This window comes from Diceros bicornis, chromosome 37 (assembly GCF_020826845.1).
Source record: "Diceros bicornis minor isolate mBicDic1 chromosome 37, mDicBic1.mat.cur, whole genome shotgun sequence".
Taxonomy (NCBI): domain Eukaryota; kingdom Metazoa; phylum Chordata; class Mammalia; order Perissodactyla; family Rhinocerotidae; genus Diceros; species Diceros bicornis.
In genome coordinates, this window is record NC_080776.1 from 32,865,817 (window position 1) to 32,937,905 (window position 72,089).

Here is a 72,089-nt window from a genome sequence, read left to right on the forward strand (position 1 = left end):
ATCTTCCTGCCAGAAAGGCGCTGGATAGAGATGTGGATGGATATTTGTACTTGTAGATTTCATCCACTGGATGTTTATATGAAGCGTGGCCACAACCCATGTATTTTCTGAATGAAAAAATATATTTATGAATAAGCAGATATCCTATCTGCTATGTACCATGACAGAGGAAAAACGTTAAAAATACCTCTTTTGGTATCAAGCAGCAAGAATCACAGGGAATGTTGGATCACATCCTCTCATTGAACAATTCCCTTTTGCTAAAATAAAAAATCTAACCTTTCCTTGACATTGTGTGGATAAACTCACCCCAAAATCAGGCAATTAAAGACAAGGTGTTGGTATGATGGAAGCTGGCTATATTTACATAGTTTGTTCAAATGAAGACTAGCATTAAAGACTCTACCAGGAGAGTTGACCATGTCTGTCCCTCCAAAAATCTCAGATGTCTTTCTGTTCCCTTTTTAGAAGACTTGAATAAAAAATGCAGAGTACTTAAAAACATACGCTCAGCTGGAGAAAGCAGATAGAGAAACAAGAGAAAGCTTCCTTGCCTGGTGCAAAGGGAGGGAAATGCCTGCCTTTTATATATAAAACCCTGAGACTAATTACATTAAAGGCATATTCAGTAATATCATTTAATAATTTTTTCCAGGATACTTACGAGTAATTTTAATATATATCTTTTAACCTATACCTCATGTTCCATTATACATAATTATTCTGCTTGCTTATTATACCCTTTAAATTACAATGATTAATCATACACATTGCATAATTGAATTGTGAAAAATGATTAATCATCATTGTATTATTGTTTAATTATACTACACATTTCATTTTAACTAGAAAATGCAAAGTGCTTTAACTCATGGGCTAACCACATTGTTATATGGCTAATTAGCCAGGATTTTATTACAGGTAAAGAAATTAAGGTCCAGGTTGGGTGATTTATCCAAGGTGAAACAAGAATATTCCTTGCCCTTGGTCTGAATTAAGAATAGGTTAGAATGCAGAACTTTTAGCCATTTTTTCACAAAACCAAACCAAAGAAAAACAAAAAGTTTTTCTCTCTTATATGATAACTCTTAAAGAATATGTACTCTTCTTTCCCAGAATCACCTGGTTCCTATAGGGTTTCAGAGAACATAGTCAATGAGGATATCTGATAACCTCCTATTGACATTAAACCCAGGTAGGCACACTATCCCAGTCCCAGCCTCTGACCCTATACAGTTCCACAGCATCCTGGAACAGCTTCAGGATATCTTACCTCATAACTGGCCTCCAGACAGGTGTTGTCTCCAGAGGGCAGTAGCGGAGAACTGCGATCCTGGACATAAACGCTCCATCTTTTCTTTTCTATTATAACGCCTATCCACAATACAAAATGGACAGAGATAATAAAAAGAACCGATGGGAATTGTTCTAAATCCCAAGGCAGCTTTTTCTGATTCTTAAGGAAGTAGTTAAATTCCCTCTCGAGTAAACTGCATTTGGTTTAGTTAAGTCCATTGATGGATCTTTGGATTATTGTTCAAGTTAAGACTCAAGCCTTAACCAGGAAAAGACAGGAAACAAGCGAATGAACATCAACAATAGCAACAAATTGGTCTCTGTTTTATCTCTTGCATGATGTGATATTCATAATTCCTGAGAGGGAAAGTCTCATTGCTCAATGTTAGATCATAGCACTGCCCCCTACCCCAGTTTAATTATGGGGAAGGGAGGACATTTGATATGAGATACTTGACTGAAGGAGTTTGCAGGAACCCTCTAGCTTCTGTTGACTGTAGGCAGAGCACCTACATTAATGTCACACCCAAACTCCACATAACAAGTGGGAAACATTCCTCAAGGTAGATTGGAAAATTGTTAGAAAGGGAAAATAGACGCTGAGCAGCAAAAGGTAAAAATAAAAATATACGTCCACTACAGAGTCTAATTGACACACTGGGATTTTTAAAATATGCATTGGTATCTGAATAAGGTTAATATTATTTCAAATATTCTACATTTATATTTTTACGTATGTGTGTGTTTATATCAAAATTTACAACTGGGAAGATACAACTCAGTTATTCTTCAAGTACCTCTCTCTTAATAAAGAAACATGGGAAAATCCAGCGAATACATTTTTATTTGAAGAGAAACTCTAAAATCAAGGATCATATATAAGGTATATTAACTTGCTTGTAACAATTTTTCTGGTAAGAGCTTCAAATTGCAAATTCTCTAAAGTGAATATTTTTTAAAAATATGGTAAATATCTTTATTATACACAGTCTTCTTACATGCTCTCATAATTTGTCCCTGTTAGCGTTCTTGACTGGATACAACAGACTCAAGAAATAATCCTTCTATTTGACGTTTTTAGATCTGGCATCTAACTGCAGATACCATGGTTACAATGTCAAGTGTTAGGCATGAAATTGTAGGCTTTAAAATGCAGCAAAATTGATATATTGGCTTTTTAGGACATTCAACCACATCTGGCCCAGATCACATATTTATTTATGAAGAAATGGTTGTCAGTAAGATAAGGTGATGTAGACCATTAATTATAGATGAAGCCAGGAGATAAGGAAAAAGATGATTATTTATACAACCTGGTTCCAGAGTGCTGTACAGTGCAAGAGCTAATAAAACGGCTCTAATAACTTTGAACCCAAGAGGTAATTTACATTTTATTAGGTGGAAGAGATTTGAAATTGTTTGTTGCAGAAGATTAAAAAGAAAGAAAATAAAGAGAAAGAGACTGAAGCCTAAATTAGAAATGAGATTCATGATTTTCCTTTTGATCCACAGAAGAGCAGCTGTCTGTAGTTCATTATAACTTCATATAATGTCCCCTCAGGTTGTTGTAAAATTGACTCTTTAAACGTGATGATGGTGAAAAATGGTGTCTAAAAAAAAAGATTTCTTTTTTTTAACATTACTGTCTCCTGCAGCATTTTGCTAATGTGATACACAATAAAATTATATCACTCATGCATTATTTAACATCACACCCCCCAGATTTCCATCTCTTGATTTTAGGTGACTCACATGCCCAAAAACAGAACAGCCCCAGGCATTTTAGATTTTGAATATAAATCACCTATATAGTCTAAGAATGTTATTTTAAATAAAATACTCAATTGTCTGCCCTCTATTACATGTGAAAGAGAATATGTATTTTTGATTAATTATAACTTCATTTACATATTGCAATATTTCTTTTGTTCATTGAACAAATTTTTATTGAATGCCCGTTGGTACAGATGTCATGATAGGGATATAGGATATTGTTTAATTTAATTAAAAAATCATTAACTCCTAGCATATTCCATACCTCCCATGCTGGCACTTGAAAGAAATACTTTGATAACTTGCTGGTATAAATTAAAATATTTACAGAGATAAGATATCCATTCCACATTCAAAATGGCCCGGGACTTTAACATTTAAGTTGCAGAGGGAAATATGTTTATGTGCCCAAACCATGTAATTAAGTAGGAAGATTTATACAGTGGTGTGTGTGCTGGAGTCAGCTTATTCTGGCTCAAGAGAACTGTTGTAAGAATCTCTTTCAAATCCACGTTCACTACTGTCAAGTTACTGACTTGAAATTGGCCATAGTAAGTATTTACACCAGCGAAATTGTAAATGCAGCAAACCAGTGGTTTTTGTTTTGTTTTGTTGTTTTCAGAGGGCCAGTTGTTAAACATTTACCAGTGCACCGCTGGATTCATGCAATATTGTTTAGAGAATCACGCACACAAATAAAATGCAATCTTGAAAGAGCAACAATCCTTTTGAAAGATTTCCAATGTTGTAAATGTTGTACCAAAATAACGTTACATTAAAATAATATTGACAAATTATATATTTGGCGTTTACCTTAAAATAATCCATCTCACCTAAAAAAATGAGTTGGTATGGTGATAGGAAATAGATAAAAGAAACTGGTAAAAAATATTAATATTTTTAAAGTTGGGTGATTAATATATAAGTTCATTTTCCATTTTTATATTTGTGAAGATTTCCATAAAAACATGTTAAAAATAACTAAGAAAAAAGTCAATATGCGTATACATATATATATTCACTGATATATACTCATATATGCATGTGTGTATATATATTTACATTTTTTATTAATAATTATATGTATTCATAGATAAGTAGTATATTCTCAAAAATAAAGACCATATAAATATTCTCAAAAATAAAGACAAAGCATTTGCTGTATAGACAGTCCATTATTTTCTTAGTATTTCTCTGTATCAGGAAGTTATAGTTTGTAGTTTAATTATGAAAAGAATATTTTTCATTAATCTCAAATATTTCCTTAACTATGATTCAAATCTCATCTGGGAACAAAAAGAAGGGACCAAATTTTCTTCTTAAGTAAATGTATGACAAATAAAAGCACCAGAGGTTATAGTTTAATATTATCTTAATAGAGGTATTAAGGGCTTGTATATTTCAAAACCCTGTAAGATTGATGAGGTCCTTTGCATACTATTGAGTCCAACTATTTTATTTTGTGAATGAAAAAAAACAAAACTTAAAAAAGAGCAGGGATTTCTTCCAAGTTAGTTAACTAAGTTCTTGCTACTCAAAGTGTGGACCAGCCCCAACATCTCCTAGGAGCTGGTCCCTACCCCGGAACAACTGGAAGGGAATCTCTAGTTAAACAAGACCCCTAGTGATATACATGCGCTTCAAAAACTGAGAAGCACCCAACCAGGCAGTAACAAATTTGGGCTAGAAATCAGGTCCCCTAACTCTTTCTCTGATTCCCCCATCTCATTATACCACACTCCCTAGGGAGTGGATGAACTTCCTTTTGTTAATCATAACAGGAATATAGCCTTTCCTCATTCTATTTGTATTTTCCTCGTCTAGGTTATGTTTGTGCAGACATATGCAAATACTGGAGAGGCAGCAAGAGACTTCTGCCAGGTTTTGCCTATTTCCTTCAATCTCGGGTTGGTCATTTTATACAAGGACCATGTTGATATTCTGCAACTCGAGAAAAGTTACCATATGCTAAAAGAATCGGCACTAGGGACAGCAGTGATCTGTGATGATGATGATGGTAAAAAAAAAAGTCTGCACTCTGCATGACAGAAAAGGAGTCACATAGATTCATCAAGATTCATACGTTAATGAGTTTGAGAAGAACTGAAAACGCTGTGCTAGTGGCCACATACTGCCCTTAAAGGGGTGTATAACCTTTCCCCTGACCTCAATAGCACTCTCTTTATTTAAAGAAAAAGCGCATGTGGAAAGCACATGGTGTCGAGAACGCAGAGCTTCTCGGACAGAGAGCCTTTGAGAGAATTCAGACGGGAGGGAGCTGCCACGGGTTAAACCGGTTACCCCACACTAAACTTAATTGACGAATAATTTATAGAAGCCAAGAAATGTTAATTGAACAATGAATCACTTAGACTGAAGGATAAAATGCACCTGGATTGATCACTAGAAAGCAAACAAGATTGAAAAGAGCTTAGGAGGACTTGAGTACCTTGAAACTTAAAGCCGCTAAATAAAGAACGTCATGACAGCAGGACTAGCAAACACTGGAGAGAGAAACTGGCAGAGCTTGTGGGGTCCCAGTGCATGGCTTGACGGCAACAGGTGTTTGTGCTTTTGTTCAATTCTTTCGCGGAAGTAGGGCACTGGGCTAGGAGAATTCTACCATATTTTTTTAACCATGTTCTTCAAACACTATTTCTTTTTTCCTTCAGGCATGCTACCCCCAAGAAATTAAGACAACTGTCATTTCAATACTTGGAACACACAGGGTGTGGTGGGCATTAATTAATTTCCTACAAGGCTCAAGAAGCTGTTCAGGTTACAGTTGAGGGGATGGCTGATGAGAGAGAGGAGTCAGGCTTGGTCATCAGGCCAACAGAAATTGGTACAGAATTAAACACAAATCTGAGTGCAACGCCTGGAGGGAATTCTGGTCAAATAGTGTTAGCGTAAGCTTGCCAAATTAAGTAACGTGACAGCAACAGGAAAAGGATACTAAACAGCAAAACACTCAGTTGAGTTAGGATCTGCCATCATACCTGTTTGTCACTGAAAATATAATTGTATTTATACAAGAGCAATGTTTATTTTATTTATTTATTTATTTATTTATTTATTTATTTATTTATTTATTTATTTATTTTTGAGGAGGACTAGCCCTGAGCTAACATCCAATGCCAATCCTCCTCTTTTTTCTGAGGAAGATTGTCCCTGGGCTAACATCCATGCCCATCTCCCTCTACTTTGTATGGGGGATCACCTGCCACAGCATGGCTTGACAAGCGGTGCATAGGTCCTCACCCAGGATCTGAACCTGCGAACCCTGGGCCGCCAAAGCAGAGCGTGTGCACTTAACCACTATACCACCCGGCTGGGCCCTTATTATTTTTTTAAGCAAGGATTGTTTAGAAATTTTGATGAAGTTTTGCTTGTTTTTAAGGTAATGTGGTATGACTGGGTCACAGTTTGCTAGTTTTCTAACTCTCTCCAAGTTCTGGTATGGATCCTGGTAAAATAATCTGAGAGACTTGCTTCAGTCTTTGACGTTGGAATGAAAGATCTGCTGAGCCTTTCTTTTCCCTGAGAGACAGCACGGGGCAGCAGGGAGATCTCGGCAGGCAGGCAAAACTCTGGCTCTGCCCTTCTCAGCTACTAACCACAAGCAATAACCACGTCTAGCTGTCAGCCTCCTCATCTTTGCATCTCAGATCATCCTTCACCAGCTTGCTGTGGAGACTAAATGAGATAATAAAAGTAGATTGTTTTGCACAGTGCCTGGCATACAAAATGAGAAAAAATCTAAAAGCTCTTTTCTCCCTTCCCTCCATCTGTGATGGAAGATTTCTTCAAACACAAATCACCCAGAAGTGGCTAAACGAAGTGATTTATGGGAAAACAATAATTTCCTCCATTTTGAATAATTTACTACTACGAATTATTGAGTGTGTCACTATGACCATCTAGCTAACTATTCCCAAACAAGGGTATATGTGTGCTCACATTAAAAAACAAAAAAAGTCAAAAAAAGGAAATCCAAATAAAACAAAATTTAAAAGAAACAAAAGTCAAAATTACAGAAAATTTAAATAGTTTTCTTAAATGTTCAGAGTTTGGTCTCCTCTTCTCTCCCAGCTATATTTGTCTGTAAGGTTGACCTCAATTTAGTGATCGTTCTTACTCTGGGATGCGATAACCTTACGTTTATGGAAAATTGCTTTGAATTTTCTTAAGGTGATAGCCATTCGAGCATAAACATGCACTGTCATTTGTTTTGGGCTCTGTTTTGCCAGGAGAGGTTGTGCATCTTTCAGAAAGCATGTTTCCCTTTCACTGCTTGTGTTTTCTAAGAGATCAGCCTGGCAGTGTTATTTTATGGGTTACTTTATGCTTTGTGATTTTCCTGTGATTGACTTCTTGCACTTAAGCTAAAGGGACTTACTGATGTTAACTGAGGTTGTTTCATTCCTGTAAAAGCTCAGGCTTTAACTAGGCAAATCTCAGATGGATAAAGATGCTTCACATTCTACACTGCATCAGGATATGCATAGGATTTTACAGCAAGGGGTTTGGAGAACAGTTAGGAAAAGTTAAATAGATACACATTTGTTAACATCATTCTTCACTTCGCTGTGTATTTACAGTTTGTTGAGAACATACTTCTTGACCCCCAAGAATGATGATGAAGTGACTAATTTTCTTTGTGTCACAGTTGCCTCATTCTAACATGAAAGATTTAAACTAGATGAGACAATGACTTAATAAATGTGAAAACTTTTGTCAAATCTAAAGTGTCTGTAAATATGTATTAGCCAGCCTCCAAGATGGTTCCAGTAATCTCTGTCTCTTGTATTCACGTGCCTGTGTGGTGCCCTCCCATATTAAATAGGACTGGCCTGTTGAACCTACAGGATATCATGGAAATGATGGTGTGTGATTTCCAAGGTTAGGTCATAAAAGATATCACAGTTTACACCCTGATCTCTTTCAGATCACTTGGTCTAGGGAAAGCCAGCATCTACGACATGAGCACACACAAGCAGTCCTAAGGAGAGACCCAGACATCACGATCATAATCTCATGAGAAACTCTGAGCTAAAACTGCCCGGCTAAGCCAATTCCAAATCCGTGACCCACACAAACTGTCCAAAATAATAAATCTCTATTGTTGACATGAGCCAATAAATTTGGGGGCAATTTGTTATGTGACTATAGTTAACAAATAGGAAATGGTGGTTCATTCATTCATTCATTCAATGTGTGTAGAGCATGTTGTACCAGACACTGTAACGGAAGGTTGGATACAAAGATAAACAAGCACTCAATTCACTGAGAAAGAAAAATGTGAAAAAAAAAACTAAAAAATGTTTTACTTGGCACACTTGACTTTGATTGTAAAAGCACCATTGCTGTAATTCTTTAATCTATGATTAAGTAGCATTTATATAATCCTTGGGCAAACACAAAGTAGAAGGAAAGAAATTTCCCTCAGCAACCTGGATAAATGCACTGTGATTATTACTACTTTCATTTTCTTTCAAAATGTGTCCAGGCTAACTAATTAATTTGATCAAAAGCATGTCTCATGAACCAGAGTCAAATGCCCAATCCTTGGCCAGAGAGTTTTCCATTCCATGGCCAACACCAAAGCTCCTTAACTTGGCTTCCCTCTTCCTCAGAAGACAGGCCAAGAGAAGGTGTCACAATCAGCAGAAATAGGAACATTAAATGCAAGCAAACCAACACAGTGAGCAAATAAACCCATCATTATATATATGATGTGCGCCTTATGAAATTTTGAAACTATCTATAGCAAGTTAAAATTGTTACATAAACTTACCTGAGTTTCAAGAATTACAAGGAGTTGTGCACAAAGACACCATGTTGATCACTGATCCAAATGATGCATTTTACAGACGTAGCAAAAGTTACAGATAAAGTAGCTTACCATCAGTCACAGAATTAGTTAATTCAAGAAGCAGAGATATAACACAGAAGTCCAATGCAGATGATTTTGCAAACTCCCTAAGTGGCTTCTTTGGTAGTTTAAGAATCACAATAACAGGGGCCGGGGCATAGTGGTTAAGTTCATGCACTCCACTTCAGCGGCCCAGGGTTTGCGGGTTCAGATCCCAGGCGCAGACCTCTGCACTGCTTACCAAGCCATGCTGTGGCAGCGTCCCACATATAAAGTAGAGGAAGACGGGCATGGATGTTAGCCCAGGGCCAATCTTCCTCAGCAAAAAGAGGAGGATTGGCAAGAGATGTTAGCTCAGGGCTAGTCTTCCTCACCAAAAAATAAAATAAAATAAATAAGAAACACAGTAACAGAAATGTGGCTGAACTCACTGCTCTGTAAATTCTAATTTAGGTTGATGACATAAACTTCTCGCTGTTCCCTTAGTGGGAGTGTCAAATGTCTATTTGATACACATTATACCAAAGAGCAAAACAATTTCTTTCTTATGCCACAAGAAGAGATAATCTTGTGGATTTGACAATGTCACGTCAGAAAGCTGTATAATACTCCCTCAAAACTACACTTTAGAGAGCATCAAGAACAGAGATGTTGCCACAGGGCAATCAGACCCTAGAGTACGACTTTTCAAACAGCAGTTGATCCCACGTTTAGAGTCAAATAAACAAGATCTGTAAGGCTCCTAGAAATGAGGTGCTGGAACTGGGTGTGCTTTGATATTCAAAACTTTTCCAGAGGGAGAAATTGACAGTCTGACAACAGCATACGTCAGAGTTTTTCACGATTTGATATTGCTGGGAAGGTAGAGCTCCGAGCCTGGAGTAGCCAGGTTTCACATTTTTCTTTCGTAATACAACTTTAGGCTATAGCATAGTGTCAAATGAATTCAGTGATCTTCTTGATTGTTTTATTCTTAGAGAGTACTATTTACAGTTCTCAGGTTTAAAATTAATATTCAATATGTCACAGAAACAAATACGGAAATATTACTTTCCTCATAATTTCAGTGTACAAATAGTGTTATTCTATTTATTAATCTAATGAAAAAGACAACAATCTTCACTTTTTCTTTGATTAACTCAAACAAACTAAACCTCCCCTCAGAAAAGTTTTATCTACAACTCAGTTATAATTCACATTTAAAACCACTTCAAAATTTAATAATTCTACTTTATTTTTATAGTCTTCAAATGTATGACTTAACAAGCAACACCTTTCCAAGTGCTTAAAAATAGTTTTTAAGAATGTAGCAAATTAAACTTATGAAAATAGTTACTCAAATTATTTTGATTATCCCAACATAGTTTAGAGTAGTGGCCAAATTCCTTTATATTTTTCCTGCTGAAATCAGAAGTCCAAAATCAATTGTGCGTTTTAAATTGTAAATTTTAATCTAATAAAATCTCGATAGTCTATGTCAAATTCTCTTAAATGTGATAAACATTTAAAATGCCAATTACATATACTATTCTTAACCCTAGCGCCAAAGTAAGAATTCTTTAGGTTTGGTTTATTTTGTCATTTTATTTTCAGCTTTAACCGTTTGCATACTGGAAAGATACTTATCTAATAAGGAAATATTTTGATCATCTCAGGTGTGTTGGTTGCCATCTCAATAAGCTATGGGGTCACTGATCAGCCAAAAGAAGTGCTCAGGTCTGGGCCGGAGGGGCTGCACATCCAGAGTGATTCCTCCCCCACCAAAGAGGCATGCACTGAGCCATTTTCCATATTCACTTTGCAAACTGAGGAGTCAAAGCCCATACTTTTCAGATAGGATGCTAACTTTCACAAGTTAAGAGTTAAAATTCTATAATTCAATACTTTATTTCACTATATGAATATGTAAATACAGCTAAAATTGCAAATAACTGAAGTCTTTACTGAACTTCTTATTTTTTCTTTCTCTTCATTTTTCATATTCACAATTCTTTACAGTTACCTTAACGACACTCGATTATATTTTCCATGTGTCTCATAACTTTGGTGATGCACAACTCTAATGTCACCAAATGAAATGTGGAAGAGAGGTTTATAAAATATCAATACAGCAGGACAAATCTACTGAAAGCCCTACACACACAACTGTAGGACTTTCAGTAGATTTAATACTGTCGTTGGGTCTCTCCTCCTAGAATAGTTGAGCAGAGTTGGCCACCTATGGATGCTTATAAGACACTTTGCCACCATAGGATCTGTCAGAGTGATGATGCATTGTTTCATCCATTCTTCACACCATTCCTTTTGACTGGATAGTATATATTTCCTTATTTAAATGTTTTATAATTATAATAAACAAAAGTATTAATTAAACTTGTGAATTTAACATTAAAAGGAATCTTAATGGAGTTGAATACTGTCTCAGAGGCACAAAGAAAAAAATGGGAATTAAATTATATACACTAGAGGGGCCAGCCCGGTGGCGCAAGCGGTTAGGTGCGCGCGCTCCGCTGCGGTGGCCCGGGGTTCGCTGGTTCGGATTCCGGGCGCGCACCGACGCACTGCTTGGCAAGCCATGCTGTGGCGGCGTCCCATGTAAAGTGGAGGAACATGGGCACAGATGTTAGCCCAGGGCCGTCTTCCTCAGCAAAAAAAGAGGAGGATTGGCGGATGTTAGCACAGGGCTGATCTCCTCACAAAAAAATAAATAAATAAAAAAAAAAAATTATATACACTAGAAAGGTTATACTTCTAGTGCCATTTCAGTGACAAAGAACAATTTCTTAAAAGGGATAGTCCTCGTGAGAATGTTGTCCTGAGAAATAGGCCACTTTAACTACCAAGAGAGTGCTCAGCAGAGCTGTGTGCTTCCCTCTCGTATTAGTTTGTTAAGGCTGCCATGACGGAGAACCACAGACTGAGTGACAAACAACAGAAATTTATTTTCTAACACTTCTGAAAACTGGAAGTCTGAGATCAAGGTGTCGGCAGGGTCATGCTCCCTCTGAAGGCTCTGGGGAAGGATCTATTCCAGGCCTGTCTCCTAGCTTCTGGTAGTTCTTTGGCTGTGGCAACATAACTCCAATCTTCACATGGAATTCTCCCTGTGTGCTTGTTTGTCTCTGTGTCCAAACTCTCCCCTTGTATAAGAACACCAGTCATATGGGATTAGAGCCTAGCCAAATGACCTCATCTTCATTAATCACATCTGCAACAAACTTATTCCCAAATAAGGTCACATTCTGAAGTACTGGGAGTTAGGACTTCAACATATGAACTTTAGGGGGACACAATTCAACCCATAACCCCTCTCCAGTGCTGTCTAAGAGCAGAAGGACCTCAGAGTTATTTGAGACTGACGGGAGCAAGCGGCAAGTCATCATCACTCTGGGAGTGGAATGGCTTGAGACCTGAGATTTAAACATCTTTCCTGGAGGTGAAACATCTAATGCAGGGGTACGGGAGATGCTCTTGAGTAACAAGTCACTGACTTGGACATGAGGGGATATTTAAGAAAGCAGTAATGCAAAATATTTTTCCATAAATGAAGAACATGTTTTCATATTTTAGAAAGAGTTTAAGGAGATAGAAAATTTTTCTGAAGATAACCTTACTATTTGCAATTCTTAGCCCTGTTTCAACACAGCTTAGGACCCTTAAAAGAGAGAAATTCATCTATCCATTTAGCTTAGATATTTCTAGAAGTAGGTAAATGTGGTCACACTAAGAAAAAGCACTATAATTACCTACCATTGGATCTAATAAAACAGATTACTAAATTATAGAAATTAAATTAAGATCCCTCTGATTTCTAGAAGAAGGTGTCTCCAAAGTGTAAACACCATGATTTGGCAAAAGCTGAGTTCTGTCATTATATTTTTACCTTATTTTTATTCTATGATCTATTTTGTCCTGCTAAATCAAGAGAACTGAAAGACATATTGCACTTTGATTCAATGAAGTCAGAACATCTGATTCCACGCTCAGCCTAAGTACCAGAGCCCCCTGCTCTACCCATTGTCCCCCAAATATGTTTTGTACATCCTTATCTTAGCTTAAGTTGACATCTGTGGCCTTGCCCTATTCAGAATCATTGCATGTATTACTATTGAGGTCTCTATCATGTCAATAAACGACCATATATTCTGGGAACTCACGAAGGACACAGAGTAAATTAAAATTGTTGTAACATTATATTCTCCCGTCCAGCAGTAAAATCTCTAGTGTCTCATGTATTGGGAAGGCAAAGTCTTAAATACCAACCTGGGAGTCTATGCTTATCCTGAAGATTTCTCAACCTCTCTCACAATTTTACTGATAATGCTTTAGTAAAAGCAATCTCCACTCCAAACCTGTACAAGGCAGGCTGGCTTGAGGGACCCTGACACGGTGGACAATGCAATGGCCATGCCCCAACAGGGCAAAGTGGAGCCCAATTTTAGAAGCACGGATAACCTCTTCCAATATCACGAGAATCTTCTGCCCCAGAACTGAGAATCTGATCACATTAATTTCAATTGCATTCCTGCCCTTATTAACTATTTTTGTGACCTTGCTGTGCAACTGGATGTGGCTTAGCCGACGCTGGTGTCTGTTTCAGTTGGTTTTCCAGTCTTCGGTTTGGATCTTGGCTTTGTCAAACCTTAGCTTGCAGTTGTGCGAGCACACGCCCCGCAGCTTTAGCTCTTCTCTTCTTTCCTTACCAGTCTGGATCTCCGGGAAAGTCCAAGGGCTTGTCTCACCTTCACTGCAAAACCTGAGGGAGGTGGCGCCCAGATTTTTGGATTTGGGACTGGTGCTCTGCTGCCCCCTCCTGGCCCTAGGCCATACTTGACATTGAAGAACAACCTCTTCAAAAGCCAAGCATTTCTAAAGGAGCTTTTCTTTCCAGAACTCAATCAAACATCTATAAAGTTGACTAATAAAGAGAAAAAGCCTAATACATATTGAGAACTTAAATTCCCAGCCACCACGCTTGGACTTTTGTGCATATTCATGATTTAATCTTCTTAACTTCCTTGTGAGATAACTGTTATTATAACTCACTAGATAAATTGTTTTCAGGGAGAATTGGAGAGATTAGATAATGTGCCTAAGAAATCAAGCATAGGTCATACCTGGGGTTTTGCTTTTTTTGGTAACTGTTCATACCTGCTTTTCTCTGACTCAGGGCACAGGTTCACTAACTCTCTTGGCTCAGAGTAAATTCTTAAATGCCCAAAATACCATTTTATCATTCGCAGCAACGGGGTTAAAATTAAGCTATGTACGAATTTGGGCTACAGTTCAAATTGTTTTTTCTACTATTTTCAGGACATAGAGAAATACTACAAAAGAAAATAAACATTGGATAGAAAGTCAAAAAGCCTGGATATAAATTTCAGGCTGTTGCTTGGGCAAGTCAATACACAGCCTGAGTCACAATTCCCTGAAATGCAAAACAGAGAGCACCCTCTTTCTGCCTCAGCAAGGAGTCGTGTGGATCACACCACAGTGTGGGGAACTTAGTGCACGCTCTGCAGAAGTGCCGGCACTTCTTGCGTGTCTCATTCTAGATTCCCCAATGTACATACGCATAGTGACTTTAATAAGGATCATAGATTATGCGTGAGAGAAAGAACACCGGTATTTCCTATTAAACAACAGTGGGCTTATATTGAAAAATTCAAACATTAATAATATTATAGCAATCAATATGCAAAGGATGATGTAAACAGTAGAAAGGAAAATAATTCTTGATGCAGGAGCTTACTCAAATGAACAAGCATGAACCTAAATGCTTTTTATTATTTTAATTCAATAAGTTATAAGACGACTACAACTGCCGCTACTATTACTACTACTCTTATTATAAGGTAGAAAAGGGAAGAAATTATGTTACTAATTTTGCCTCTTTATGTATAATAATCACGTAAGATGTTTACAAACTTTCTACAAGAAACATATAGAAATCATTGTAATGGTTATACAATATGCAGTCAACTTTTTTTCTGGGAAATATTATTAGCAACAAGGTTGACTTTTCTCTCCCATTTATGTTATTCCCATGAGAATTAGTTCCCCTGTGGTTAGTGTGTTTTGTTTTCACTGAAATTTAAAATGGAAAATAAGTAGATTATTTCAAAAACAGTGGTCCTGTAAATTAATCCTTATGACTGTAGAACAATGTAATCTATATTATCCAAGGCTATGTTCAAGAACCTCATAAGCTGTTTTCTGCCTCCCTTCTTATATCTCTCAACCTATTGCATCAGAAAGACCTATGCAAAATCCAATCTCACCAATTCACTCATTTTTTAAAAATACTTTTAATTTATATCCATTGCTTGCAAGGTAAAGTCAAATCTCCTTTGAGGGACGTATGATTCTTTTCATGATCAAGTTCCTGCTTCTCTCTTTAGCGCTCTTCTACCACTCCCCACTTGCACTTTACGATTCAGTCATATCAAACCGATGGCATTTCAAGATTATGACGTCACATCCATCTGTCTTTGTCAACTGCTCACCCTTCTTTATTCCTGGGCTTCTCTACAACCCCTTTCATCCTTTAGAGAGTTTTTATTCAGCCTTCAAGAGCCAGAATCTCTGCAAGAGAACTTTCCAGGAAGTCATCCCTAACCTTCCTCACCAATCTAGGCTCCACTAGTCACAATGATAAATTACATTTGGTTAACAATTTAATTCTAGCTCTGGGCTAAGCATGGCACATACATTAATTATGTAATCCAGACAATAACCATATGAGTAGTTAATATTATTATCCCTTTGTGTATAATGAAATAAAAACACAGAAAAGTTAATCAACTTGGCAAAGACCACACAGCTACTCAGTTGCAAAGCTGAGAATCCAAATTCCGTTAGTTTAGCTCCCGAATCCATCAGCTTTAACATCTCTGCAGACACTATTTTTCACGTACAACACTATACTGAAATGACCCCTTCAAATAGTCATCTCCCCACCAAGATTTACCAGGAGAAAAAAATCAGGTCATTCATGTTTCTATCTACAGCATATCATATGTTATAGCGTTCGATAAATATTTGTTGAGGCTAACCATGCTCTATTTTTTAAATTATGTTATTTTTCAATTACATAGAGCTTTTCAAGGGGAAAATGTATACTTATTGGAGTAAAGAGTATATAATATAAAATGTTCTTCTGAAAAGAATTTGAGATAAGTCAATAAAACCCATGTACATAGTAAGGCTATTAAATTTGCAGATAATAAAATAAAATGTGTAGTTTTCTCAACATTTTTATAACCCGATGGAATAATATGATGAAAAATTTTATGAACTCAGAGACTCTAATACACCTTCCTATGGGAGGCTTCTCTTTCCCTGACTGTTTAGAATCAATGATGCAGAACAAGCGAATAGATCAACCTCTAAGAGTAATGATTAAACATCAAGTCTAACTCTGAACTTCTCAGCAACAAAAGCAAAGTATGAAATATGATATGCATGTGTCTCCATTATAATGAAGCAAACTTTTAATTCAAATCATAATTTTAATAGTAAATTAAGTAGTAATCATAATCGTAGCATTTTAATAGTAGGTATTTATATTGATTTTTAATTATACATTAATATATTTCCAAGTTATTTGGATGAAGCAAAAAATATTAAAAAATATATATCTTCCTCCTTAAACAATATGACTATATACAAGAAAAGATTATATATAATATCATATGTATATACTTATTTTATGATAAACAGTATATAATTGTATACATAGGTAGGTCTATACATATATAGATAAACAGAAAGATTTACCTACTTGACAAAGTAGTAGGTTACATATTTCTATCAGATATTTGCTTGTTTCTGTCCACTTGAAGCAGGTATGTCCAGAATTATTCCTGACATCCAACTGTGAACACTAGATAAACAAGTTCCTTGGATACAGTCTTTGTGTTGACTATTTTTAAGATTTCCAAATTATTTAGAGACAGCAAACAGAATGTTGATGTCTAACAAATAAGACACATATCAGTACCTTAAACTTCCACCATAAATAATGTAGTTTTCTACATTGTTAATATTCTGTGATACAGAATTCTATCAAGATTTTTACTGTTTTTGAGCACTCAGACCCAGGCATGCTCATTTGCTGCAACTCTGAACACCAGGAAATAAATAAAACTTCCTTGAATATAATTCTTATATTGGAATCAGACACTCATCTGTTCATCTCTATAATGGGCCTCAGCAAAAGAATGGTTTCCTCTGGGTTGCAAACATTTGCTATGCAGGGGGAAAAAAGAGAGAGAGAGATCATTTGAGATCATCATGAATATTGTGGGGCAGTCAAGTGGGATATGTCTAATACATTGTGCTCATCATAATCTTTTTTTCTAAAATACATATTTTATAATACAAGCTAATCTCTGTCTATCTGCCTTCCGTTAATATTTTTCTAAATTGATTCATCTATTAAATTTTCCTAGTCTAATTTGTTTTGCTGATGTTGAGTGGCCTTTTGTATCAATTTACTCAAAGTTTACTCTCCCATCTATTCTCTCATTCTTAGCTGTTCTGATGTTATAAAATTGTTGATATTTCTATAATTTTATTGATGATAAAATTAATATAATTTGGGTTAAACGGTGACTTAAACTGTTTAAACAATTTCCTTAATTTTGCCTTGGCTCCCAGAAAATTATAGCCGGAAAAGTAGTAAATAGAAATAAATACAAATAAATAAAGCACATACTAGGATAAAGGGTTTTAAGTACTATGTAAAAAAAAGCCAAAAACAAAGTAAATCAGGGTAAGATATCGTGAGAGACAGGGAGAGAGAATGATTCACCCATTGTATGTTAAGAACATTTTTGGCAATGGAGCAACTACTGACATGTCCCCCCTTGCCCCATGTGCCCTGTTGAAGAATGCACAGTAGCTCACATTGTAGATGAAGACAATTATTATAAGCTAGGATTCCATAATGTTAATTATTTATTAGTAAAAAGCCTTTGCATTATACACATTAAAAGAGAAGAAATATGTAGTCAAAATGTAGCTAATATTGCCTTTAAGAGAGGAAAAGTCAAAATGTATAACTAATGAGATATGCTATTAAGTCAATACAATTAATTATATACTCTTTTTGATAAAACGAAGACATCTTAGAAATGAATTGAATATGCAGATGGAAGGGTCCCAAATCATTGAAGAACCAAGTTCTAGAAGAAAAATGTCAATTGAATTAAGGACTATTCTACGTTTATTTTGATAAGAATTGAATATTATTAATATTTTCAGGTTTTAAAACATCATACAGTCTTTAATTTAGATGACAGGAATAACCTGAGGCTTGCGGTGATTTTTTTCCCCTCTTTTTTCAGGCAAACTAAGGGTGATTCTCTTTTCAATTATTATTGCCAGGTCTTAGGTATAGTGATAATTTTTTCCTGAAATTTAATTTACATATGAATGGGATGAGTTTACATTTCTTCCATTTCTCACACTTTTCAAATTAACTTAATTAAAGAATATCAAAGGAATTTAAGTTACAAACAGAATAATTCTGAAAGAGAGAGTTTGGCTCTATCCTTTAAGACAAATAAAGAAACAGATATTAATTCACAGATATCAGTGAAGGGAAAGTACCGAATAAGAGTTTGAGTTAAATAGGAGTCATTGTGCATGTGTGTGTGTGTGTGTGTGTATGTGCGTGTGTAAGTGAAGCTTTGGAATCTTTGGAATATCACACAGTGAAAGTGACATAACTCAGTCTATGAGGATGAGGACGCCAAACCAGAAACCCTGACACTGTCGTTGCCAGGTAGCCACGAGCGGCCACTCAGGCATTAGGAAGCTGGTTAATCAGGACTTGAATTTCAGGAGAGCACTTAGTCGCCAATGAGCTCGAGTCTGAAAGGGCAATCGAGTCACCCCAAGGCAAAGAAAACAAAGATGAGCATCAGCTGAACAGCAGAATCCATAGAATCCTGCCGCCTGGAGTGCGCTGAGACCCGGAGCAAGGTGGATTCGGGGGTCAGGATTAGAAGGATGGTGAGAGAATGTCCCAGATGGGGAAAAGGAAGAACCAGGAAAGACAGGAAGACAGACCGAATATTCCTGCAACTCCCGTGATGCTGGCTGTCTGTTGTGCCTCTCCCTTGACCAACTCAGACTCCCTAAGCTTATTTCACTTTGAAACTTCTCTTAAATTTGGCAATTGATCAATAAAAAGAATTGTGAAGACATGTAAATCAAGTATTTAAAAGATGAGTCATTTTTAAACCACACAATTCTCCTAGTGTATTTTGCAATAAGCAAAGTTGTTCAATAAGAACTGTCAGATCAGGGAACTAACAATTTCAAAAGTAGATAAAATAACTAAAATGTGTGTTATTTAGCATGCAATTTGCACTCATTTGAGTTTATTAATGTTATGAAGCAGCAGCCCATTTTTTATCAGATTCCTTTCTTCATGCCCCAAATAAAATTTCCTGGAAATTCATATATAAATATCTATGAGGATGCAATGAACGCAAAGAGCAGGATGCTGCTACGTGCTGGAGAGAAAAATTGATGCATTTAAGCACATGACACTGGAGGAAGAAGAAAAACCTGAAAATGTGTGAAGAGACATTTCCCTCTAGTGTTTGTATTTTGCCCACACAGACACTAGCTCAGCTTTTATCAAGAGGGCCATAATCTGTTTTTTCTTTTTTCACAAAGGAAGCAATGAGAAGAGTGAGACTAAAGCAGTGTACTGCCACTTCCCTGAGCTAGACAGGGTCAATCAGGGTCAGAAGTGCCAAGAAGACACCAGGGCAACACAGCTTATCAGGGCGTGTCTTTGGAGCCCTCAAGCGAGAAACATCTCCTGAGAGCAAAGAAAGTCAGAGAGAGACGCGGAGGGATACTCACGAGGTGGGGGAAATTGTAGGACTGACTTGAATTTTTTAAAGTAAATAATGTGTCTGTGATATGACACGTAGTGGAAACACAGAGCCAATTAGTCTAACTTTTTAGACTTGTTCTCTACTAATCTTAATTATCTGACACAGCAGTGACCTTATCCAGTAATAAAATGAGGTTGAAAAACTCTCTTTCTTACAACCACTTTATTGAAACGTGATTGACATACAAAAAGCTATATATATTTAATACATACGAATCGATGAGTTTGCAGGTAAGTATACACCTGTGAAATCATCGCCACAATCTATGTGGTAAACATATCCATCAGCTCCAAAAGTTTCCTACTGCCCTCTTTAATAATTCATTACTATTATTTTTTGTGATAAGAACACTTGACATTAGATCTACCCCTTCAGCAAGTTTTTAAGTATACCATATATTATTAACTATAGATACTATCCTGTACACTAGATCTCTAGGTCTTATTCATCTTGTATACTTGAAACTTTGTGCTCTCCTATTAATATCTTCCCATATCCTCTTCCCCCCATTCCCTGGTAACCACCCTTCTACTCGCTGGTTCTATGAGTTCGGCTATTTCAGATTTCTCCTGTAAGTGGTATCATGCGTATTTGTCCTTCTGGACTGGTTTATTTCACTTAATATAATGACCTCCAGGTTCGTCCATGTTGCTGCAAATGGCAGAATTTCCTTCAATAAACATTAACGTTGCTTCCATGTTTTGTCTATTGTGAATAATGCTACAACGAACATAGGAGCACAAATAATGTTTTTATCTTCTTCTTAGTATTTAAGTGGTTAAATATAAAAGAAAGTACAGTGCCAAGAAAGAGGATATGAAAAGGAATATGCAGCCTGGTATATAAACCTATGAAGCTAAATTTAAAAATTCGAATATAGGGGCTCGCCTCGTGGTGGAGCAATTAAGTGCGCATGCTCCATTTTGGCAACCTGGGGTTCGCAGGTTCGGATCCCCGGCCTGGACCAACACAGCGCCTGTCAAGCCACGCTGTCACAGCGTCCCATATAAAGTAAAGGAAGATAGGCATGGATGTTAGCTCTGGGCTGATCTTCCTCACCAAAAAAAAAAAAAAAATGTGAGAGAGAGAAATGATTATTGGGTGTGTATATGTATGTATTTTTTCCTAGATTATAAAATAGTTTACATAATATGAAAGGCGAATTTTTGACTAGGAAAAATTGCAGAAACATAATGGATAAAAAGCCAATATCTTTTTAATAAGAGTACAAATCTATAGGAAATAGATGAAAACTCCAGTAGAAAATGTATAATGATGTATAAGAATATTATCAGACCATTTAAAAAAATTTAATATAATAAACAAATGTTTAACCTCTTGTTCGCTTAAATCAAAGCTAATTAAAATATTTTTGAAAATATTTTAATGCTAATATCAAACATCTAGAAGTTTTGTGGAAAAGGAAAGTCTCATTTACTGCTGGTGACAGTGCAATTTGCTGTGACAGCAACTTGGAAATATGTATCAGTTGATGTATTTGACAATATGTATCAACATATCAAAAAAGGTTAAAAGATGTTTTGCTTTATGATCTACACTTTACTACCAGAAATTAATCCTAGAGAAGTAATCACAGACTGTAGTAACCAAAGTGTTAGCCACAGGAATTTACATTGGTGCACTATTGACAATAGCAAAATATTGAAAACAGCTATTCAACAATAAATTGTTGGGATTTTCTAAATCTTATAAATTTTTAAATAAATTTTACAAATTTATAAAATTGTGGGATTTTATTAATAAACTATAACATAGTCCCTCGATGTAGTTACAAAAAAGAAAACTGTGGGTAATAAATGTGTCCTTCTCTCCCTGTTTCTCTCTGTCTTTCTCTGTCTGCCTCTTTCTCTGCGTGTGTGTGTGTATATATATATTTTTTATGTGTGTGTATATATATATAAAATGGAATTGTATACTCCTAATTTTAAGAAGGATTATTTATTTTCGGGTAGTGGCGTTTTAGAAGACTTTAGTTTGCTTCATTTTCTTATTCATATTTTCAAAAGTGTTCTGCAGTAAATGTGGATTTATTTTACAATATGTAAAATATAAAAGTTATAAAAGCAAATCTAAGAGAGCTTTCTCTCATACATTAGAGAGGGAGAATTAAACTAATTAAATGGCCTAAAACTCATTTAAAAACAAATAAAAAAAGCCACTTGGTCACAATGGCTTTCTAAGAGCACTACCTCACAGTTGAAAACGGTGGTTTAGCATTTCATTTGACAAATCTATATGCCTGTCTGTTGTTTGCTGAAGAATTGCAACAGTCATTGCCGGGAATGTTTCTGATTTATCAGTCACTCTCTTATGAGTGTTATTTGTAAACTGTGAGAGTAAAATGATTCTTCCTTATGATATACTAAATAATAAAGGACAATGTATATTTCTTAAATGTAAAATGCAGGATTTTACTTCTTGGTGAAATGCTTGATTTCCTTTTATATTCACGCATTTTCTTTATTAACAAAACATTGGATATATGGAGAAAACAATTGGGAACACAGATAGTATTTTTGCACGTCAAGAGATCAAAAAAATTATAGTTATAAATTCTCAAAGATATCTTGAAGAATAATATATGATATGCAGGGATGTGCAGTTTATACCTGATAATCTACTAATGCCCATGCTAAAACCTGCTTTAAGAGGATACGGCTCCTCCTCTTCAATATGCATTTTAGCATCCTGTCAGCAAGCTTTACTGACTTAATTTTGTTGGATGCTCCAAAAAAGAAAAATAAGTATTGACAGATCAATCAATGTCTGCTAAGCCTGGAATTTGTCTATACATTATGAATTTAATGTCACTCAATTTAAAAGGGAAAGAATATATGTTGAGCTAGTCCTGCACATTGTAATACTTCCATAGGTCAAATCTGAAAGTAAACTAGAGTCGTCCTAAGGTTGAATAATTAAAAAAAATAAACAGTATAAGATCCAAGGAAAAGTAATTATTCATATCATTAACATTTTTCTTAAACTGTACTCAGCTTTTTCATTTAAACCTATACAACAGGAGATATACTATTTATTGGTATTTTAATCTAATTAGTTCCTATTTTCTTTTAAGAAAACTGGAAAATTTTGGTTATCTAACCATGTGACTTGAAGGATGTTTTGCCAGTCAAATCATTTTGGGCAACTATATGGGAATACAAATGATTTACAAATGATCAAATGATATTTCCAAAAACAATCCTCATCAGTAAAATAATGGAAGTAATATTTGGAATTATAAAAAAAAAAAATCAATGCAAATTCAAATTAAAGATTTTGTAACACGAAATCCATGTTTAAGGCTCTTGAAACAAACTATTTTTCCAGATATGAATCTAAACTTTTGTATATGATATTACCAGTATAGTACAGTCATTCAGGCAGATTTTCATGGATTTTGCCATTTTATTATCTGATATAAGTGGGATATAAGTTATATCCCACTTACTCAAAAATCTTAATTGAAAATGTTATATGTTTTATGTATATACGCATTGTTCTCAGATATGCTTTCAGAATTTTCACTTAAGGAAACTGTGTTCCAAGATATGAATATTCATCCTGTTTAAATACAGAAACTCAGCTGTGTTTTTTTTTCATTTTTTTTTTCTTTGCATTGAAAATAGAAGTATTGTCACTCAGTTCCTCTGAGAGTTGGAGGATTAAGTCGTCCTTTTCCTCCTGGAAAAGAAAAATCGTTTCTATTTTGCTATGATTTATGAGTAATGGACATGAAAGCATATTATGAAAGAATAAGAGAGGAATGCATTTTTTGTTTTTAGGAGTAAAAAATTGTTAGAGGTTGGCCAGAACATCTAGAAAGGAGCTAGCTGGGTGAGTTCCCCAAAGATATACAGAATTCTGGAACCTAAACCAAAGAAAATCATCCAAGAAAAAGTGCCTGCTATCCTGGAAGAGCCCAGTCAATGTATCTGATGATGGAATAGACTGTTCAGAATTCACAGGGGACCTATATTCTCCGCCTCCAAGTTTGAACCATACGTGTTTCTCGAGGCTCAATTTAATGACACTGCCAAGGTATATACAGCTGATCCTTATTATTCAGATTCAGTATTTGCAAATTTGCCTACTCGCTAAAATTTATTCATAATCCCCAATTAATACCTGCAGCACTTTCCCAGTCACCGTGGACATGCTAAGGTGCAATAAGACTATGACCTCCCTTCTTATTTCAGCTCTCAGGCTGTAAACAAGTGTCCTTTTCAAAGTCTGTTTAGTATGTTTTTCACATTTTTGTGCTTTTTGTTGGTTATTTCACTATTTAAAATGCTCCCAAACATAGTATGGTAGTTCTGTCTAGTGTTTCTAAGCCCAAGAAAGCTGTGATGTGTCTTATGGAAAAGATGTGAATGTTAGATAAGCTTTGTAAGGGACTTATAGTATTGTTGGCTGTGAGTTTAATGTTAATGAATCAAAAATATATATTAAGTAAGGTGACTTTAAACAGAAACACACATAAAACCATGTTTGCATTGATTGTTTGACAAAAAGGTTGTGACCAAAGGCTCACAAAATCTTAACCCTGTATTTCCCCTTGGAGCAATGATTCAGTATTCACTAATTCATTGTTTGAGGCAACTTTATAGACCATAACTATTGCAAATAATGAGAATCAACTCCCTATCTATCTATCTATCTATCTATCTATCTATCTATCTATCATGTATCATGCGTTGAATGCATACATCTAAGCCAAACAAGTCTACAGCATTCTTATTCAGAAACTAGGATGTCCAAATGCTTAACTTTGATAAATCCCACAGTTTCCAAAAAAATTTAGAAACAAAATAGGAGACTTTTAAATAACTAATGGGTAAAAAAAGAAATCAAAGCAGAAATTAGAATGTATTTTGCACTACATGAAAATGAAAACACAATATATACAAATCTCTGGGATACACCCAAAACAAATTTAAAGGGAAATTTATAGCACCAAATGCTTTTATTAGAAAGAAGAAAGGTCTCAAATCAATGACCACAGAGCTCACCTCAACACATTAGAAAAAAAAAAGCTAATTGAACTCACATACGGAAAAGGAAGAAGATGATAACAATCAGAGCATAAATAAATGAAATAGAATACACAAGGGTCTTCAGCATTTTATTTTACCCCCCTCCTGTCTTTCACATTATTATTGTCATTATTATTGTGTTTTTAATTCTACATATATTTTAAATTGACAGATGATATTATTATGGTTTTTACCATCAATATTCATTTACATTTACCCATCTGTTTATCTTTTTCATTGTTCTTCATTTCTTCTTCAATTCTTATATTTTTATCTGGGATTACTTTCCTTATCTCTGAAAAACTCTGTAAAACTCCTTTAGTATTTCACATAGTGCACATCTGCTGGCTATGAAATCTTATTTTTGTTTGCCTGAAATATTTTTATTTCCCCTTCGTTTTTAAAGAATATTCTACTGGTTACAGAATTCTATGTTGGCAGTTGTCTCCTGTGAGCACAATAAAGTTGTCATACTATTGTTTTCTGACTTGCAAACTTACTATTCTCGAAGGTTGGTTCTCAGTTCCAATGTTAACCATTTGATGATAATGAATCTTTTTTGTCTTTGACTGTCTTTAGTATAATTTATCTTTGTTATTTAGCAGTTTCATTAGGATATACCTAGCTATTTTTGGTTCCTAGATCTTCTTGATCCTGTAGATTCTATATCTCTCGTCAGTTTCGGAAGACTGTCAACTAGAACCATTTTAAATATTGCTTTTGTCTACTCTGCCTCTCTTCTTCTGGGATTCAAATTAAGTGTATATTAATGCTTTTCACCATGACCTCTTACAATCATTTCTGTATTTTCCTTCCTTTTATTTCTCTCCATGTCTCAGTAAAGATATTTTCTACTTTCTTTTCTTCAAGTTCACTTATCCTTTCTTTCGTTGTGTCTAATCTATATTTAAACTTATATATTGAGTTCTTAATGTCAATTACTGTATTTTCCATTCAATTATTTTTAAAGATTTCACTTCTCTGACAAAATTTTCTATCATATCAAATGTTTTCATGAACATAATAATCAGAGATATTTTAGACTGAGTAGGCTGGTGAAATACTTGGCTGTGGGTCTGTATCTATTATTTCTTTATTCTTTGGTTTGTGGTCGTTTCTTCCTTGACCCTAATATGCCTTGAAATTTTTTTATTGGATTCCAGTCATTTTGAATAAAAAATTACAAAAACTCTTCTCTGATAATTTTATCTTCTTTCAGAGAGATTTTACTTTTTTTTCCCCTAAATGACAGTCAGAGCATAAACAAATCATTTTGATCCAATCAGGGTTTTAAGATGATAGGAAGGTGAGTTTTAGTCTCTTTGAGGTATGGTCTAGTTCTGACTTGTTCTTTTTTTTCATAGAGCATAACTTTTCAAAGGTCTCAAATGAAATACTAGAGCAATTACCGGGCCCCTTTCTTCTTGACAGACCCTAAATTCCCAATTTTTTTTTCCCAGCACATTGAACCTGACAAAACATCTGCTTCAGTTTTTACCTTCTGAGCGTCAGCTGTCTTCTTGTCGTCTTGGTCTCTCAGTCCACAACAGCTTAGAAACGGACAAACGCCTTACAGTGAATATCAACTTAGAAAATCAGACACACTTCTCTGTGTTTCCTATTTCTTGAGGATCTTGGTCCCTCCAATTCTGACTGGTTGGTTATACCTGTGCTTCATATTATCTTGTCTCTTTAGCCCTGTAAGACTGTCAAGAGTCCTGAGTTTTTGCTTTCTGCTTAGTCTCTCTGCCTTCAGCCACTTAGCGATGGAAAATACCTCAAGGGGAAATTTTGTGGAAAGTTGGGCTCATACTGTGTATTCCTTTTATTAGGATATTGTCCTAACAATTGCTGGATGCCCTAGATACTCTCCAATGCCTCCAATAAGTAAGGTGTTTTCTTTTTCTTTTCTTAAATGTGATTTTTATAGTTATTCTTGGTGAAAGTTGGTTTGATACAAGCTAGTCATTTACAACTATATGGAGAATTTTAAATTCAGAGAAGTACTGTTGTTAAGAAATTGTGAACGTAGATTGCCTGTTACCAAATAGATAATCAGCAATTTAATAATATTATGTAAAGCTACTTTTGAGTCACAAAAAGATTCTTTAAAGGAATATTACTTGGAGGAAATGTCTACATTAATTAATATGGACAAGTAGAAAAATATATATCTATTACCATTTTTCAGGCCCAGTTTGCTAATGACCTCTGTGTGTTGTTTTGGGCACAGTTAATCATCAAAAGTGGAGGACAGACAAGAATTGTTTGAAGTCTCTTTCAGCATTTTTTTCTGTTTAGTCATAAGTAATATTAGAACAAGTGATCTTAGAGCCAACTTTCAATGAGCAGTTAATGGTGGTATTTGAGCAGTCAGAAGATGAGTTCTGGAACATAACATAGAGTTAAAATATATGCAATAAATCCAAGAAGGATATCAAACACTGAGGTCTTACTAACCCCTTTGGAAAACAAAACTGTGTAAGTATTTGCACAGCATAAGTAAATGAGATAAATACCGAAACAAACACAAGTTATTTATTAAAAGAGGTAACAATTAAAAAATTGAACACAAAGTCAAAAAACAACTCAAAGTAATCAATCATTACAATAAAAAGAGTTTTTTGTTGTTGTTGTTGAGGAAGATCGGCCCTGAGCTAACAGCCGTGCCAATCTTCCTCTATTTTGTATTTGGGATGCTGCCACATCGTGGCTTGATGAGTGGTGTGTAGGTCCACACCCAGGATCCAAATCTGCTAACCCTGGGCCACTGGAGCAGAGTGCGTGAACTTAACCACTATGCCACCAGGCCAGCCCCCCTCAAAGGATTTTTTTAATATTAAAATTGATTATTATCTAAAAAGCATGACTCTTGGAATGTGTTATTTCTCTTTTGTTGTCATAATTATTACGTGATTTGTAATTTGCAGTTAAAGTACTCAGATTCTTGAGGTTCATTCTCATTCCGCTGGAGTCTAGGAAAGTCATCTCTTAGAGGTTGAGCTGAAACAAAATAATAATAACAATAAATAGTTTCTTTTTTTATATAACAGCCTCAGCCATAAGGGGAAACCATACAGTTTTGGACAACACGAAGGGGTGAACTCAGTTGGAACAGGTTAAACGTCCCACTCAATCTCCATTGTTGAGTGAAGGGTGAGTGGACCACTGGCCCTGTTTGCATTAATCTGTCCACAAACAAAACCTCTTCTTTGGCAATGTCATGTGAACTTAATCACTAACTTCAAATTCGTCTGACAAAATATTCAACATTAATAAGGCAGTAAAATTAAGATTCTTACCATTCTCAGTCAGATTTCCCTATGCCAGCAAAAATAGTCAATCAGTAAAATCAGTGATGTATTTAATAGTCATAGCTGATCATTCCATTTTCATTGAAGACATTTTTGAACTCTCGATTTTCCTAAGGCTTAAACACTAGACTTTGCAGCTTTCATATTATACAGAATATTCTGTTCGTGCTAAAATTACATCATACAATTGAAAATACATTTACCACTTTGAGCTTATTTTATGCAAGGCAAAAGACCAAATAGGCATGGCTATAACATTGTACTTGTCATTATCTTCTTCTATGACATTCTTTTTTTTTTGTGAGGAAGATCAGCCCCGAGCTAACATCCGATGCCCATCCTCCTCTTTTTTTTTTTTTTTTTTTTTTTGCAGAGGAAGATTGGCCCTGACATGAGATCCATGCCCATCTTCCTCTACTTTATATGGGACGCTGCCACAGCATGGTGTGACAAGCAGTGCGTCGGTGTGTGCCCAGGATCCGGGCCGTGAACCTCGGGCCGCCTAAGCGGAGCGTGCCCACTTAACTGCTTGCACCACTGCGCCAGCCCCCGACATTCTTTATTAACTTCAAATTTGAAGTGATATGTTAGCAATTTGAATCTTCATGTGAATGATTTAAATGTATTTTTGTTGCCTTTGTGTAGAATGGAGTCCAGGCTGGCGTCACCCGTATGCCATGCTTTTGTACATATGTGTTAATGATTATAAGTGATCATTCATTAGATCTAGTCCACAGAGAGTCTTTGTCATATAGTCTACATAATAGCACATAGAAGGCTCAGGATAGAGTTTTCTTGAGAAGAGTAATAAGATTATATAACATAGTTTTAATAATATTCATATTTTAATAATATTCATAATTTTAAAATTTTTATGTCAAATTTTAAAAGGACAACTTTATCACTTCAGCAAGAAGTTAGCATGCTCTTTAGATAGATTCTGTACTGTGACTTATAGATAGAAAATCATCTTTGATGATAAAATCACATTTTAAGCATTTTCTTTCCTAGTCTCTGATATTACATCAGTTCTTAATATAAATTCAACTCATAAACATCTACTAGGTATCTCAATTCATAGTTGTGAGACATTATGCTTACCTAATGTATCAGGCACTTTTTTCCCCCAGAAGTGATATTTTCTGATGTTACAACCATGAAAATCAGGGTGAAACTCTGGGATTTCAGGGAGGCATCAGAAGACAAGAGTAAAGAATGAAGTACAAAAATAAAAACACTTTAATTTCATGATTGGAAAAGTCTTACCCTAATCCTTGAGTATATCTTCTATGCCCTTCTCTTGTATGCCTATATTGTTGCTGTGGTATCTGCCTCCAGTGCACCAGAGAGCCACCAAACCAGGCACCTCCATGCTAATGAAACCCTTTGCTGACCACTGAGGGCCATTGTAGAAGAGGAGGGGCCTGCAAGATTTGTCAGAGATGGTCACCAGGGGTGGAGAGTTGGAGAAGGTCATCAAGAGTACGTGATCTCCAGCTGAAACTCTAACCAGACCGGAGCAATTGGAGGCTCCTCATCCACTCCCCTGTCCTTGGAATGCATATTTGGCCCACCATTCACACTAGGAGCCACTTCAAGGACACAGCTTTGGGCGAGTAATGTGTTGTTGAGACCATGTGGATGGTATTCATGACTGAATCTCATTAAGGACTCTAAATAAACTCTTAAATTAAGAACTTGGCAGGCGGATGTGGAGATCTACTTGTCTTGCGGCCAAGATTAGCCTTGTAAGTTGCCTTGCTTATTAAAACAGCCACCTAACCCCCTCCCCATAAAAATCGTAGTATTTTTATATTGTATCGGTGGGTTTTTTCCTGAGCAACTACAAATAAGGTAGAAGGAAAGTGAAATTGCTCAGGTATCTGCCTCCTTGAGAAAGACTGCATTCCTAATCGCAGTCAACCGCGTTACACATATGCGCCATATATAAAGTAGTATTTAAGAGTTCAGACTGAACTGGCTTTAAATGTAGGCATATCGCTAAGTGTAAATTTACATTTTACACTTAGCCTCTCCAAGCCTTAGTTTCGCTACCTGTGAAATGTTCTATGGTTGCTGTGAATTTCACAAAAAATACAAAAAAGTCTAACACAGTAGCTGCACATGGTACGCATATTGGCTGTTTTATCATAAGTATTATTATAGCTGATTTTATTAGTAGGAATGAAGAAATGTTTATATAGTTCAATGGAAAAGTAACTCATGTATTTATGGCAGAATGGAACATCTATACAGCTCTACAGTCCCCTATAGAGCTCTCAAACAAATCATATTCAACTGGTCCTATATGAATAACCCCAATCAACATTTCTACTTATGATTTTCCACTTACAAATTTTTTAAGAAAATATTAATAATTATAAATACTTACGGGAATTTTATTTTTATGTTGGATAAAAAGTAGAATCATTCTCTAGACATTACACAACAACCTGCCTGTTTCAGTTAACACGAACATCTTCTTAGTTCAATACATACTTGTTGCTATTGTTAATCATACTACCAGCTACTCAATCACCAAAGCAAGAAAATTGAAAAAATTATTCTTATTTGTCTCTTTCCCTCTCCCTCTATGTTTGGTTTGATCACCAGATTTTAATTTCTAAATATTTATTATATCAAATCTTCTATGTCCTTATTATAACCACTTTATTTCACTCCCTCAAAATTTCTTCTCGTAACCATTGCATTATCTCCCTAACCAGGCTCCTTCCATGCAGACATTTATACCAAATAAAAATACTCAATTATATTCTTACTAAATTGCGTCTCTGATTTTATTACACCTTTGCCTAAATTTTTTCAAATTCTTTCCTGAGAAGATAAGGTCTAAGCTCTTTATATGTCATTTAAGACCTTTCATAATGCAATTTCTATCTGTTTCTCCAACTTACCTACCACGCTTCCTACCTTATACTTTATCCTCAAGCAAGCTATGCTGCTTATAAATTTTCCCATATCGACCTTTCCCTTTTATATCTTCAGTTTATTCTCTTTACATGAAATTCCCATTCCCTAAATTCATCATTGGCTAATGCAATCGAAACATCACTCAGTAGAAGCAACACCACTACTTCCCACATCAGTCTCTCTCAGTATGGCTTAAATGGCATTCTTCGGAGTCTTGTGACACCCTCTGTATAATCCCACCATTTTTCACATCACATTGAATTATAATTTTCTATTCATAGGTCTAATTATGAACTTTTGGAAGTTGGGAGAATTTTCTTATTTTAATCGTATTTATTGTATGTTTCTAGTATATACATAGGTGGCAAGTGTTTTTTCAGTCAAAATGGTGGATTTGAGAGGTTGAATGAACATAGCCTGGCTGCTTTTTAGGTCTTAGGAATTGAGAAAAAGAGTAAGAGAGACAGAAAACTTCAATGTTTCTATTTTTTGGTAATGAGAGTATGATATTACCATGTTCTGAGTTAAGGAATATAGAAGGAAGACCAAATCTGGGTAACAATATGAAAAATTCAGTTTAATAAGAGATATCTACACTATACCCAAATGGAGATGTGCAATAATAAATGAGATCTAGAAGTCTAAACATCAAAGAAAACAAAGAGAAATACGGTCTAGAAATATAAATGTATGACTTTTCACTGTAAAGTTGAGATTAGAAGCCTCCTAGAAAGATTCCATAGGATGAGAAGAAGGCCTTTCATAGTGTAGTCCTATCTGTTTTTCAGATAGGAGCACCATCATTTAAGGGATGTACAGGTGATGAGAAGTTTAAGTAAGAACTCAATATAAACAACCCAAAAGTAGGATTAAGTGATGCAACCAGTAGTCAAAAATCAATTACCTATAGTAGTCAGTCTTATAACACAAAGGGGGAAAGTGAGCCTCACGTAAGGATTCTGGTAATGTCATCACATTTTGTTCTTAGTTCTGCAGCTGACACTCTGTCTCAGTGTTAGGAAGACACAAAGGATTGGATTACTGAAAATAGAATATCTTATAGCAAGGAGGCCTCAGCTCTTTAGCACTATTCGATCATTTCCACAAGAAGACATAGAATCTTTGTTGCCCAATATTCTCACTTTTCAATACAGACTTTTATGCTAATTTCTTATTTTTAAATATTAAACAGTGCATGAGACAAAGAAAAGACAACTCTAGGCTGGGTTCAGGATGCTGACCACAATTTTGGAACCTCTGTACTACTTGGAAAAAAGTCTGTGTTCAAGATGGTATAGAAATATCTGATTTAAATAACTGAGGTTCCAAACATAGGCAATAATTTTAACATAGGTGTGAAACACTGAAATTTATCTAACAGCAGTGTAGCTGAAAGATGGCCAGATTGGGTTTCAGAAAACCTGTTCTTTCATTCGATTATATTATTTAGTAAATATATATGAACATCATTAACTCATCATCTATTTTATGGGAATAAAATGAGAAAAAGAAAATGCTTGGGAAGTCATAAGCATTATATTTAGCATATAGCATTATAATTAAATTTATTAGTCATACGGTTCATTTGAAATCAATAACTTCAATGTGGTTCTTTGTAATTCATGTCAATGTATATATGTAGTACATATAGAATGTAGAGAAGTATACAGCAAAAATTCATCTCCTCCTACCCTCTTATATAAGCAGCAGCCCCAACATGATGCTTATCACTCCACCTCACCACTTAATGAAGATAGACAATATTTGGTGGCGGTAGTGGTGTGGTTATGACAGGTAATTTGTATTAAATACTCTCCTAGATATAGTAATTTATAGTAATACACTTAATTCTGAATGATAATTCACATATACCATTAATCAGTTAGAGAAATGAAGATGACTCACGTTTGATAATTTCCAGATATATTTAGAAGTACAATATGTTCCTTGAAGTATAGTCACCTACCAACCAAAATCTCCAAATCATAGAAGAATGATTTCTGTCTGACCTCAATGTTTAGTAAGCTAGAACTAGATGGGAAATATTCTCAAGCTTCAGAAGAATTAAAAAAAAACTTCAAAGAGAAAATGTAGTCATCTGAAAAAGTGTGATACAGTATGCTCATTGGAATTGAAATGGTCCTTGGTTAAAAAGTTTAAGAAAGTAAATTAAAATGCCAAGCATGACGGATAACTTGAGCAATAAAGAATATGTTTCACTCTCTCTCCACAGTAACAGGAAAAGAGTTCAGTCCAATTAAATATTCATGAAACAAAAGATCAAGGCTTTAAGTCTTAGACCAAGTTCAAGACTGGGCATGAACTAATGATCCAATAGTTTATATGAATATTAAACATTTAGTAGAGAAATAACTCAGAATTACATTTTGGAAGGGATTCCATTTTAATTTAATTCTCTGATAGTTAATTTTACCAATTCTGGGTAAGAAATTGATTGACATATAACACAATTATATCCAAGACCATATACTGAAGATTACTCAATTGATGGTTGCCCTAAGTTTCAGCAGTAAAAGATGCACTGAGTAATTTTTATTATATTGTGGTAACAGTTGCTGTTCTTTCCCCAAATCTTTTAACTTCTCACACATACGAAAATTAAATATGAGCTGATAGGCAAGGATACATGTGCGAATTTAATTACTATACTTTGCCCCAAAACTTGCTGCAAACTTAGTTTGAAGGGGTGTTCCTATGTATTATTTTTAGCATTAGTTGTTAGTGAGGCACACATTGCATGTATTAATCATTTGAAATGAAAACTCCCTCCTGAGACCTCCCTAGAAACACGTGTAAGCAATTTCGTTTCAAAAGATTGATGGAATAGAAATACACCCAAGGAAGCTTTGACAGGTTTGACATCCTCCTTTTAAAGATCCAGGAATAAGTGAGGTTAATCCTGCCACAGGCAGAATGCCTCCTCTAAGTGTCTATAAACCAGTGAAATGTGCAGGGGGCCTCAGACACCGCTGAGAGGTCCAGCGAAAATAATCATCTGCTCTTCATGCCGAAAGGCAGCAAACACCGCAGGGGAGATCAAGTCCCAGACTTCCAATCCATCCTCCGTGCAGCAGGCCTGTGGCCATACTTCCCCGGAGAAGGCGCCTTGTCCGTCACTACAACCAGTTCAACCAAAGTATTTTATCCATTTATTTATTTTCAAGTTGTCTACGATGTTTTTGGAAGCAACGGCAGACAAAGCTTCCTCTAGAAAGCCTAAGGGATCTGTATTCCTTTTGAGCAAAATGGCCTGCAGACATTTTTGCAAAACTACTGATAAAAGAACTCTGAGTACCAACATGTTGGCTGAACCAAAATAAAGCATGTACCAGTACATGCCAGTGTACACACCAGTGTAGTGTGATGAAATGGGAAATTTAGAAAAGAAAAAAACTAAAGGGAGCAAAGAGGCTAGATAGAATATAACAATTTATTATTACATGAATTTATTCTCATTTGCCCAGCCTAGTGTTTACTCAAGATATCAGAAACTTCTACCTAATGACAAAATGTTATTTGAAATTACACCATGCACTTTCATTAGCAAAGAAAGAAATCACTGAGATAAGAATTCATATACTTTCCTCAGAGGTGTCTTGTATCATATTTTATTTTAACACCTGCATGAGCTTATGTTTTATACTATGAGTATCTAGGGTTCATGAGTTTCAATTTACTTTTTTCTGTACACACAATATATTTCACAGTCATTGCCATATAATGGATATTCAATAAATGTTTGTTGAATGTTTTGATGAATAAAATTCTTTTTAGATCAGAGTCTTAACTTTGAGTCAATAGAGGATATTTAATAGACTCATGATCCCCTAAAAGTGTACACCAGGTGCTTGTGTTAATGTTCAAAAGTCCATTTTATTCCTGTGGAGAAATCCATATATTTCACCATATTTCCAAAGAGCATCATGATTTCCCTCCCATAAATGATTGTCTCTTTTCTTTAAAGAAATGTAAAGATACAATCTTTCAAGGCAGTATGATATAACAGAAAAGTCTAGGACTTACCGAAAACTCTCAGAAAACCTCATACTTTACAGTGATTTGTTAGAAACGTTTCTGTAAAATTAGAAAAGACAAGGATATTGATTAGGACCATTTGTTTTGAACACTGTAATGAGGTCTTATCCAGAGCAGTAATAAAATTTTTTTTAATATTAATAAGACATGTAAAGTTTGGAAAGAATTGTAAAGAAGAGCATGATTGTGTGTAGATGGTATGATCATCTATATAACAAACATGGGATAATGTGTAGATGATAATTAGAATTAATATAAGAATTCAACAAGATTGCCAGACAACAAAATCAATATTTTAAAATAATGGGAGTTCCAATAAATTACGGAGAAAAAAGTAAAGAACACATAATTTAAAAGATTCATTTACTAAGAAGCTAAAATTATAAGAACTTTGGAATATATCTAGTATCGAATGTACATTTTATAGAAAAATGTAAAAGTGTATTAAAGAATATAAATATTGAAAAATAGAAATTTCATAAAATAAACAATAAATGAAAAAAGAAAGTTCATCTAGTTTCTTTTAACAAGGCACAACAAAACTCTAAAACATAATAATAATAAAACTGATTATATTGAAATTAATGATTCATTTAACATGTAACTCCATAAAAGACAGTCTACCCAAAGGAATCAGAGCTTTTCAATGTATATAACTAGCAAAGATATGGTATCCAGAATACATTCAAAATGTTTACAAATCAATAATAATTTTAAAAAATAGGTATGAACTGAATATATAGTAAAATTGGGAATAGGCATAGACATCAGAGTAGAAATAGTAATGATTATTATTATTAGCATTAGCATCATGATTACTATGGTTATTTAACCTGGACTTGATTTAAGCAATCTTTTCTTCTAGTTCTTTCCTTTTCCAGATCAAGTTTTAACAATCCTGAGAGGTCTCACCCCAAATCACAAAGATTTCCAAAACTACTTTTTTTTAATCCCAAATCTGAATTTCAATCTATTATCACAACACTTAATCCATTGACTCCAATTATTAGATAAATAAATGCTTTTCTATGCACACGATAATTAAGACGACCACCAGCGAATAAGGGAAAACAAATACTCACAGCAAATTATAAGGGAACTCAGTATAGAAAAAGTTAGCTCAGCCTAAGAGTAGCAGAGTGAGACTCAGCCAGTCATCACAGCAATGTAAAGCAAACTACAAACTAAAACACTCTGACAAACTTTATTATCATAATTCTAATTAATCTTTATCAGTTAATTTTGTGGTTGATATGCATAAGTAACAGAGATATGAAAATTAAATATGGGGCCGGCCCCATGGCCTAGTGGTTAAGTTCGGTGCGCTCTGCTTTGGCAGCCTGGGTTCAGTTCCCAGGTGCAGACCTAAACCACTCATCGGTGGCCATGTGGTGGTGGTGACCCACATACAAAACAGAGAAAGATTGGCACAGATGTTAGCTCTGGGCTAATCTTCCTCAGCAAAACAAAAATTAAATAGTAGGCATTTTCATCCTATTTTCTAGCAATAAGATTAATGATCTTACATCATGACCCCTGAAAATAATTGGATTTCAAGGTATAAATATTACATATAAACAACGCATTTTCATTTAGATGTCATGACTCTAATTCAAAGTATTTTACCAAGTATTGGTTCTGTCAATTAAGGACTTTTTGAGGCTAAGGTTCATAAAGTAAGAATTTTTGTATATTTCTAATTTTTGAATATTTTATCTGTATAGCATGACCTTCTTTACATCTAGTGATGATTTTAGCTTTAAATCTATTTTGTGTCTTATTAACATAGTCATGCCAGATAGTATCATATTGTTTTTCACCTTTTTACTTTCAGTTCTCTGATTTCTGATATTTTAGATATGATCTTTTGAATAGTATAAAATTGGAATTCATGTTTTTATGCAGCCTGATTTTTTAACTTTCATACCAAATATTTATTCCATTAACATTCAATTTAATTACAGATATATCTGGGTCTATAACTACCATCTTATTTCATTCTACTAATTTATTTCTTTCATTCTATGTTTTTTCTTCTCTCCATTATTGTCTTTTGGTGGTTATTTTGTGTATGTTTGAGTAGGTATTTTTTCTCACATTCTACTCTTTTTAACTTTACTACATTGGACTGTATGCTGTCTATTCTATTCTCTTAAGGTTATAATAACACATATATAACTTACCAATGTTGAAAATTAATCAATACACTTATTCTCTTCTCTCATCTTACAAGGACGTCAATTACTACTCTTCCTCACTTATATGTTATTATTTTGTTTGTTTTAATTCTATCTTGTCCCTTTTAACCTCACAAAACAATATTGTTTTTAAAAGATTAAAGATCACTTAGATTTACTACACATTTACCACTTATTTGATTATTCATTCCTTCTCACAACCTCCAATATTTTCCTTGTTATCACTTCTGCCTTTCCACATCTTTTAGATTTTCCTTTAAGGAGGATCTACTGGTGGGAACATTTTTGCTGATTTTGTCTCTTTTAGGACGTATACCTTTTTACTCTAATTCTAGACATTTGCTTTCACTAAATATAGAATTCTAGGTTGACACATTTTCTTTCAGCACATTGAAAATATCACTGTTCTTTGTCTTGCATTGTTTCTTTTGTTGATACTGAGAGGTAAGCTGTCCATCTAATTGTTGCTCCTAGAATCTGTGGATTGGTGTCTTTATGACCAGAAATACCCCAAGCATTATTTATTCCAATATTGTTTATTTTCCACTTTTCTCTTTCCTCTCCTTCTAGAACACCAATTAGAAATATGTTGGACTTTCTTAGGTTAATACTCCCTGGATTTTTTCTCCTTTTTATGGTTTCCTTCTCTTATTACCTCTATATTCTAGATAATTTCTTCTATTCAATCTTTCAGACTGGATACAAGGCACATTCCAGGACAACAAAGTAATCTGAACTGGTGTTGGGAGTAGATTAAAACTGGATTACTTCCAGGGATCAAGCAATATCAAGAGAAACAGAAAGAAGGAAGCAAGGGAGGGAAGACAGAGGGCGTTGGCCCTCAGCATTTGGGGCTAGTATTTGGCCATGCCCATCAGGGATCATAACCAGCTACAAGACATCCTACAAGCCATAAAGTCAAAACACCTCATTCATTTACAAAAATGCGTTTCATGTATTGACTTTTGTTTTAACCCGTCCCCTCATTTCAGACAGGAGATCCAGAAAAGGGAGACAACTACTCAGTAGCAGAACCAGGACTAGAACCCAGGGCCCCAGACTCCTGGTCATTCATTCAGGAGGGCACCCCTTGTTCCTGGCCGCCTGCCAACCTGTAGGAGGACAACATTGGTGAGGACAACCTGAAGGAACTGAAGTCCTTGCCTTCACAGAAATTCAAAGGAGGTGCTCGAGTTGGATCTTAGAAGATGACTAAGAGTTTGCCAGACATCTGAAGGGCATTGGAGGCAGTGTGTGCAAAGTAGGGAAGCCTGAAACAGCGGTGGGATCAGATGGCACAAGTGGAGCCCTCTGCTCAAGTGGATGAAGCGCTGAGGAGAGAGGTGAGCTGGGGAGGAGGATGCACTGTAGAAGACAGCGGGGAATGCCTGCAGGGGTTTTGGCAGCGAATTTCAATAGGAAGAGCTACCTTCTAGCTCACTGTGGCTGGAGCAGGGACTGAGTGGCCTAGTAGCTGATGGGGGAGGGGAACGCCCACGACAAGGCCAGGGAAGAGATGACAATGGACAGTGGCAAAGGGAGTACACAGGGCAGGGGAAGGACTTACCTGGAGATGCGCGGAGGGCGCCACCCCTCCAGCGTTTCCCAGGCTGATGCCAAGAAGCAAAGGGCCTCAGGACAGGAAAGTGCCCTGCGCCCGCCAGAGCCTGGCAGATGCTCCGGAAACGTGCACTGCGCGGGGAGAGGACTGCGCTCAGGCAGAGCTGGAGCTCGGAGGAAGGTCGCGCACCAGGTGGCAGGGCCAGGATCGGGGGCCCCATCCACCACCCTTAGGATCACAGGTCCCCGGCTCCGCCCAAACCAGCCACCCCCGTTGGATGCGCCACTGGGGGCCCTCAGCGCCTCTGCCTTCAGCCAATACGAAACCTGGTGGCAGGCGCATTCGCCGGGGCGTGGGGTCAAGGGTCACACAAGTTGGCCTCACCAGGTGGCCTGAAGGTGTGAAGCGGCGATGGCGCCAGCGGCGAGGGCCCGGCTGGGGCGCCGATGGGCTGCCCGGGGCCAGGGCGAGGGCTCTGAACGGCGGCCGTGTGCTCGCGGAGCCGGCAGGAGACGGCGGAGGCCGGGGGCGCGCCCGTGTGCCGGTAGGTTGGCGAGCGCCCGGCCGCGCCTACCGCGTCCTCGTGGGGGGCTGCAGCTTTTCGGGGCGCAGGGCGCCCCCGCTTCGTGCTGCCCAGCTCCGGGCCGAGCCCCGCACCGGCTCGCGGCCGCGCTGGGGGTGGAGCCTCTGCCATCCCGCCTGGAGCTGGAGCGGAAGGAGCGGGCGGCCCCTCCCTCCGCGCGTTCCGCCCGCCGCCGCCGCCGCCGCCGCCGCCGCCGCCGCCGCCGCCCCTCCCCGTGCCCTCGGCCTCTTGGAGAAGCTGCCACGCTGGAGGGTGAGACTCCGGGAGGGCGCCCCTCGAGCGGCAGCAGGCACGGGAGGGGGAGGCGACAGGGGCGCTGCCCGCCTGGATGGAGGCGCGGAAACGGCGGGGTTGTGGCGGCCCGCGGTAGCCGCACCTCCCCGGGGGGTCGGGGTTGTCCCACAGATCAGGGAGCAGAGGGAGGCTCAGACAGGTCAAGGGACAGGCCCCAGGCCCCACAGCTGGTAGGGGGAGGTACAGTGGGATCCGCACTCGGACGGTCGGCCCCGGAAGTTCTGATGGTAGGACAGCCGGCTGCCAAAGCTCCGGGACCTTGTGGGCTGGCTGGAGTCGGTGGACCAGTGGGAAAGGAAGCGTTAACTGGAGCACGTACAGGGATGAGCGAGGAGGAGCGGAGGTCCGTACACACTAGGGTGTTTGCACAGGAGGCGTCTGCCTTGACTCAGGTTTGAAAAGATGGCAGCAGAGGGCGACCTGGGGCGGCTTCTCTTGGAGCCAACAGTCAGAAGAGCAAAACGAGGTGCTTGGGATAGGTTCTTGTTGGGGATGCTCGTGGGAATCTCCATGCGGGATGAAAAAGCAGCAGATCGGACCAGTTTGGCTTCTGACTTGTCTGTCAAGGGTAACAAGTGATCTTGAACTGAAAAGGGGAGATCAAGAGAAACGGGGCATTGAATCTCCAGAGGAATGACAAGTTGCGTTGTTTTTTCCTTAATATTGAGTTGTAAGAGTTATTTCTGTGTGCTGGATAGAGGTCCTTGATCATATACATGATATGTGCAGATATTTTCTGCCAGTCCACGGCTTTTCTTTTGATTTTCTTAAGTGTCCTTTGAAGAGGCAAATGTTTAAATTTTAATGAAATTCAGTTGATCACTTTTTCTGCTGTGGATTGTGTTTTTGGTATGTGTAAGACGTCTTTGCCTAACCCAAGATCACAAAGATAGTTTTCCTATGTTTTCTTGTAGGCGCTTCATAGTTTTAGTTCTTCTGTTTAGGTCTATGAGCCAGCCATTTGAGCTGGTATTTGTGTATGGTGTGGGGTAAGGGCCTTTTTACTTGTGGATGTCCCATTGTCCTAGGATCATTAGTTGAAAGACTATCCTTTCCTTATTGAATTGTTTGGCACCTTTGTCCAAGTCAGTTGCCTGTAAACAGTAAGGGTTTATTTCTGAACTGTTGGTTCTGTTCCGTTGATCTATATGTCTAACCGTATGCTAAAATTATGCTCTTTTGATTACTGTAGCTTTATAATAAATTTTGAACTTGGGAAATGTAAGTCCTCCAGCTTGTTCTTGTTTTTAAAAATTGTTTTGTCTATTCTGAGTCTTTTGATTTTCCACGTAAATGTTAGGATTAACTTGTCAGTTTTTGCAGAAGTACTTGCTGGGATTTTGGTAGGGATTATGTTGAATTTGTAGATTGATTTGGGCACAAATACTCTCTAAAAATTCTTTTGTCTTCCAATCCATGAACGTGGAATCTCTCATTTAAGTAGGTCTTTAATTTCTCTCAAGTATGTTTTGTAGTTTTCAGTACAGAAGTCTTGCATTTCTTTTGTTACAGTTATTCCTAAGCATTTTATCCTTTTTGATGGTATTTTGAATAGAATTCTATTCTCAACTTAATTCTTGGAGCGTTCCTTGCTAGTATATAGAAATACCTTTGGTTTTTGTATATTGACCTTCTATCTTTTGACTTTGCTGAACTTGTATATTAGTTTTATATGTTGTTGTGTATTCCTTAGGATTTTCTACTTACAGGATGGTGTTGTCTGGTTGTCTGTGAATCAAGACAGTTTCACGTCTTCATTTCCAATTTGGATGCCTTTGTTTCTTTCTCTTGCCTAATTGCACTGGGTAGAGCCTTCAGTACAGTGTTGAATTGAAGTGCTGTCCGTGTTCTGTTCCTGATCTTAGGGAGACAGCCTTCAGTCTTTGACCATTGCGGGTGATGCGAGCTGTAAGGTTTTCACAGATGCCTTTCCTCAAGTTGAGGAAGTTCCCTTCTTGTCCTACCTTATGCGGAGTTTCTTTTCTTTTTTAAAATCCTGAGGAGGGACTAGATTCTGTCAAATGCTTTTTGTATATCTGTTGAGGTGATCATGTGATGTTTGTCCTTTATTCTGTGAATAGGATATATTACGTTAGTTGATTGTTGGATGTTAAACCAGCTTGCATTCCTGGGAGAAATTCCTCTTGTTCTTGGACAATAATCCTTTTTCCACTGGGTTGGTTTTGCTAACATCTTATTGAGGATTTTTTTCTTGTGATGTCTTTGACTGATTTTGGTAATAGGATATTCCTGGCCTCATAGAATGAGTTTCTGGAAAAGTTTGTGAAGAATTGGTATTATTCCTTAAGTAGATGTTGGGTTAATTTACCAGTGAAGTAAGTTATCTGGGTCTGGACTTTCCTTGGTAAGAAGAGCTTGTTTTATTCCTAATTTAATTTTTTTAAGCTTGTTTTAGGTATATTAAAATTTCAATTTCTTCTTGAGTCGGCTTGGGTAATGTGTTTCTTTCCAGGAATGTGTTTTTTCTTGTTAGTTATCTAATTTGTTGGCATAAAGTTGTTTCTAGTATTCACTTCTGATCTCCCACAGTTCTGTAGGTTGGTAGTGATCTTCTCTCTTTAGTTCTCAAATCTGGTAATTTGTACTTTCTCTTTTTTGCTTGGTCAGTCTAGCTGAAGAATTGTCAACTTTATTAATGTTTCAAGAGAACCAAATTTTGGTTGAATTGATTTTCACTGTTGATTTTCTGTTTTCTGTTTGATTGATTTCTAGTTGTATTTTTAGTATTTCCCTTCTTTGCTTGCTTTCGGTTTAGTTTGCTCTTTCTAGTTTCTTAAGGTGGAAGGTTTGCCTATTGTTGAGGTCTTTTTTCTTTTGTCATGTAGGTATTGAAAGCTACATTACAAGCTTTAAACTTTAGTTTAAAGTTTATAATTTTGTCTCTAGGCACTATTTAGCTACAGCCCATAAATTCAGATATGTTGTATTTCTTCTGTCTTCATTTACCTTCAAGTAGTTTTCAGTTTTCTTTGGAATTTCTTCTTTGACCCTGGAGTTATTTAGAAGTGTTTACTTTCTAAATATTGATGGTTTTCCTAATTTCTTTATTTGTGGATTTCCAATTTCATTCTCTTGTGGTTAGAGAACATACTTTAATTTCAGTCCTTTTAAATGTATTGAGACTCCTTTTTCGCCTAGCATATGATCTATCCTGGAGAATGTTCCGTGTGTGCTCTAAAAGGATGTGTATTCTGCTGTTGTTTGGGTGCAGTGTTCTAGAGATGTCAGGTCAAGTTGGTTGATAGTTTCTGGGTTAATCTATATTGTTTGCTCCTACTATTATGCACCACCCAGGCAGCTTTAATGTTCGTTATTAGTCTCTCATTGTTTTCAACAGACACCCCAGGAGGAAAGGCTGCTCTGGGTGATATCTGCATCAGGTCAGAAAAATAGAGCCTTGTTAATGGGGTCTTGCAGGGCACCACCAGACAGATGAAATGCGAGTTCTCTGGGAGTGGGGCTTTGAAGTTGTTCCAATCCTTTTCTGCCTCCCCCAGTGGCTGCCAGATTGCTGATTTCCACTGAAATTGTGAGCTGTTGGTGTTGAGGGCTCCTGCAGAGCTGAGGAGAGGTGGATAGGAATAGGTCAGATTAAAATGCCACCAAGCTTGCTGTTCTGACTGAGAGTCAGCTGCTTTCCTGAAGTAAACATCCCCCAGATTGCTTGAAGTCTTTGGTTCTTTGTCAGAGTTTTGAAAAGTGGATTCTGACAGTTTCCCCGTGTTTTTCTTGCTCCACTATTTTCACTGACGTTGCTCAATCCTTGTCCTTTGAATGTAGTTACGGATGTGGTCGGATCACATCTGCCGTTTTGCTCTTTGTTTCTTTATGTCGTTTTTATCTCTCTGCTCTTCCTTTGAGGCCCTCTTTTGTGGTTAATAGGTATTTTTCTAGTGGACCTTTTAAATTCCTTTGTTGGGTGTTTTACTATATTTTGTTTGTTTGTTTAGTAGTTGCTCTTGGGATTAAAATGTGTGTCCTAATTTATCACAATCTGCTTCAGGTTAATAGTGACCTAATCCTGAGGAAACTAACTTTGTTCCAACATTGCTGCATTTCCTCCTCTCGCGTTTGTGTGGTGGTTGTGATATATAGCACATCTTTATACATTTTAAGTCCGACAAAGCAATTTAGGATTATTATTTTATGCAATTGTCTTTTTAATCTCTTAAGGGATGAGGATAATCAAAATATATTTGTGCAATGTTTTATATTTACCTTTATAATTACTCTCACTGATGTTCTTCATTTCTTCTTGTCACTGTTAGTGACCATCTGCTGTCATTTCCCCTCAGCCTGAAGGACTTCTTAAGACAGGTCTGCTAGCAGTGACTTCTCTCAGTCTTTGGTTGGGAATATCTTTATTCCATCTTCAATTTTTTTTAAGTATGTTTTTGTGGGATATAGAATTAACGCTTGGTTGACAATTTCTGTCTTTCAGCACTTTGAATATGTCATTCTACTGGTTTCTGTTCTCCACAGTTTCAGAAGGGAACTGAGCCATTAATCTGATTGTTGTTGCCTTGTACTTGATGAGTCCATTTTCAGTACAGGTCTCACTTTCTTATTTCTTTGCACGTCTTGTATTTTTTTTTGTTAAAAACTGGAATTTTTGATGATATAACAACTCTGGATTGTGGTATTTTTCCCCCTGGGTTTTTTTTTTCTTTTCAATTTTTGGGAGCTTAAGCTATAGCCTCAGCCTCCTCTGCTATGCGTGGCTACTGATGTCTTTGCTCAGGTTTCCTTTTAGTCTCCGTCCCTTTAATTTTTTTAGCCTGGCTGCTTAAGGGTTGCCCCCTGTCTGCATACCTTTGTGGTCAGGCAATGATTTGGGCAGAGGTTGTGCTCAAACACCTTGAGCTTCTAAGGTTTCTACCCTCTACCTTTGGTTCTGTGGGTAGGTTGGAACCAGATCAAAGTTCAGCCTGTTCTCCAGTCTCCTCATCTTTACTTTCCACTGGTGCTCGGGTCTCCTCTGTCCATCCGTGCTGTTGCCCAGGTGGCGTGGGTGTGTGCAGAGCCTTCTGTGGCTCTCTCCTTTCTAGCATCTTCCCATCAAATTTCTGGCTGGTCTGCCTCTCCTCTTGCCCCCAATCAGGATTGCAGTCAGGCTCCTCGAGTTGCGCATTTTCCCTGTTTGTTTCCTACTAGTTTGCTGCTGGGCCTGAGTTTGCATCCTCCAGTTTCAGCACCCAATTTAAGTCTGTCCTTTCTGGCAACAAAGCTGAAGGTTTTCGTGGCCAGCCCTGCCCTGTTCCAACTTCCGTGCTAACTGAGCTGGGGTGGACGAACAGCACAAGACAGCAAGTCTGGAGACTGCAGCTGTTCTTACCTGTAGTTCTCGCAGTCTTCTGTGAATGATTCCTCAGTTTATTTGCCTTTTATTGATTTATCAGGCCGTGAAGTGGTGTTTTTTAAATAATTTTGTCCATTTTTGTAGTTCTTTTTTGGTGAGAGCTTCACTAACTTCTTCACTCCACCATAGTTGGAAGTGCTCTGCTGGCACATTATTATAACACCATTACTGAATGCTGACTCTGTGTCAGGTGTTGTTCGAAGCCTTTTCCCATACCAGCAGATTTAATAACACAGTAGGTGCTCACCAAGTATTTGTTGAGTGTTGAATCAACAGCTACCACAAGCAATGAGAGAAAGCATAGAGTGCTGGGCATCCTCTGTGGACTCGCTTCTTTTCTATGTTTCTTGCCATGTGGTCAGGGGCTGACTCCTGCCTCCCCAGTGGGTCGTTTCTGTGGACCCAAGCCGTTCCCAAAGGCCAGGGAACTGAGCTTTTTGACTCACACAGGGGTGCATATGTATATGTTCCCTGTGAATGTGAGGAGAGAAAATATCACAGGGCAAAAGGAGGGATATGTCACTTTGAGATGACTTGATTAAACAAGTCACCAACAAGTCAAGTTTAAAGGAAATACTTAGCTAGCTTTCTTCCAGAAATGCTGGAATTAAAAAAGAATTATTTTCCTTTGTTTTTTGCACAGGAAGTGTCACCCTGAGCTAACACATGTGCCAGTCTTCCTCTATTTCCTATGTGGGTCGCCGCCCCAGCATGGCCACTGACAAGTGGTGTAGGTCTGCGCCAGAGAACTGATCCCAGGCCACCAAAGCAGAGCACACCAAACTTAACCACTGGGAAGTAGACCACTGGACCGCCCCCCACCCCCCAAAATTCTTCATCTTTGTTCACTATTAGTGGTCAGCTGGCATTTTCCCTAGGAGTACATTTACGTGTAGTCTCTGAGATTGACTCTGGAGGCCTGTGATGAACTGTAAACAGCTAAGAGACAGTGGGGGCTCATGTGGGTGACCATAGAATTTGTCGTCCAGTTTGTTTGAGAGTGAACGCTGGGACATCAGGTGTAAACTAGGCCTATCCCAGGCCACACGGGGAGGTGCTCACTCTGGGTTTTATGCGAAGGGGGTTAATTCTAAAGCCAGGCTGCCTTTGATTGGCTTCAGCACCACCTAATCCTCAGTTTCCTCACGCGGCCAGTGAAGGTGAGGATTGATAACATCACATGTGGGTGAAACACCCCACAAAGCCGCTGGGCTGTGAATGTGTCACGTTGGATGTAGCTGTGGTATGAATGCTTCTTCATGGCAGGGGTTTGAGAATGTCACAGTGCAGCATGAGGCTCACGGGAGTGCATTCTGGAACCAGACAACCTCCACTTATTAGCTGTGTGACTGTGTCGGGAAACTTATTTAATCTCTAGGAGCCTCGATTTTCTCCTCTACCGCATACTCCTCCTGCTACCACCAGTAATGATAGTGAGTATATGCCGTCGCTATTACACGTTAAGTCAGGTTCTATTCACTGTAGGGGCTTTAGCTCTATTAACTCATTTAGTCCTCACAACAACCCAATAAGAGAGGTATTGTTCTCAACTCCAATTCACATAGAGGGAAACAGACACAGAGAGGTCAAGCAGTACATCTCAGGTCGCACAGCTGGTCAGAGTCTACCAGCTGTAGACCCCATGGTCTTTCCAAGATTCAAACTAAGGTAATCTTCAATTTAACTGCTCTGTGAGACTGTGTCTTCGTAAACGGGGAAGATCTGATACCTAGACCCTTGGATGAGTGTGAAGATGAAAAGAGACAGTACATCTCAAACACGTAGCACATAGGAAACGTTCCTTAAGTGTTTGTTGCTGTGTTAATACTGTGTGTTCTTGGAGTGGGTGAACAAGCTGCCATTTATTGCTGGAAAAACTGGACGTCCCAGGTCAGTGAGTGCTTTATGGGAACTCTTTTTCAGATTTCACCTGCTGCCTGTGGCCATGGATTCACATTGCTGTCCTCTAAAACCAAGGATGGGACGAAAGTTTGGGGGATGGAACTCAACAGAGAGTCCCAGCTTGGCTTTCACAGGAGCCAGGAAGAGAAAAGTGAAGCTCTCCCCTTGGCTTTCTCTGCTGTGATTGGCTGAGGAAGCTCCCTCTGACTTTCAAGAATCTGATGACATAAACCAAACCATAACAACAAGGATGGAGTCTTGAAAGCCATGTTGTTTGAAACCATCTGGGCTAGATTATTTTTCAGCTCGTTTGGTAAAGGTCATTTGCTGCTAAGTAGGGCTGTTATTTTTTGGCCCCAGAGTGATGACCTTTGTTTCCTCACTTGAGATAGCCTGAGACACTCAACAGTGCCTAGAATGTGGTCTGGGGAAGAAATTCAATGAAAACCTTAAGATGGAGGCTTTATTCCAATTATTTGAAACTGGATTGTAAAAATGTTAGAAATTATTTATGATATTTTAACAAATATACATTAGTCAATGAATAGTATGAGGACAATAAGAAGCATTTTTTAAAATAAAGTGGAATTACCCAGAAGTACATACTGGACAAATCTTTCTTGTCATTTTTTTCGTGTTCCCTCATTTGTATGCAAGTATCTTTTTATATAATTTTGATCACTGTATATTTTGTGTTCTGCCTTCCTTCAGTTAATTTTATATCAGAATTCTTTTACAGTTAGTATTGAAGTCTTGATTGGCTGTATGATGCCACATTACGTTTCTTTTTACCTTTTGTTAGGAACAATTGTAGACATACACAGAAGTGGCTGGAATAGGATAATGCACCCCGTGGGCCGTCGTCAGCTTCTGCCGTCATCAGCACATGACGGTCTTGTTTTACTCATTTCCCTCACCTTCCCCCTCGGCAAATTGGGAACAATCGTCAGATTATTGATTTCATTTATGAATATTTCAATCCGTATCTAAAAAATAAGGACCCCCAAAAAAGTAAATACATCATCACATCTAAAAATAATTAACAATATAATCCCTGAATATCAAATATGTAGTCAGTATTCAAACTGCCTTTTGTCTCCGAACTGTCAATAGATTTTTATTTTAAATTTAAAAATTTATTTGAATCAAGGGCCAGAGAAAGTCTAGGCATGGCAACTGGTTGATAAGACTTTTATAGTCTTTTAAGTCTGTTTTAATCTTTTCTCCTTGATATTTATTTAGTGAAGTCACGTTGTTTATTCTACAGACTTTTCCAGTCTGCAATTTGTTGAATGCATCCCTGTGGTGCCGTTTGTCATGATCCTCTGTCCTCTGTATTTCCTGCCAATTGGTAGTTGGACCTAGAGCCAGATTCCCTTTCGATGTTATGTATTTACTGCTTCGCAGGCCCTTAGGGGTCTATGCAGATAGTAATGGGGGATGTGAATCAGTTTTCAGTATTTTAAAGTACTTCATATTTTCAGCTACTAATATAAGCTAACAACATTGTCCATTTTCTTTGATTTTGCCTAGAATCACATCATCTCATTGAGATAAACCAGATATTTCATGCAGGTAAAAAGTTGTCTGGAAATTATATCATTCACTGATGAATACGAATGGGCAAGTGTATTATTATAACAGTCATAATGCCATTTATTTGGTAGACGAGATCTTTTGAAAGATGGGGATCATAGGAGAAAGTAGGGGATCCTTAGTAAGGAGTATGTTGAGAACCAGTGCATTTGCAGACCTTCTCCTGAACTCTAGCCTCCATTGTAAATATTCAGAAGGTCATCATTTAAAACCTGCAAGAGGCGTTCCCTACATAGACCATCTGGCTTCCTCGGTAGGATTGTAAAGAATAATAAGTTTCTTTAGAGTGACTTCTAAACATCTTTCCCCCTTACTTGCTTATTTAAAAATTAAAATTTTCTATTATGAATAGATGCCATGTTTGCATAATTCAGAATCCTAGAGGCGCAGTAGAACATATGATGAAGACTCTGCTTTCCACCTCTGTCTTCCCAGCACCATGGTTTCTCTGCCTGTAGACAACCTGTGTTAACAGTTTCCAGTTCATCCTTCCGAAGGGATTTAATGCATGTGCAAGCAAATGCATGTGTGTATTCTTTTTACCTCCTTTTATTCTAAGTGCTGTCGTATAATATAGATCCTGTTCTTCACCTTACTGAGAAATCCTAGTGGCTATTGCAGGAAGTGACTATTGCTTTTACTTTCCTGAAGAATTCAAATGGTGTGAAATGACACGTGAAGAGTTTTCTTTAAAAACTAAGAATGCTTTTCCCTAACCCAGTGTGTCATGGAGGCAATGTGGTGCAGTGGGTTGGAGTTGGGGACTGCTCCTCACTCTGCCACTAACTTATGTACCTTGAGTAAGTCTTTCCAATCTCGCTGCGTAACAACGTGAGGATGGGGCAGTGATCTCTCATGTTAGAAATGCTCTGACTCTGCGTCAGTGCACTGACCCCGGTTGTGTTCATTTGAGCGAGGGGAGACGAGTGTGTTTTAGAGCTCTCACCTGTCCCACTGCCTCTGGATAGACCTCAGGAGACACAGGTGTACAAGTCTCCTGTGCCAGAGCCCACTCTCTGGTCCTGACAGACGGTGAAGGAGGTGAATTGACCTGTTGGAGATTGGTGGAGGGTGGGGGGACCACTTTCTTGCCATTGGGCCTGAAGTTGACCATTTGATTGAGCCACATGTGATTTGTGAAGCTGTTGGAATTTCCCGGGGCAAATCAGTAGGATGGCTCAAGAGAGCTGTGTTGGGCAGACCTTGCTGACTCTCTTCTGTTTCTGCACTCTGTGGTTCTTGGGAAATCTCAGGTATTTATAAACATGACAGCGCACACCAGGCAGCCTCATCAAGGCCTCCCTTTGCCGTGAAGTCACTGAGCCAGGCTGCGTATGTAGATGGCTTTTTCTATTGTACTGAGAGAAGGCTGTTTGCTAAGGCTTCCTCCAAGAGAGGGGGTTTCAGAGTCCAGGCTCCTTGGTGACCCTGATCGTCGCCAAAATGTGGTTATCCCAGGGAAAGCCACCTCGACTAAATTTTTCACATTTCATTTTCTGGCTAGGGGTGCTTTGTAGGAAAAGGCCAAGGTGGTGTTTAGGAACTCTTTCCAGAGGGGACTTGGCCTCGAGGGCAGCCCTTTGACAGGTCCAAGGAATGGGGGTGCTGAGGCCTTTCACAGGAGGTACTCGCCTCTTATGGAATTCCTGAGAGGCAGAACGAGGGCTCAGAGGGGAAGCAGAGGGAAAGTACAGGTGGCCCAGTGTGTTGCAGCAGGTCTGCACCCCAGTATGCCTGGAAGTGTGCCTGCACTGGCTGGGAATATTGGAGAAGGAAACCCAGTGGCAGTTGGGTGAGCAGTTGGACTAGGACCACTTTCCAGACCCCCTTCCAGTCCTGACATTCTTGGGTTCCACACACCTGTAGAACTGATTTTATTAGTGGTGGTATTCTTTAGTCTTCAGCCTGGCAAACGGCTATTATGGACAACGTGGAAGGAAGGTGGTGGAAAATGAACTTTACAGGTGAGTTCCCACAAGGACTACCCCTCCCCAAGTTGTGTTGAGCATTAAACATCTCCGGAGTGATTACTGTGTGATAGAGCCACAGAGCAGTACCAAGCAAGGTTCCTCATGCCTGAGAGGAGCAGTGAGCGCTTCCCAGAGAGCTGTGGAGAGTGTTGTTCCATCGCAGGGGGAGCATCAGCCTGGTGCGAGGGCAGGTGCATGAGCATTGATTGGGATACCTGGACTTTCTTTGGATTCACTCTTTATTTTTAACCAAATTGATTAACTTCAAAAATTCCTCTGTTTCAGTTCTATGTCTGTTTGTCTTTAAAAAAATTTCTCTCTAGATCTTCGCATTATGCTGGTGGGTCTAAATACCAGTCTCAACTCTGGCAGCATATTAAAATCACCAAACGATTTTGTTTGTTTTGTGTTACTTTCCCACCTGGGTCTACCTCTGCCTGCTATTTGACCTTGAGAGTTTCCCTGATAGTTATTATGTGTGTGGGGGACCACCAGTTAGGGGTGACAGAGGAGAGACCAGAACCCCACAGTGCTTACTATGACCATATGTCTTGCTTCTACCTAGATTGCCCTCAGTCATTAGCGAAAGTCAGAAAGTCCATAGAAGGCAGGACGTCAGTGGACAGGTGGTCCAGGTAAGAGGCTTGGGCTGAGAGCCACTCATTCTGCCTCCTGGGGCACTTCTAAAAGCGTGAAATTTGGCTGGGGTGATGGCAAATTTGTTAGAGGGATTTTATGAATTAATAAGATGTTTTATAAAAATTATTACCTGCCTTCTATAGGCCAGGATGTATCATAGATCATGGGGTATGAAGTTTGATAATCTTTGGGGGGATAACACTGTTGTGGGAAAGACAGGATAAAAAACTAGCTGTACCCGAGTGTGTCCCGGCACTGTGTGTGTTCCAGGCTGCCTTTATCTTGCTCACCATTTATTCCCACCCCAGGGGCAGTGCCTGGCACATGGTAGATAGCTATAATCAATACTTAAATATGTAAGTGAATGCATCTAGAAAGTGCTATAAGAGTACCAAAAGGGGAATTGTTAAGTCCGTGGGGTGGAATGGAAGGGAGAGAAGGCATCGTGGAGGAGGTGGCAGAGGAATCTACCAGATAGGCCTGGGATGGAGGGTGGGAAAGGTTTCATGGCAGAGGGGAGGGGACTGGTGGAGACTTTAACTGCTGAGAGCATGCGGGGTGGCTGGAGTTTGGCATACTTACAGGGGACTGCTGTGGCATAGGCTGGAAGACAGGTGGAGAGTGAGCGATGCAGGGTTTTCTAGGGTTGGGGGAGGAGGTGATGAAGGCCACTTGGGAAGGCGTGGGGAGAAGGGACATGTGGAGAGACATGTAAAGAGGATTGACCAGATTTGGGGCTTGATAAGAGGTCCAGGGAGTGAGCTAGAAGGAGTGGAGCCTGACTCCACTGGCAAATGAGTGGCTGCTGATGTTCTCAACCCAGATGCGGGAGTCCTAGAGGAGGGGCAGGCTTGGGTAGAGTGGGAGGGAGACGCGAGGAGGAGGTAGAGACTGAATTTGCTTTTAAGTTTGCTGTAGAGTGTAGTGCTTCTTGCACAGATTTGAACGTCCCATGGATGCGAGTTCAAGTCCCTGCTTCCCCACATATTAACTGGATGACTTTGGGCAAGTTACCAACCTTCTCTGAGATTCAGTTTCTTCGTAGGTGTTCTTGGTTATTGACTTAGCACAATGCCTGGCATAATAAGCATTTAGTAAACAGTGCTTTTCATTAGGCAGTTAGAAAAGCAGGTCTGGAACTCAGTAGAGTTGTTGGGAGTGGAGATAGCAGTGTAGAGGTGACAAGGAAAGCCTTGGAAATGGATGCAGCCTCCCAGGGGAGCGTGAAGAGGAGGAGAGAAGAGGGCAGAAGACAGACCTTGGAGAAGGATTCCAACACTGAAGGGTAAGCAGTAGGCCTGAGCTAAGGAACAAGATTGGAAGCTACTGGAGAGGCAGAAGAGAGGGATGGGGAAGAGAAAGGCTTGTGGAGGAGGGAGTGGTTCCACAGGGATGGACTGGGATGGAGGAGCTCTTGGGTCTTCTCCTCAGGACATCTGGCCCTTTGCTTTAGCAAGAGCTGCGTCAGTGGAGAGGCAGGCAGAAACCAGGCTGCAGTGGAGTGAGAAAGAATAAGAAGTGGAGGCCGTGTGGAGCCTGCCTGGGCCCGGCCCCCTCGGGGCTCAGGGGTGGTAGGGAATGCTCCCGTGCTTTGGGTCCCTCGAGCGGGACACTGGGCTTCCAAGGATTTCTTCTCCTCAGCCTTCCCTCTGTTCGTCTGATAGGTCGCCAGTGTTCAGGACCATAGTCTGTTCCTAACGGATAAAGGAGAAGTCTATTCTGGTGGATGGGGCGCAGCTGGGCAAACAGGTAATGGACCTTACACCCCCTTGTGATGGTGCAGTATGGAGCTGTCAGCGGTGGGGCTCTCATGGGCTAAAACCACCTGCCTTCATTTGACTCTTACCTCTCTTATCACTTCCTGGGGCCACTGTTCTGTTTGTCCCTTCCCAGTTCCCTCAGCCCTGGCTCCCATGGAAAGGAATGGATAAAGGATTGGGTGGAGGATTAGAGCCACTCCTCAGCAGAGGAGCTGTGAGCCTTTCTCTCAGCAGAGACAGGAAACTGTGTGAGGCTTTCAAAGATAAAACAAGTGTCCCCTAAAAGGAGCTTGATTTTCACTGATTTGAGAAGAATGTGATTAGTGCAGGGAGGAATGATTGAGAAACTTTCTCAAGCTTGTATATTTAACCTTTTTGTGTCTGATATTTGTCTGAAGGGAGGGCCATTCAAAATAAGATTGGATCTTGTGTAAATCCTCAGTAATCCTACCAGCACATGACATCATCTTTGTTCATTGTCTAGTGTTTTCTTCCAGTCCTCCTTCAGATGTGCACATCATTTATACTGTAATCACAGCGTAAGTGTCGTTTTATATGCTTGTTTTATCATTTCCATTTCCACGAAACTTTTTTCCATGTTGGTACAACTATCACAGTTACAGTTTTTAAAATTTGTATGACAGAGCATCAATTTAATTTACCATAATTAATTACTCTTTTAGTTATTTTATTAAATAATTACTTAAGCGTTACCCTGTTGTCAGCTGGCATACTTCTTTGGGGGGCTGGGTGCAGTGGCCATTGGAGATATTATGACATTTGTCTCGTGTGCATACGTAACTTTTTCTTTCATTTGGATTATTGCTCTAGGATAAATCCAAAAAGTGTGTCAAAGGATTAGGATATTTTTATTGTTGTCGGAATATATTGTTAAATTTCTTTCCAGAAGTTTTACCCGTTTATACTGCCAGCAGCAATGGATAGAAGTACAGCTTGAATCATATCCCCACTAGCAATGAGTATTGGCAATTTCAGTGTGCTAATTTCATTACTATGTCAGTTTTTTTCTTCTCTCAATTATTTTATTGAGGTCATATTGGGTTATAACATGGTATAAATTTCAGGCATATTTTATTACATCTCAGTTTCTATATCCGCTGCATCATGTTCACCACCAATAGTCTAGTTTTTATCTGTTGCCATACATTGGTGCACCTTTCCCCCTTTTGCCCTCTCCGCACCCCCTTCCTCTCTGGCAACCACTGGTCTGTTCTCCTTCTCCATGTATTTATCTTCCACACATGAGTGAAATCATACAGAGTTTGTCTTTCTCTGTCTGGCTTATTTCGCTTAGCATAATAGCCTCAGGGCCCATCCATGTTGTCACAAATGGCACAATTTTCTCTTTTATATGGCTGAGTAGTATTGCATTATCTATATATATATAGCACATCTTCTTTATCCATTCATCCATTGATGGGCACTTGGGTTGCTTCCACATCTTGGTTATTGTGAATAATGCTATGACGAACATAGGGATGCATAAATCTGTTTGAATTGTTGATTTCCTGTTCTTTGGATAAATACCCAGTAGTGGGATAGCTGGATCATATGGTATTTCTATTTTTAATTTTTTGAGAAATCTCCATACTGTTTTCTGTAGTGGCTGCACCGGTTTGCATTCCCACCAGCAGTGTACGAGGGTTCCCTCTTCTCCACATCCTCTCCAACATTTGTTATTTCTTGTCTTGTTATTTATAGCCATTCTGACGGGTGTGAGGTGATATCTCATTGTAGTTTTGATTTGCATTTCCCTAATAATTAGTGGTGTTGAACATCTTTTCATGTGCCTGTTGGCCCTCTGTATATCTTCTTTGGAAAAATGTCTGTTCATATCCTCTGCCCATTTTTTAATCGGGTGGCTTGGTTTTTTGTTGTTGCGTTATATGAGTTCTTTATATATTTTAGAAATTGATTCCCTGTCTGATACATGATTTGCAGATATTTTCTCCTCATTGGTGGGCTGTCTTTTCATTTTGTTCATGGTTCCCTTTGCCTTGCAGAAGCTTTTTAGTTGGATGTAGTCCCATTTGTTTATTTTTTCTTTTGTTTCCCTTGCCTGAGTAGACATGGTATTCAAAAAGATACTGCTAAGACTGATGTCAGAGAGTGTACTGCGTGTATTTTCTTCTAAGAGTTTTATGGTTTCAGCTCTTACATTCAAGGCTTTAATCCATTTTGAGTTAATTTTTGTGTGTAGTGCGAGATAATGGTCTGCTTTCATTCCTTTGCACATGGCTGCCCAGTTTTCCCAGCACCTTTTATTTATTTGTTTGTTTATTTGTTTGTTTGTTTTTGTGAGTCAGACCAGCCCTGAGCTAATATCTGATGCCAATCTTCCTCTTTTTGCTGAGGAATATCACCTCTGGGCTAACATCTGTGCCCATCTTCCTCTACTTTATATGGGACGCCACCACAGCATGGCTTGACAAGCAGTGCGTTGGTGCGTGCCTGGGATCCGAACCCCGGGCCACCGCAGTGGAGCACGCGCACTTAACCGCTGTGCCACCGGGCCGGCCCGGAACACCTTTTATTGAAGAGACTTTATTTTCTCTATTATATGTTGTTGGCTCCTTTGTGAAAGGTTAGAGGTCCATAGATGTGTGGTTTTTTATCTGTGCTTTCAATTTTGTTCCATTGATTTGTGTGTCTGTTTTTCTGCTGTTTTGATTACTGAAACTTTGCAGTATATTTTGAAGTGAGGGATTGTGATACCTCCAGCTTTGTTCTTTTGTTCTTTTTTTTCTCAGGATTGCTTTGGCTATTTGGGGTCTTTTGTTGTTCCTTATATTTTAGGATTCTATGTTCTATTTCCGTGAAGAATGTCATTGGGATTCTGTCTCCATCCTGGTGACCTGGGGAAGCATGGCCTCCTGCCTGTGCCCTCGAAGAAAGCCTCCCCCTCACTCCTTCCACCACCTCCAGCCAGTCGGGAACCAGGGGCCAGGTGATCCTCACCTGCACACGTGTCCCCACCTTGGGGCTGGAGCTGACCCTGTTAGCTTCACACCATCTCTCCCCAACCATGCGACCACCCAGAACCTGAGCTTCCTGGCTGTGAGACCTACAGAAAGCCCCCCAGAGGACCCTCAGCTGGAGCTGCAGCCCGCTCTCCTCCACCCACACCCTCATGCCTGTTGGACTGCGCCACCCACCAAGGAGAATCAGGGCATTGTTGGGTCCACCCATCCTGCCTGCACTGGCTTGCCCACGTCCTCCTCATCCCTAGCCCACCCGTGGTACCCCACAGACAGGCAGAGTCACCAGGAATTGCCGAAGCTCTTTACGTGGAACCAGGAAAGTCGATCCAGGGCTGGGAGAGGAAGGGCAGTGGGGGTGGCAGGAGGGGAGAGCAGCCCAGGCCCCAGAGGCAGGAGCTCTGTCCATGTCCTGCAGGAAAGAGGGTTCTGGTGGTGCCGCCCTGGGGCTGCTGTGGAGCTCTGGTGCCCCCTGCCCTAGAAAGGAGGGAGGGTGGGTGAGTCCAGGACAGGGGGAGGTGGGAGGGGCAGACATGGGGCTCTCAGGGCTGCAGGGTGGGGGCAGATGTCGGGTTGCCAAGGGAGTCAGGTGCAAAGCTCTCAGGGGTGCTGCGTGGGGGCAGGATCCCACTACCACCAGGTGCATCGGTATGGTAGGGGACAGGCCCTAGCCCGTTGTTCCTGAGTTACACAGACATTTAGACAAAAGAAGGGAGTCCCTAAATGCCCGGGGAATGATGCTCGGGGACAGACATCCCAAGTGAGGATCCAGTCCCAGAGGGGATCTCAGAACAGACAAATCAGACAGAGATCCCTCCTGTCGGCAGCTTGGGGGGCCCCGGTGCTCTTGACATCCCACTGAATCCAGGACTCTTGTTTGCTTTAAGGGTCACTTACCCTAGTCACCTTCAGGAATGCAGCTTTCTGTAGAAACCAAGGAGAATTCAGGAGTGAGAAGATGCCCTGGACAAGGACACAGACCTCATCGCTGCCGCAGCTCAGACACCGACAGTGAATACCCAGAGTGGGGCCCTGACATCCCTGTGCCATGTCACAGTGCTGATGTCTCCCCCGTGGAGGGGATGGGCGAGGAGGTGGGAGGGTCATGGGGGACAAGGAGGGACACGAGAGACCCAGTGTGACGTGAGGAACCTGGAGGAAACACAGGGAGGCACGCTGGGGACAGAGGGGAATGCAGAGTGGACCCAGGGAACATGGGCAGAATTGTCCTCTTACCCAACTGGACAGGCATGAAGCTGTTCTGTGGCAATCCCTGTGTGGCAGGAATTTCTTCAGGGCTTCCAGGTTCAAGTCGGGATTTCTGCCTGCAGGTGAGGTGACCAGGTTAGCCCGGGCTGTCAGGAATCAGACTCTTGGAGGAGATGACCCCTCCCAGCACTTTGGGGGCTTTGTCCTGGAGCAGCAGAGGCCGGGAGTGGAGGGCTCAGCCTGAAGGTGGGTGCAAAACAGGCACAGAGTAGACAAGCGACCACCCAGCCGACAGGTCGCCAGGAAGGGGGATAGCCATGGGGATACCCAGAGCCACTGAAAGCCCCTGGGGTCCCGGGCCCACTCCCAAAGCCAACCTGCAGGGTCACACCCCTGACCTGGAAGAACCTCGTGACCTGAAGGAACCGTGCTACCCTCTGGCCAGAGAAATCTTGGACTTCCCCCAACCCTGGAGGGTCACTGCCCCGAGAAGGCCTCTCTCAGCAACAGCACACTCCCCCACGCCGACCTGGCCCCACCACCAGGCCCCAGGAAGTCGCACTTTATAGCTGTGGCCCCATCCCCCTTGTGAGTAGTCAGGTCACCGAGGGAGCATGGACTGGCCGTCCCAGGACAGCAAACCATGCCAGGCCCAGAAAGACAGCCACAGGGAGTTCATATTTCCCAGATCCAGGGCTGAAACCAGTTCTACTGGTTTCTGGAAGCGGAGACTGTGGGGCTGGGTCAGGAGAGGCAGATCTCAGAGGACCCGGACAGCAGCCTGTTACTCATGAGTTTTCCCATGCAAATCAGTTTCCCTTGAAGCTGGCCCTCGCAGTAAAAGATGTGGTGGTCCTTCACTGACAGCTCCCGGGTGTCCATATGCCTCTTGCCCCCATCTGTAGACAGACGGAGAGAAAATGGGTCTTGAGTGTCTTCATTCCTGGAGAAAATATTTGAGACCACATCAGGGAACATTTGGTGCCTCTCAGTTCCACCCTCGTGGCACTGGTCCCCCTTCCTGGAAAACAGGAGGCAGGATAATCTGCACTTGAGAAACATGCTTGAGCCAACCTGAGCTCACCTGGCACATGGGCTTCTGCCCTGGTGTCCCCACAAATTCCACTGTCACCCCCCACAGCCTGGGACTCTGTCCCTTCAAGGTCAGGGGACATTCATTTTACCCACATGTCAAACTGGGATGGGAAGAGGCACCAGGAGGGGCTGCTCTGGGCCACCCCACAGCCTGGGGAGGGGGAGAGGGAGAGGGAGGAGAGAGCTGGACCCTAGGAGGAGGGACACTCACATGAAGGTGAAAATGGCCTCCACGTCTCCACCATCCAGGACAGTAACCATCAAAGGGGACACCTTCCTGGGCCTCTTCTCCTTAGGTAGGTCCTTGTCAACCACCATGGCCTTCACATACCATGTCCCTGTGATCTGAGCAGGGTGGGGGCCGTGAGCCCAGCAAGGGCACGGCCCAGATTCTCCTCCTCACCCCCCTGCCTGCCTCCCCGGTGCACAGGCTGCAGCCATCCCCAGACGTCCCCAGCACCCCGGCTGCAGTCCTCCACAGGCCGGCTTGGTTCCACACATCTGCACCCCAGGGCTCGGTCAGAACAAGCCCAGCACTCAGGGCTCCCAGCCCTAAAGAGAGGCAGGGCTGTCTGAGACCCCACGAATCTCTTTGCTGGGACCAGGCCACAGCTCCCTATGAGTCCACACTTCACAGGACCCTCAGTGCCTTTGGGGTCCCCAGGAGGTCAGTTCAACAGTCCTTGAGCTGAACCTGCTCCCCTGCTTCAGCCTCTGGGCCCAAGGAGCTGCCCTATCTGAAAACACAAGAACAGAGCCCTCCTGCCCCCTCTGACCACTGTCTGCAGGGAGCACAGGGTCAGAACTTTGACCCTGAATGACACCTCCTAGGACAGGGCCCCTGGTCACTGCGCACTCACAGCCAGTCACCATCTTTCGCCTACACCCATCCTCCCCGCCCCTCCCCAGGCTCACACCCTGTCTCACCAAGGGGAAGAACAGGGGGTCCTGGGTCTGCAGGGCCGTGATCAGGCCGAGGGTGGTGGGCAAGAACAGAACCTTCATCTCCAGGGCTTTGCGCTCACAGCCGCCAGCAGGTCACTGGGCGTCTGGAGGAGGCTGTGCGGGCCCCTCACAGGGCTGCCCCTTATACCCAGCTCGGCTCCTGCCCGTGAACACTTGGCACAGACCACACCCCTCCCACCCAGCATCCTGGACAGTCCTGCATCAGGGAAGGTGGACTGTCATGATTGTTGGAACCTGACTTAACCTGACAAGTTAAGTGCCAACCACATAATAAGACTGATCCTGCCATCCCGTTTGCACCTCCAAGGGCGCTCACTCCAGGTGAGCCATCTGGAGGAGGATGTTATCAGAATGGGCAGGTGTGCGTGTCTGCACTACGGTCACAGAGGGAAGGCCAAGGGCTTGCTTCCCTCCCTCCCACCCCTGCTCCTCCCAGGAGCCCAGGACTGGACCCTCAGCAAGTTCTCTGGACACGGGCCCCCGCCAGCTGCTGAAGGGAGAGGGACTGAGCTTTAGAACCAAAGAGACACGGCATGTGATCAGCCGAGTCCCACAGGCTCCCCAGAGCCCAGGCTCTCACCACCCTGGGGCCCCTGCATTTGCTCCTCCAGGGACTGGGATGCTCACCCAGATCTTCCTGGGGTGGGGGCACTCTTTTAGGACTCGGGATGAGTTGAAATATCGCCTCCTCAGAGGGGCCTCCCCAGGCCACAGGAGGGAGCGCTTCGTCTACCCTACCCCTTCATTCTGGACCCCGTGGCCGGGCTGTGTTTCCCAGGAAGCACTCGTTACTCTCTGAATTGGCTGCTCATTTCTTCACACGTGTGTTCACCGCCCGCCTCCCCTGTTAGAATTTAAGTTCCCCAAAGGTAGAGGCTTGATTCCTGTCTCACAAGGGCGATGCCACTGTATGGGGAGCTCCTCCCACATGCTCGGTGCTCTCAGACCTCTGTTCCCTCAGGAGTAAACCAGTTACTGAGTCTCTCGGAGCCTCAGAGCATTCCTCTCCGACAGGGGACCCACAACTTCTATCGCTTTGATCTCCGTGAGGCTCTGCTGGGACGACGTGTGAAGCCCGCTCCCTTGGCAGGTACAAGGCTCCGTGAACGAGGGCTCCTCCCCTCCGTCTGCCATGGACCAGGTTCCATCAGAGCCTGTCCAAGCCCACACTTGTGCAACTGCCTTAATTTCCATTCTTGCAGAACCCCGGCTCTCCAGAGCACTTTCACCTCCCACCTCAGCCTTGACCCCCCCCCCGTGTCCCTCAAGACAGGCCTCAAATCTCATTCCCTTTGGATAAATGTGCCGAGTGAGGCACAAAGAGGCCACGTGCAGGGCTGTGCTCAGAGTTCATGGCTGATGGCTGAGCATCTCTGGGCATCCGGCTCTGCTGGCCTCAGCCCCGCTGCCTCCTGAGCGAGAACTTGGCCTTCTCCCTCCCTGACCCTGTAGTTCCTGGGCTTGAATCATCTTCCCTGAGAGCCACAGCTGACCCAGAGCCTGTACGCAGGGGCTGGGCCACACAAGGGCACCTTTGTGCCTCTCTGGCCCGGGATTGGACACCACCGTATGTCGCTCATCCCCAAGTACTCCCTGAATAATCATCATGAGCGCTCCCTAATAAGCCCTGGGGGATTGCACTGAGGGTGCGGGCATGACCCAGTGATTAACTCCCAGCTCAGATGGTGCTGCTGAGCAGAGAGCCTGCCCTCCTGGGAGAGGGACAGGGCGAGGCCAGTGTACTTTAGGACCAGAGGTTAGTAAACGTGCTGGAGTCTCTGTATCAGTGTGAGAGCTCTTCCTGTCCCTGTTCTTGTTGACTGTACCACAGAGACCTGGTATTTCCCTTATTATATGGAGTCACTGAAAGAAGCATCTTGTGACATTGACAAATGTAGTTCGTTCCTCGAAAAAGATGGTGGAAGACATGCAGAGATCATTGAGAGTCCAGGCGACCCCGTGAACCCTATACTTGGTGCGATTGGAACTCTCCAGGGGCTGCCCATCATCCACCATCTTGCCCTGTGCCCCAGCAGGTGAACTCTACAGAGTTCTCCAACGGTGTTCCCTTTGGATACTGGATGTGTTCAACTGGTGGTAGACACCACTGGGAGACACCGGGGCAGGAGGAGTGAGCTATCCATGCCCCCGAACCCCATGCCCTGAGGCATTTCTTTAGATGGCTGCATCCCTTTCTGATGGGAGACCCTCACACCAGCCACACCATGAGGACTGCCCCTACTCCACAGCTCTAGCTCTCACCACTTGTGCTGACACTTCTCGCAACTTGTCCTTTGAATCTCAGAGTGGTCTCAGCTTCTCAGTGCTGCTACTTCTCAGGTGCCTCACTAAAGGGGACAAAGTCTGGGCTTTCCTTGGCATTTGGGGGCAAGATGGTCTTGATGGCCCCACCAAACAAACACCAAGTCTAGAGGGCATGCTGGCTGGGACTGAGGGCCATGTGGAAGGGGTAGGAGAGGAGTCAACGTGAATACCGATTAAGGCCGCAAGACCAACTGGAAAATGGGGACTGTAGCTTGTTCCACTAACCGTCTATTTTCATTATTTTAGAGATCATGGTAAGCTCCCACTCTGAAGCCTCAGTTCCAGAATTTGCCAGAACGGCTTGGATTTGGAGCACGAGTGCATCAGTGCAGTGCGAGGGGTGGACTGTGGTTGACAGAGCTGATGACCCACCCCCTCAGCCCAACCGCAGCTGCAGTTCCTGCACAGTGACAGGTTCCCAGCTTCCCACCTCAGTGCCCGCACCCTCTGTTCTTCTCTGCTTCCCCTTACACACGTGGTGAAACCATATGTGCAGGTGAATTCACACACCACGTCACTGGAGATGGTAAGTGATGGGCTAAATGTCCTAAGTTTTTTGTTCTCCATAGGGCAGTCTGAGATGGTTCCACCCTCTTTAATGGAGGGTCTTCAGGAAGACTGAGTCTGAGTTGCCCTGATGGTGACCTTCTCATTAACATACTCTTTATTGGATATTCTGCCTTCCCCATCTCACTTGATCACAGACTTCTGCTTCTAGGACTCTGGGAGAATGAAAGTCTGTGTTTTAGTCAGCTGGTTTGTGGCACTTAGGTACAGCAGCCCAAGGAAACTCATACAAGCCCTAACATATTAATGATTATATCAAATAGAAATGGACTAAATAGAAAAATTAGAAAACAGGGATTGGCAGAGTAGACTAGAAACCTTGATACAACCATATGCTGTCTTCAAAATCTTACTTTGATAGAGGCAAGTTGGAAGTAAAAGCATAGAATACAGAAAATAAACAAAATAATAAGGGAATTATGGTGCCAGTTATCAATGGATTGCCTCTGTGTAACAACATCAGTGTGTTGCCCTCCATTGTCTGTTCTGCAATAATGGAGCTGGACCCAATAGGCATGTCTCTTTTGCACCTGGCAGGGCTTAAGCTTTGTTAGAGAAGGTTTAGGACAAATGGCCTTCCTTCCTAATTCTGGGGTGCTTCCATTTTTTCCTTTTTCTTTCTCCTGCAGTACAAGCAGCCGTGGCACAATTCAGGGATGTCCACAGGGACTCATCCACAGTGGGTGATCCATGTTGGGTTCAGTGGATCCCCTTGGATGGCTTCCTAGGGAGATTCAACAGCACCTCCACAAGTGGAATCCCAGTGAATCCTATAGCATCCCAGCCTCAGCCCACCTGCCCCTGGGAGGGCACAGGCTTTCCTATTTGCCAGTCTCAGCCTGCTGTTCCCTACCTGCCGAGCTCTGCCCTGACCAGGGACCAGTACCGGCCTTGGGAAGCATGACAGTCTTCTGCCCCATCCCTGTGCTGCCTGAACACAGCCTTGGCGAGGGGGTCTCCTCCCAAATTTGTTTCTTTCTTAACTACTTTGCTGTAATTCTGGGCTATTCTCTATAGTTCTCTTTGAACATTTATAGTTAATTGTTCATTATATAAACTATCCCTGCTCAATCTATTGATTGGTTTCCTTGTCCTGATTGAACACTGATTCTCATAATTATACATTATTTTATAGGGTTTTAGCGCTAAGGGGAAAAATCAAAGGCGAACAAGTTGGATAGGGAGCATCAGGGCAAGGGGGTAGTTTGTATTTTAAATGACATGGTCGATACAGCGTCACCAAGATGACATTTGAACACAGAATTAAAGATAGTGTAGAAAATGAGGCATGAAATCATCATGTGGAGGAGGACTCCAAGTGGAAGGAGCAAACAGTGCAAGTCTTCAGGTGGGAGAGTGCCTGGCATGTACCAGGAGCACAGTGGAGGGCAGAGGGACTGGAGCAAATGATACAGGAGACGACTGGCCAAAGATAATGTCAGAGAGAGGGTGGGACTGATTGTGTTCGGCTTGTAGTCCATCATAAGGACTTCAACTTTGACCCTGAGAGAAATGGAGAACCCCTGGAGAGATTTTACAATGTCAGCGTGTGATTATTGGTTTTAAAGGGTCACTCCAATTGCTGCCATGAGGATAGATTGGGGGAGGCCAATATAGAGGCAGAGAAAAGTTAGACGGCTACTGCAATAATCCAGGCCAGAACAATGACACAATGTGGTGTACCCAGCCATCAGGGAGTAACAGACTATGGACTTACATTCCAACACAAACAAAGAAAAAGCTGGTCAAAATACATGATATGATTGTTTCACTAATGACCAGTGTACATATGCAGTGGGTGAAAGTCCACAAGGGCAGAAAAACACAACCTTCGTGTAAAGAAAACTTTTAAGCAATTGAAAGTTAAACTACCCCCAACAATCACAGATTCTAGAATTAGTTTAGATGCCAAGACAATGAGGAGGGAATAATCTTTCAACAAGTAGTGCTGGGACAACTGGAGATCCACATGTGAAATAATAAAGGTGAACCCCTACCTCACACCGCATACAAAAATGTTACATCTTCTTACAATCAAAGATGTAAATGGAAGACCTAAAACTATAAAGCTCTTAGAAGGAAACATGGCCCTGGATTAGGCAATCGTTTCTTAGGTGTAGCACCCAAAGTGTAGGGAACCAAAGAGAAAACAGATCACTTAAACTTCACCAAAAGGAGTACTTGAGTGCGTCGAAAGATGCTATCAAGAATGTGAAAAGACAGATCACGAAAGGGGAGAATGTATTTGCAAATCGTTACATGTCTGATAAGGATCTACTATTGAGAATATATAATATAGTCTTACTTCTCAACAATAAAAATACACATGGCCCAATGAAAAATGGGCAATGCATTTGGATAGGCATTTCTCCACAGGAAATAGATGCCTGTCTGGTGTTGTGGTGTCCTGGCCTGAGGCTGCAGTTCCTGTGCTGGCCATCAGGTGGCAGCCTCCTGTGTCTGTGGTGCCCACTGAGCTTTGCTGGAGCAACTGGAGAAAGGAGGAGTCATGCAGAAGTCATGCCAACCCTCCCCTACCTCAGGACCCACTTGCACCTCCTATTACTAGCGTTCATCTCCACCATCGGAGCAGGTCAAAAGCAGGAAGGAGGGATCCAAGATACCCCTTTTTGTTCATTCAGCAGCTATGTGCCAAGCCCTCACCCTGAGCCAGGAGCCCTGGTGGGCCCAAGGGTAGTGCTGAAATCTACCCAGCAGTCCCTGCCAACCGGGAGCTCAGTCTGCAGAGAGATGGACGAAAACACAAAATCAGAGACACGTGAAAGAGAAGAGCATGGACTGGAATGAAAATAAAGAGAGTCCTGCAGGGAGGGCTGGGGTCTCACTGGGTAGGAGGGTCTGAAAGGCCTGACAGAGGTGACATTTGCTGTGACCAGAATAACAGGAGGAGCTAGCCCTGCACTCACCTGTGATCAGCGTGCCAGGGAGAAGGCACTGTTGGTGTGGAGACACCCAGGCAGAAGTGAGTTTGGCCAGAGGAGGTTAGAGAGGTGGGCACTGTGGCTGCAGAGAGCCTGGAGGGGAGAGGAGGGAGGGGGCAGGCCAGACCCGGGAGCTGGGAGATGGTGTGAGGTGTCTGCTTCTCTCTGACAACTAACTCTGCTCCCCACCCTGCATCTTTAAACCACAAATATTCGCTCTCTCTCCATCTCTGTGGACCAGGAATCTTGCACAATTGAGCTGGAGCCTCTGCTCATGGCGTCATCCAGGTTGGGGCTGTGGCCTCCACTGAGGCTGGACCAGGGTGAGATGTGCTGTCAAGCTAACTACCATGGGCGTGGTCAGGATCAGCTGGACTGAGAGCAGAGCTCCTTTCTGTCTGTTGGCCAGGGCTCTCCCTCGGTTGTCTCCTGTGTGGGCCTCTGCATAAGGGAGCTCAGCACGTCCATGTGTGTCCCCAGGTCCAGGGTAAGACAGACTGAGACAGGGAAACAAGAGGAGAGGGAAGAGGGAACACAAGAGTGCGAGTGAGAGGGAACGACGGCCTCGGTGATGGAATCTGGGAAGGGACGTCCTGTCACTTGTGCTGGGTCTTCTGGTCAGAAGCCAGTCCCTAAGCAGTCAGTGGTCCACAGGGACGTGTAGAACAGGCAGGGAGATCATCCCTGCAGGAGCACGCTGACCTTGACTCGAGGGTCCTGGTGGTGAAAGGCTCCCTTCCTACCTGGGCTGATCCTGCGTTGAGCTCAGATCCTCCTCCTTGGGAGTGTTGCTCATCGCGGCCCGGGTGTGCTCTCCCGGGTTCCCTGGGCTCCTGTCGCCTCCAGGAGGGAGATGTACACTGAGGGGGCTGAGGCCAGAGCAAGCAGGGACCACTCCACCCTCCCAGCTCATTTGCTTCCTTCCCCAGGAGGGCCGACTCCTCAGGAGCCTCTCCTCACTGCTCACCATCTTCTCTGCTCTGAGAGCACCTCGTTTCAGCCTCTGAAGAAGACCTGGGGAGAAGTTTGCAGGTGGGAAGGCCTCTCTCCATGGGAGCCTCAGAGTGGACAGGGACCTTCGACAGGGCTGGGCATTGTCCCCTCAGTCAACTTGGACTTCCTGGGAGGCAGCAACACCTGGGGGCAGGGCCTAGGCTGGTGGAAGGTCTCTAAGCTTCCCCACAATGCCCATCTTCCTGGTCTCTCCTGATTGGGCACAGGGCTGCACAAGCACACAAACTTTCATACCCCTGGGGTTATGTGCATCCCATCAAGGTCGCTGTGTCTATCTCATTGTGTGGTTGTCCATCTCACCTTGCTGGCTGATTCATTGCTCTGTTCTAGATCCAACCTCAGGCGGCTGCAAAGTTGCCCTTCCACGTCAGCTTGCCACTGAGATGACTACTGTTTCCAGAAATGCTTAGGGGCTGGGCATTGCCCAACCATGGCGAAATCAAGTGGGCAAACTCTGACAGTGAAGCCATCCCCCTTCAGGCTTGCCCCGCTCACAGGGCCGTCACACTGAGGATAGGAGGACGGGACCTGCCCTGGGCAAAAACACCACAACTCTCACTGTCCTTCCCTCAGCTTCAAATGCTCCTCAGTTGGTTGTATTTATTTGGTCTCTTCCCAGTGGCCTGACCTGGTTGTGTTCTGACAGCGTGTCCAGTGTGATCATTGCTTTCTGGGAAGAGGATTGGCTGAATTACTCACTCCACCATTTGGTGTGTCCTGCCGCCCCACCCCAATCACGTTCTGAAGGTGCGTCCTTTCAGCAATCTGAGGACCCAAGATTGTGAGTCTGTGTCCTGGAGGGATTTTGAGAAGAGCTGGTGGGATGGCAGTATTGCAAAGCATAAAGTCTTGCTTCCAGAAAGCTCTCTGGGATCCTCAGCATCTTGCTGTTTTGGAGTCAAAGCCCTGAGACCTTTAAAAAGCCAGCAATGTTAGAACATGGGAGGACAAACAAAAGTCTCTTGGCTCCAAAACCAAATAAAAATATTCTGAATTTCTAGTAACCTGAGATGAGAGGAAAGGAATTGGGAGTGTGGAGTGGAGGGGCGGTTTGGTCCAACCACGCATCTGGGAGGAGAAATGCCATGCAGAGCAGCCTTTCTGTGGGCATAAGGGTGAGACATGTGTGCAGACCCCTGCTGCACACATTGCTGCTGCTGCCCCTCAGCTCCCTCAGCCCACTTGAGTCCCTGCAGTCCCTGGGAGCCAGTCCCCAGCAGGCACACAGTGTCCCCCTGGAGCACCTGCATCCACTCTCTGCCTGAGGGCTCTCTCTTGCACTGGGAGCTTCCTCTCCTGCAAGCCTGTGCCAGCCTGTAGCACAGAAGCCTTCATGACTCGGGGTAAACCCTCCACCCACGGGGACAGAGACAGTCCAGGTGGAATCTCGTCTCCCAACAGGACTAGGATGGATGGTCACCTCAGTGCTCCCTCGTCAGGCCCTGCACTGGCTCTCCTCCTCCAGGATCCCTTCCCCATGGCCTCCCTCGGGCCTCATCCATCACCTGCAAACAAACCACTTGCCCTACATCCTTGTCTGCTTTGGGGGCCCAAGCCCTGCCGAGACTCCACGCTGGCTGTGACTTGCAGCAGGTCATCTAGCCTTCTGGACTTGAGCTTCCTCACCTGTAAGATGGAGACAAAAGGCCTGCCTCCCGGAGTCATCAGAGGAGACACAGCGTGGGAAGATGCAAACCGCTGCAAAGAAGGATGCCAGGTGATCACCCAGTGAAAACACCAACCTTGCCAAAGAAACAAGAGCTCATGAGGCTGAGGGAGGAACGGGGGCAGCCTGTCCAAACAACGTGGAGAGTCACTGACGAGTGTGGCCATGCAGGGTAGGCCCCCGAACAGTGGAAGAGCCATTCGACAAGGAGGGTGACAGGACAGAGGCTTCCAAGGAGAAATATTTAAGTGTTGGAGGATCACAGAGGCCTTAGGAAAATCGTGAGGCCCTGGAAAATGTTTACTGAAATGCTATTATTGGCCAGAAAAATGTGTTACAAATACTCAGTCCACTCTGGATTACTTCTCATTGGTTGTAGGAATGAGTGCACACTTGTGATTAGAACCCACATTTTGTTAAATATAGGATATCTTTATTTTTCTTAACTTTTAATTATTTTTTTTTGTCCATGAAGTGCCAAGCATGGGTTTTCTCCACTCTTCTCTATGCATGGGTGGCCTCTACTTTCAGAAGTGGATTCCTGGTGCTCATCACCCCTGCTAACCCGAGGGACAGCCCTCTTTCAGGTCACACAGTGGATGTGAGCTCCAGGTGGGCAGTGACCACGTCGGGTCATACTGGTGAAGTTACAGTGCTCGGCCCATGGCAGGGACCAGCGCATATTGGCTGAATGAGTGAGTGAAACAATGAACGAATGCATGAATGAGTACATGAGTGCAGGAGTGAGTGAGTGAGCTAATGAGTGAAGGAATGACTGGGTGAATGAAGCAATAAGTGAATAAACCACAGAAGCTGGATCCACAAAGGAGGAGACTTTATCTGTGGCGGGCTCACAGGGCGTCACAGCACAAGCCCTGGACGGTGGCATGGAGCATGTCCAGCTGTCCTTCCAGCGCTGAGCCTCCATCACCTGCAAAACAGCGTGGTCCTGGATCTTCTTCAGCTCCTCCTCAAACAATGCTGAATGTTCCCGGGAGCAGGGCAGCAGGAAGGGAACCTGAGGAGGGACTTCCCAGACCCTGCGCCCTGGAGGACCACTGTGACAGTCTGGCAGGGGGCTCTTAACTCGCTCCAGGCACCAGGCTAGAGATGCTCAAGCCATTCCTCAGGGAAGTCTCCCAACAGCCCATCAGTAGGCCAAGTTATTTCCTCATTGTACAGATGGTGAAACTGAGGCTGAGAGCCTCACCTGCATCACCAGCTAGAAAGAGGCTGAGTAGGGACTAGGACCCCTGTTTCTCTGACTTGGGATCATTCCAAACCACTGTCCTGTGCTGCGGCCTCCTCAGGCTCAGGGGTCCTGGCCTCCCTGGGGCCTGCACCCTTCTGGCCTCCAGCCATCACTGAACTAAAGGCACAGGGTCACTCCATCTGCTTGGGGCTGGGTATGGTGGCCGGGGAATGGCCAGCCGTGGGCGCTGTGGGCTCTCCCAGTACCAAGGACCAGCCTATCCCCGCACAGAGTGAGGTCTCTCTGGGCATCAGGACCAACAGTTCTCAGAACTTTAAGGAAAAGAGGTCCCTCCCTGAGCATGTGGGAGCCCTTCTCAGGCAGGCCCCATGGGGTCTAAGAGGCACTGGGTTCAAACCCCGGCTCTGCCACTCTGCAGGGCACAGAGGGGGCAAGTCTCTTTGAGCCTCAGTTTCCTCATCAGTGAAATGAAAACAATAATTGCTCCTCCCCCAAGGAGTTGTGGGGAGGATTCAAGGAGATAGCTCAAGAGGAGAACAGAGGCCCCGGTAAGTGCTCATCACAGTGAGCTGTTCCTGCTGATGTCACCCCACTGAGAGCCCCCTGGGGCCCATCGCCTTTGCCCACTCTGATCTCCTACCAGGCATGCCCAACTCGCTCTGACTCCGCTGTTCCTCTGGAATGCCTTTCTCCACCCCATCTCGTCCCACGGCAGTCAGCCAGCCAGGTGGGGATCCAGGACCCAGCCCCATCTCTCCTCCCGTGATTCCTCTTCATTAGAGCTAGTAGCTGTTGAGATCTGAGAAGGTGCAGGGCACTCCAGGTGCAGCCTCAGCGAACTTGTCTGACACCACCATGAAAGGTCGGCTGCCACCCCACTTCACAGGTGAGGAAACCGAGGCTCCAATGGCAGTGCCTCTCCGAGGTCACCAGGGCTCTCTCCCTCATCTCCACTGAGCAGGGCCCCTCCATCGCAGAGGCTGAATGTGCTGGATATGTGGGATGGGGCTGGCACAGTGCTGAGGCAGCCAGCACTCATGGAAGACCCTGAGATGTGCTTTGTGCACAATGACCTTCTCCAAAGCCTCCAGCCCCGTGCTCTGACCTTCGGCACCTTCTATGACACCTCCACTGTGTCTTGTCAAAGTCACTTCTGCTCACACAAGCTCAAGTGGGTCCTGCTCTTGCAACTGAGAACTCCCCCTGGAGGGAGCATGTTCAAAGAGGTCCCTGTGACTCACTGCACTGCCCTAGATGTGCTTTCCCTACTGAGGATGGGGCTCTGTGCTTGGAGGGAGAGGGAGCAGGCAGGAGTGTCCAGACCCTCATCATCATCTGTCCTGGATGGCAGGCCGGGCTGCTCAGCTCAGGTGAGTTAGGGAGCAGGAGGGGCATGGGCAAGGCCAAAGCGCAGTCAGGTGTGGTAGGGGCGGGGCCGGGGGTGAGGGGAGTGGCAGGGACAGAAGCAACAGGAGCGGGGCCTTCCAGCTGGGCAGGTCACCCCAGGTACCTTCATCCCCTGCATCCTAGCTGCTCCTCCTTCTCCCTCACTCCCTCAGGTCTCTGCTTCAGGGTCTCTGGACTCCCTGTTCCCAAACAAGATCACAGCGTAGAAGGAGACCTTGGGTGTCAGAGACTGTGACCAACACCTTAACATCACGTTTACATTATGAGCCAGAATCGCCACCTCTAGGTATCGGCCCTAAAGAAGTAGAGATTTATGGATGCAGGTGGTCCTTTCAGCACGATGACAGGGGTGAAAAATCAGAAATGATCCGTGTTGCCCAACAGAGGCTCTTTGGAAATTCTGAGGCTGACGCAGAGGAGGAAGAGGATTGACTGGCCAGGGTCCAGCCCTGGGGAAATCAGGTTCCAGAAGAGCACACTCCCTGCAGTCCTTCCCACACGATAGCCGCAAGTGCACACCCACACACACTTGCACATAGACATACCCATGTGCATACAGATGCACACAGCTGAATGGGCACATGCACTCACATGCACACACACGTGCATACAATGCAAAGGACTGAAACGGTGAACACTGCCTGTTAAGGGCACTCCTGAGTTTCCACTTAATTCTTAATTCCCTTAGAATTCATTCTTTTACTATAATAAAAGTTCATTATCTTTGTAATAATAACCTTTACAAAGAAAAACGAAATAATGTACTTCAGTCCAAAGATGAGTGATAAATGGATAACATTAACCATGTGATTTTAATCTTGTTAGTATTAGGAGAGGAATAGAGGCACATTCTATCAAGTTGAAACATCACGCAGGCCCCTAAAGGTGAAGAGAAGCGAGTGGCAGTTCCCCTCCCCAGAGGTGAACCCCATGGACAATTTGGTGCGTATCTCTCTGGCTCTGTCTCTCTCTTTCTGTCTGTCTGTCTCTGTCTCTCTCTCACACACAGATTCATTTTCGTAGATGCGTGTCTCCCGGCTGATATCACATATACATGGTCTTACAGATGCGACGGATGGATCCCATCACCTCACCATGGACAGTAGCGTTCCTTACAATTGCTTGCTATTGCAAACAGTGCTGTGATGAATACTCTGGAAAATACATCTTTGAAAAGTTGGGCAGTCATGTCTGTGGGATGAAGTCCTGGGATCAGCACCGCCAACACAGGCGTGCCCCTGGGGACTGCGATGTGTCCTGCAGGGTGGTCTCCAGAGAGGAGTGTCCTTTAACACTTGTCACTAGGGGTCTACTGGGGCCTCTGCTTGCTCACATTGTCACCAGTCGTCACCACACTGGAACCCAGCCCGTATGATGGGGTCCAGTGCCCTCGCCACAGTGTCTCCATGTGCGCGTCTCCTCCTCGGGGTGCTCGAGCATCTCTGACACATGCTGCCCCTGTGTATCACGTCTCGTTGGCGTTCAATGTGTTTGCTCTTTATCTCTTTTTAAAACTCTGACTTTCGAGCATTTTTTTGGACCCCAAGGATGCGTTACCTTTCCCTGGCCTTGTGTTATGAGGAAT

At 41.7% G+C, this 72,089-nt stretch overlaps 1 long non-coding RNA gene across 1 annotated transcript; it reads right to left on the minus strand.

Annotated features, from left to right (window-relative positions):
* Positions 1 to 27,794: 27,794 nt before the first annotated feature.
* On the minus strand, positions 27,795 to 35,260 carry LOC131399225 (uncharacterized). Its single transcript, XR_009217097.1, has 3 exons — positions 35,207 to 35,260; positions 29,333 to 29,407; positions 27,795 to 27,920 (listed from the first exon to the last, which is right to left on the minus strand). It is a non-coding gene; the product is annotated as an uncharacterized LOC131399225 (long non-coding RNA).
* Positions 35,261 to 72,089: the final 36,829 nt, after the last annotated feature.